The sequence below is a fragment of the Polistes dominula genome, unplaced genomic scaffold (genome assembly GCF_049000335.1).
Source record: "Polistes dominula isolate Pdom_NZ unplaced genomic scaffold, Pdom_raw_medaka contig_21, whole genome shotgun sequence".
NCBI lineage: Eukaryota > Metazoa > Arthropoda > Insecta > Hymenoptera > Vespidae > Polistes > Polistes dominula.
The window spans coordinates 3562940-3624437 of record NW_028301061.1 but is presented as its reverse complement, the minus strand read 5'-3'; the positions used below and the strand labels follow the sequence as shown (position 1 = coordinate 3624437).

Below are 61498 nucleotides of genomic sequence, written 5' to 3'. Positions count from 1 at the left end.
GATGAATCTTAGCTCGATACTTTTGTGAAATGCTCCCAACTTGTGCAATAAATATCAAAGAATAATCAAGATAAATTCTGGTACGAAAACTTCCTTTCTGGCATCTGATATTATAAAAAATATCGAACAATAAAATCTTTCTCAAGGACAGAACGGAGGAAAAAGTATTAAAAAAAAAAAAAGCAATAAAAAACACAACTCTCTAAAAAAAAGACCTTGAGAAAAATTCTTTTCACCATTAGAATCAAACTCCTCACACTTCCCTCCTTTGTAAAAATAGTAGAATTTTTTTTTCCTTTCCTTTGACATTTTTTTTTATAGAACAGTAAATGTGGAGAAGATATTTTTTATGTGTTTCCATTTATTTAATTCAATACAAAAGACATTAGAATATACACCAATACGTAACTAACATCTGAAATTTTAACATCAAGATAATGCCACATATCTTTACCATTTATAAATATTTTATAAAAAAAAATTGCTTAATTTTTAATCAATATTTATAACATAATTAGAAATTAGATTATTTCAAATTTATTATTTTGAAATTAATTGGGAGGGAGATCTCTGAATTAATTTAAACAATAGATATACTCTATTATATAAACGATAAAAAAAAGGAAACCTTTTTTATTATTAAAATTATTAAAAATATAAATTACGTAAAAAACCATAACTCACCTTCATACTAATTTATTGGGAAAAGTAATTGGAAGTATATTTTTACATAAAAAAAAAAATAAAAATATTTGTACAAAAGCCTTAAAAAAATTTATGTTCATTTACAATCATCGTTGTTTGACAACTCGATCATCGTATTATTGTTTTAGACAATAAGAAAAATGTTTTCCTTGCGGTATTATACCTTCTATATAAAATTTTATTGCTGCAAATAAAATTAGTGATCTGTTAACAGAATTGTCTAAATAGTTTTTCCACCCACGAAATAGCCCATAGATTTACCAAGAAACAAGCTAGTGAAATACGATTGTCACTCCGTGACGTTGTTAACTATCAAAAAATATTTAAAGGTCTATCTATCCATGAAGAAATTGCCCGCTATAAAATAATTATAAAACTGACCCTTACCTCTGACCTTAAACACTAAAAATTTTATATGTTATGTGTATAAGCACAGTTTAAAGCATTTTCTTAGATCCTTTTTCTTTTTTTTTTTTTTACTTTTTTTTGTGTGTGCTTTATTAACACTTATTTATCCTTAATAGAAACATTTTTTCCCAACATCTTCCGTTAACCTTTCCTTAACCCTTTTCCACTTTTTTTTCTCCAATAGGCTCAAACGTTTTATATATTTTCTTTTTGTTACACGAGAAATACGTTCCACAGAAACTCGTAAAAATCGAAACACGTGGTGACCAAAAAAAAATCGTAAAATGGGAAATACTTTCCACGATATCCGAAAAAAAGGTCAAGCATGAAACGAAGAAAAGACAATAAATGTTTTTAATTTTTTTTTTTTTTTTTTTTTATTAAAAATGTTGGGAATAATATTAAGTCAATTATTTTCGTAGCTAGTTGACAATATTATATAATATTTCAGTTTGTTAGAAATTTTTTTATAGAAATGTTTTCAAAGAAACAATTCTATTGAAGTTCTAAACCGTTAAAGAAAAAAATGTCAGTCTTTTCTTTCCATCGAGGGTTCTTTTAGAAATCGTAGGAAACAAATAAAAGATCTCATACCTTCTATACCTTCTGCAGCTAAAAATAGTCCTATTTTTTAGTCCTTCCTGAATTGATTTGAAAATGTTAGTTAAATGAAATTTCGTCTGAAAAATAAATAATTTTCTTGATCATTAAACAGTAGCAAAAATTATTTAAAAAATTCTTTATTCGAAAAAAGGAATGATAATTATTTAAATAATTTCTTGAACAACACAACAGTTCTTTCTTATATTAGAATTTTTCTTTTTTATTGTTGATGATTATTTCAATTAAATTTAGAACAAATAAAGTTTGCAATTCGTATACTGTAATTTATTCATTTAAACAATCAAAAATAATTACGAACGAATTAAAACGTGTTAATGAAAAAATAAATATTCTATTAAATACTCTAAGTAAAGTAATGTGACAAAAATCGTCAAAAAAAACTGACATTTGTGACCGATTGAAAATAAATTCATTTAATGAACGTAAATTCATATTTCTATATTTCATGAAAAAAAAAATAAAAAATATTGGTATCGATAAATCAATTGAGGATTAATAATTTATGTGTTTCTATTTATTATATAATACAAAAAAAAATCAGAAAGTATAATATTTAACACTTTACATTTTACATGAGTATAGTTGAACTTTAGTTGAATATATTATATGTAGAAGCAAGAACCGCCATTTTTAATAGGTAAGCATGCGTGAAAAAACTAGACGAAGGGTCTGCATAGATGAATAGATGGAGAAATGGTTCCAAAAAAAAAAAAAAGAAAGGAAATGGTTCCTCAAGCTCCACCCATTTTCGACCATCCATTTTATCAAAACATCCTAATTTATTTATTTTAATATCTGTAAATATGAATTTGATCTAAAATGTAGATTAAAGTTATTTAAACATTAAAAAAATTGTGTAACAACAGAAGGAAAAATAAAATTAAAAATCAGGAATTATAGTTATTTTCAACAAAAGTGAAAAAAAAAAACAAAGGAAAAATGAAACTTGAATGAAACTGTAAAAATCTATAAATAAATGTAATTTTGTAAACTTATTATAAATTCTTACGTACTTTTAACATAATGTATTACTAATAGATAAATTTGTTTGCAAATATTTTAAATTTGTCAAAGCAAAATTTTCTTTCTCTGTCCAATTAGAACTATTTCTGCAAAAAAAAATATTTAAAAAATTTCTATTTATGCATAAATATATAGAGCAAATATTTCAGTGAACTTATAACTATATGTTCTTAAAACGAAAAAGTTAAAAGGCAATAAAATAAAACTGTTACGACGAAGAACCAATTGAAAAATTTGAACAGTTTCCATAAGGCTCCCTATACTAAACGTAACACTTTCTAAAATAACCTTGGCTACCGTCACGCGACAAATTGTTGCCACTTTTATTGTATAGGTCTCATCATCTTACATTAAATATAAGAGACAATGTAATAATATCTATCATAAACCTTAAGCCATAAATTTGAGCCACCGTTGAACAACCAAACTCAAATTCATCATGAAAACCGTGACAAATCGTGACAAGAAAGTATTTGGAAAAGATTGTTCGAATAAAGAAAAGAAGACATTTATTAGAAATAAATTGTTAGTAAAATTTGTTAATTGTGAAAAACAAATTTTCTAATATGTAAGCATTGTAAAAGTTTGACCGTAAGACATCTGTATATCTTACGGTACTTGTATACAATCGTAACAATAGTTTTCGGTAGATAGGAAATTCGAAAACCCTCATTGAAAGATTCGTTACGGTATTGACAATATTTGGACAATTGTGTAAAAAAATGTTACAGAGATTTAACAACTGTTACAACATGTTTTTTTTTCAATATGGTGTTAACAGGGTATTAAATGCATGGTAATAATTGTGAGTATACTCGATATAGAGGAAAATAAAGAAAGTGAAAGAAGTAAGAGAGGTGTGATGGTTGATGGGTGAAATTCTAAAAAAGGACTACCTGTACATGAGGCATTCCCCGCCAAATCGAACGGTTTAAAAAATTTTTATTTTTGATTTCCGCCATTTTTTGATATCTTTTAGTACCCATCGAAAAACCCTTCCTCCTAAATTTTGGCATTTTTTTGATCATCCGTTCCAAAGATATCGAATTTTCAAAAAAATTAAAACTCATCCAAATGAAAATTACCATTTTACATAAAAGTTTTGTTTTTCAATGTACTTTTCGAACAAAAAATTCAAAAAATTTATTTAAAATTTTATCTTAATACGTAATTTTCGATTTTTAAACTTTAAATTGCATTTTTTAAAGTGAGTGCATATTTTGATTTTTTTAACAATTTTTTACAGCAAACTACTACTAATTTCACAACTTTTTAGGCCAATCTGGCCGTGGGCCGATCTGGCCGTGTGCCTTCGATAACTACTATTTGTTTTTCGAGTTTTGAAAATTAAAAAAAATTTTTTTTTTATTTTATTAAATTTTGCCATTTATTTCTCTCTTTTAATGTATTTTGAAACACTTTACATATTTTTTTTTATTATAACAAGCGTAGAAAAGTCTTAATTACTGATTAAGATTAATAATTAACAAAAATAAGAAAAGTCTTAATTTATTTTTTATTATCTTTTACTCGTCCAGAAAAGCATGTAATAAATGTCTTATATGCATTGTTTCATACTTAATTTATCTAATAGTGATTAATTTTGATATATCGATACTTTTATATTTTAAATAAATGAGCAATAAGACAAACTCGTTCGCGACGGATAGATTCTAGCAGTTAAGTGATGGCTCAAAACCCAATTCTTTTATTAGAACAGCCAACTTAATCAAAGAATACTCTATTTTTTAATAGTATTGTATTATCATAGCGTTAAGTACCTTCTCTTGCTCTCTGTTGATCCCGGTACTAATTAACATATGATTTTGGTTAAGCGCAAAATGGACTTGTAAGCTTCTATGTACTTTTGTATTCTTTGATATTGCACAAAACATTTTCAAGAAGAATCCAATTTGTCTATAAAATCAACTGAAAATGTTTTCTCCCTAACAAAGAATTTATTATTGACTGCAATTGGCAACACTTGTATATGCATTATTTGGATACCGAATATATAAAGCGTTCGTACCCATGGGACGTCTCGTGGATACCTCTTGTAAGCGATCCTCAAAACGAAAGGGTTAAATGTTTTTATTTGATAGATTGAACGAGAAGGCAGTAGGTTAAAGAAAAACAAAACAAAATCGATCTCGTTGAAAAAGAAAAAACATATAACATGACATAATAATCATAGAAATTGAATAAGGCAATCGAATTGAAACGCTTCAAAAAATTAATTATCGAAAAAAAGTGGAAGGAGAACAAAAAAGAAAAAGGTTTTCAGAGCAATGTTTTCTAACGTTGGAAGAATCTTCTCTCGCATAAATAAAACAAGAATTTATTGACCCCCCCCCCCCCCATAAAAAAATAACATCCGTCATCTATGGACAATAAAGAGTGTCGAATTATTATACGCTCATCATGTGAGATACTGGTTTACGAACTTCGTAATTGAGAATCTACTTTGCTGATCATACTGTATCCATCGACTACCGATAAACTTATCTAGTATCTAATAGATAACAAACGAACAAAAAATCATTCTAATCAAAGATGTCGGCAAGGATGTGAACAATAAACATTTCGTAATGAATATGCAATTCTAAAAAAAATAATTATAATTTTAATAACTTTCTTCTTTTTTTCATTTTAATAATAATACAAAATAAATAAAATTTTTTCTTTTTGTTTAATAGTAACATTTAAAAATGACATTTAATAAGTAAACCATTTTATACATCGCTGCGTATCTTTCGTTTGGAACATGGAGACTAGACAAGGAGCACGAACTCCATGTATACAAATGGGATATAAAAATAAGAGGGCGCCCGTGTTCGTCTTGTACCAAAATGGAAGGGGAATAAGGCGGCAATTTAAAAAAGAATTATAATACGTAACAAAGGGTAATCATTTAAGTTGTTCAAGTATAAATAATTGAAATTAAATAAATAATTATTTAATAATAAAAAAAAAAACAAATTTTTCCATTAAGTCAATAAAACGATCACGACAATTCAGCTCTTCATTAAATAATTGAAGTGTATTTTTTTTTTGGTAATTTAAAAAATATAGGTTTTTTTTAATTCAATTCTCGTTTTCGTATGAGATCAGTTGCACTCCCACTATTGAATTTTTAACTGCGCACACCCTGCCCATTTTTATATTTATAATTTTTTATTAATCTTATTTTTAATATTTTATTTTTGTTATTATTTTTTGTTTACATACAAATATTAGGGTTAAGAACTATTTGCTCACTTCACGCATCAGTATGTTACTATATTCAATACAGTACAAAGGGCATATTAGCGACCCTAATGGTGAAACAAGAAAACTTAAATATACGATTTGCGTGGACAGATTTTGGCAATTAATATGTTTGAGATCGTGCTCCTTGTTTAGTCTCCATGGTTTGTAAGCTTCTTTTTGTTACGAATTAATGTAAAACAAAAGAAAACAAAAGGACGAGGATCAGAATGAAAGACAAGAAAAAAATATATATATATAAAACGTGAAACATACGAATCTATTAGATGGCGGCTCGCGACTTGAACGTCCCCTTTTGTCTTTTTTTTCTTTTGCAATTTGCAAAAATCGTTGCTTGACTTATAAGTTGAGCCATGCGTGATTCTCAAGCGGATACATTAATGGGCAGACATCTTCTTCGTTCTTGGTTTGCCTCGAGTCGGACTTTAATGATCAACTCGTAAATATGTTTTCTATTTTTTGTTTTTTTTTTTTTTTTATAGCCCCATAAACACTTCATCCCGAAAGAAATGCTCACGCGTACTCTCAACGTTGCTTGAATCGCCGCATTTTATAAGCGTTTCTCTCTCTCTCTTTTTCTCTCTCATTCTCGCAGTTTTTTATTTTCTTTTTTTGTTTGAATAAGTATCTAAATGATTATTTCGAAATAAAAGTCTCTTCATTTAAATTCGAGTCTCTTTTTTAAGGTGTATTATTATTACGTAAGAATTATTATTAAATATATCGTCGATAAAAGCATAAATAAATTTTGTGTTAGTTTTTATTTAAATATTCAATTATTTTCCTTGAACTTTAAGTAATCACGATTCTTACGATTCAAGAAATTCTCTCGTAAAAATAAAATATATTTTTTTTAATTTTTCTAATATAATACTTTCACGTGAAAGAAGTATATAAATAATAAGAGATAAAAAAAATGATTATTATACGTGCTATATTTTCACATGGAAAATAGTAGCATCTAGTTTTATCAAAAGTCTCGAGGACGATTCGAAATTTCTCCCTGAACATTTTAGTTATACTGCGGGCATGCGACTACGAATCTACAAACCTTCCTGATTATTGCACCTGCGGGAAGACGTGATAGCACATCGGGGCACCGCAACGTCTCATAACTTTACATAAAATTAGTACCTAAAAGCCCTTTGCCTTCATAGGCTCCATCAACCAACCGTACCATAAGTTAACATGATGTTATATAATACGATTTCGTTGATATATTTCATCAATTGTTCTAATATTATTATTAAAAACATTTTTTTCAACAAAACGATAACGAAATATTGATTATAAGATTTTATCAATAAATTAAAATTTATAATCATACACAACATTAAAATATTTAATTAATTATTTAATTATTCATTTCATGCAATTATCGCATTGTTTGTTTTATTTCATATCAATTAGAAATAATACAAATAAACAGTGTCACACACAATACTATTCAATTGTGAAATAAATTTTTTTTACCAAATATAACGTCGAAATTAATTAATTTTAATGAAAAAAACAAAAATTCATAATGAACAAATAAAAATTTATAATCGTATTATTTGAATCACCAAAAATCGTACAATATAATTGAATTGATACAATTGTCGCAATTTTTTTTTTATAATATTTTATTAATTATGAAATAAATGTTGAAAAATAAATAGAAAAATAGTAGAATGGAACGAATATTTATAAAATCTTCGTTATTGATCTACGATAGACATGTATTTCGTGATAGTGACAGCGAATAGATGTATAACATTTGTACTGACTCACAGATAACGTTTGTAGTATTTACTTATAGTGAGAAGTATATATATAATCATTATCTTTTATGAAATATTACTAAAACAAGCTGTTTTCGTCTAGATCTATAAAAAAAAGCTTTGTATGTATGAATGGAATCAATGTATTATGAATCAAACTTCAATTACCGACATAAATCGATAATAGTGTTGTTAAATAATATTTGAGTACTAAACGCATAAACGGTAGCCGAAGGTGTGAATTACACGGTAGACTTTTGGCAGCAATCTTTATATGTGATCGTATAACTTCTCTTTTAATAACATCATATATTGAGTAATTATTGTTTCACTATTAACCATTATTGTGCGAATAGACATATTTATTTCTGAATACTTGTTGAAAGTAATTAAAATGATTTAGTAATAAATCAATATAATTTAGATAGTAAAAATTATTAGATTTGAGTTAAAATAGTTTTTTTGTATTTTAATACAAAATTCCGCACACCAAGTTCTACGAAAGAGTCCACCGTAGAAATTGTTATATGGTCAAAACATTTAAAAAGTGTTAAAATAATTATGTTAAAATAATAAAAATGCTAAAATCAATACATTTTAATCTTAAATTCTATTAATTGAACACAACGTTCGGAAAGCCATATAAACAACATTTAATAAAAGAATTTTGATAGAGGACAACGTGTCAGTTTGAAGATGAATTTCGAGTAAGATGGTACTCTGATCATTTACTCTGTGTTTTTAAATAACAATATACATTTCTTTCGCTTAATTAACAATTATTTTAATATTCTAATACATTCTAATTATATTTCAGATTGTTTCAACTCATATACATTGGTTTAAACATTACATACCTATAACCATACTTTGAACAATAAATAATTTTTATCTTCTATTTTATTAAATGAAAATTTATCCTCGAAGTCATCACTGAGTAGCAACGTTAAAATAATTATATAAAAATGAAAAAAAATGCTAAAATCAATACGTTAATGATATCTTACTTTCCATATAATGTTTATTATATTTCATATGCTATAAATTTCATGGCAAGTCAAATTCAGCCAAAGACCGTATTACAATAAACGTTATACTTGTAATAGTTTCTTTCATCTTTCTAATTAATTACTTATTACTTCATATCAGTCTTTCATTTATTTCATTAAAAATGAATATAAATACAAATTCATAATTATAAAGTATTTTGTTTCCTCTTCTAATTTTTGAGATATTTTAAACGTACTATTAACTGTATTATTCTTTGATAATATTTGATTTATTTTTTAGTAACTCTAATCATAAATATTTTTTCAGCCGTTTTTGACGTACAGTATAGTAGCTAATCATGTCATGGTAAAAAACTTTCTTATAGAACATTTTATAGAATGTCCGGCTTATGGATCAGGAAATAAAGGTTAGCGATAGAAGTGAACAGTACACTTTATATATATATTTCACATTTATATTATAGTAATATTAATTTAAACAATGAGAGAAAATACATTTAAAAATACAACAAAGTTTAATATAGCAGTATGCGAACCTACCATAAAAGTTGATGAAATTGTATACCAATAAAACATCATTTATATCATTAAAATATCTAAATAATTTACTTTACAATAAACTAGACATGTTATTAAGCCGTATTAAATATAATTTACTAGAATATGTATTTTGGAAACAATTATTTCCAATGTGAAAACGTATACGAAATAGTATAAATTGTTTTAATTATATATATTGAAAATAAATGAATTCACATTTTTGTAGGAACAAACTTCTCTTTAAATTTGACGATCATATACTTGCCATATTTAACTACTTTGTTAGCCTACTGACTTATCTTTGCTCATTCAAAAGCGTCACGTATACATTATTAGACAATTTTACAATTAATTGTCTTTTATAATAATAAATCATAATTTATTACACAAATTTGATATCATATTTACATCATTTTTGTTCTTCCTTCCATATTAAAGAAGAAAATATTATCACGATACTGAACAAATTAATATAATTTATAACTCATACTGTTAATTTATATTAATAACATACATCGATTAATTCTCATTAATTTTCAATGTTAAAATAAAAGTTACTGCTTGTGTATACGGTTGTGTAAGTTTGCAGTAATGAAAAATATGAATGCGTTGGATACTCTATTTAGAAGACAGCCATGTAAAAATATTACCTTCAATGATACGTTTTGTATAAAATTACACAATTCGATTGTATATATATGTACAATTATAAAGATAATTATTGATTATTAAAAAATATTATAAATAAATATTTGTATAGAATTCGTCTAAAAGAGCATCGTATAAATGCAGAGTTATATTTCCTTAATATTTCTTTTTTTTCTGATAATAGTTAAAAAATCTACACGGCCTTTTCTTCTTTCTAATATTATCTAATCTTTACAGAATTCAATAATTAGATTCATTTATAAATACTATCTTTAAAACGTTCCATTCAATGATTAGAAAATTTCAAATCATTTTCTGTTCAAATAGAATCATTTGATGAAATAATGTGTCCGCAGTGTTTGTTTTTCTTCTGTTTGTTTATACCTTAATATTAATATTAATTAGAATTTCGCGATAATGACGAGAGAAACGATTGATGAGTGCCTATTATATTATACTTCGTTGGTATAAATATTTTGATTAGAACATTAATCATCCTTAACCCCTTAGTCACGATAGCAGAATATTTTGAAAAAGCAACGCCTTGTCTTTGTGCGATATAAGATAATAGTATTTTGAATAATCCTATTAGTTATGAGCATTAAGATATATTATTAACACAGTCTTCCTATTTCCTTTTTACCGAACACTACCCAATGGAAACCATTCAATTATCTCACTCGTTAAATTCAACCGATCTAGTGGTAATTTAATACCACCGAGAAATTCATTTTCTTGTAGAGTATCATGATTCCAAATCGTTGCTTCCAATGCTCTTTCTTTGATAACATCAAGTGGCATTCGATACTCGAGCTAATAACAAAATAAATAATTAAAAAAATATTTATCAAATTTAACAAACAATTATTGTTAAATTAACTCAATAATTGAAAATTACTGAATATATATATATATATACTATTTAAATAATATTATTACATGTAAAATTTACCATTTCCATGAATGAAGGATGACAATTCTTTTTAACAACCTTGGTTTTACGTTTAGTGGCTTTTGTAGGATCAGGCTTGAGGTAAACTTTGACATATGTATTTGGTTCTTGATTATTAGCAACTTTAGGCAAACCTCTTGCATGATAAACCATTATCGATAAAGTGCCACGGGTATAATGAAGGGATAATTTGATTTGTCCACATTGTATGTTCTCTCTAATTTTTTTCTCAGCCCACCAATTGCCGACTAAAACAAAATATATTAATTTTGTATTATTAAACTTATCACAAATTTTAAATAACACATGCGTACATAAATCTTTAGATATTATAATACATGAGGTACTATATAAAGAAAAATTGTGTGAGGACTGATTTTGAATTGTCATCGGTTAATTAAATAAGCAAAGAATTAATTGTTGATGACTATTTAAAATCAGTCTCTAAATTATTCATAATCATAGATATACCTTTTACTTTACGTAAATGAATATCTGCATTTTGTTGATCTCGTAACAAAGGATGGAAAAATGTATAAACCAAATCACTTTGTGATATTTCTGGAGCCATCTGAAATAAACTTAAAAGAAACCTTTCTATATCTGCTCGTCTTTTATCCGCAACTTGTTTTATGTTTGATCGACCAACACTTCTACCGCTTGGTAAACTAGAAACAAAAATTAATAAAAATAATAATTAAATATGTTTAATATATTTTATGGAATATATTAGTAACAATGTAGACAAAAAATTATCTTTGTACATACATAGATGTAAAACTGTAATTAAGACCAGACACGTCAGACAGATTTTCGATTGATTAGATATAAAAGAATACAAGATAAGAATTTCTGAATAATACAGTCATTTCTGTCTTCAAAAGAAAGAAGTGTTTCTTGAATTGAATTACCAATTCTATTAATTGATCCTAATCGAAAGTAAGTCATATTTACTTTAATTTATTAAGTATAATAGAATTAAAAATTAAGAGAAAATATTATTAACAATAAATAGATTTGAGATAAGTTAAGCATTAATTAAATTAGAAAATTCAAATGACTTTTCAATGTCATAGGTTAAGAAGAAAAAAATTACTAAATGGGTTTGAAAAAGTTTCGTGCTCATTTGAAGATAGAAAAAATACTCTACAATACGTCTCATAGTGAAATTTATCGTCCAATATCTCAATCAAATTCAATCGAAAAGCATGAATCAAATAATTCAAACCAATCTACGACAAAGAATGAAACAAATAAAACTTAAATTGACTCAAGTTCTAACAAAACATCTATGGGAATGTAATCAAAATATCATATCGAGAGTATCATCTACAATATTTCTCATATAAACTAGAATAGAAATTAAAGAATGAAAATTATATTAAGAGTATAATATTAATACATTATTACCTGGTTACTTTAGCTAGTGGAAAGTGTATACATAATTTTTGATAAAATTCACAAAACTCTTTATAAGATCGAAAAAGATATGTAGGATCTGCTTGTCCCTTTCTTTGTATACGTAAAATATACATATAATATTTTTCTGGATCATATCGTTTCTGATATCCATGTACTTGTACGCTTTTCAATTGGCCTTCCTGCTGCATTCTATAAAAAAAATAACGGATATTAATATTTTTATTTTAAATTTATATTACATTTATTGTTAGATATTTTGTACAACAAAATTAATTCAAACTTACGTATATGTACGCGGAATAAAAGATAATAAAGCTCCATCATTATGATCGCCAGAAAATCTTAATTGTGCTAAATTATGTAAAAAGAAATTAAACTGCGTAAACCAATTCTTAAGTGAGCTTTCTATCATCCGTGCAAATGTTGCCGCTGCTTCAGGATTAGTTTGTCCTGGAAGTAATGCTTTTTGCACATAATTAACAGCTTCCATTGTAACACCAGAGATACCAGATGAAGTCATCTGTAGAGGAGTTGTATATTCATTCATTTTTGATTTATTCAATAATTCTTTGAGCTCGATATCGCTTAATTTTTGATGTATAATATTTTGTTTATAAAGTTGCATTATAAGCTCATTTTGTGATAATAGATTTTCCATCGTGAATTACTGATTTAAATTTTACTTAAAATTATCCACAATGAAATTCAAACTCATTACACATTTACGATAGAAATAAACACCATTCAACGACCACGAAATAAATTCAATGCTACTTATAATTGAATTATTCAAACTATTCTGACGGCAACATTGTAACGGTTCGAACGATAAACGTTAATTAAGCACAATGCGTATAATTTAGTATGATAGTGGGCTGCTTTCTGATAAAACATGTGGATAAGTCTTTCCGTTGCGGTTTAGTTGTTTTCATAACAACGTATATAACTCATAAAAAATGCGTGAAAGAATATATTATTATCACAAATGGAACATATCATTTATTTTTAACGAATTCCAAATCAAAATTAAACAGTAATTCATGTACGTGTACTTAAAAAATCAAAAAAATTAATAATTTATATATAAACTAGTAACAATATAAAATTTAATTCTACTTACCAATCCAAAAAGATGAAGGATAAGATTGCCATGTTTGCGTACAATATTAAATGCTTGACAACATAGATCAACAAAATGATGAAATTTAGCAGATGGCTTATCTCCACCATTTATAACATAAGCCATATCAGAAGTTAGAACAAATGGTGTTCGATCTCTAATAAAATAACAAAATATATATACGTATATATTAATAGTTATTATTATTATTATTATTGTTATTACTATTATTAATCTATACCTTTTAAAATTTCCAAACATTTGAGCATCTCCAAGAAATTTTCCAAAATCTATATGAAATAGATGACCAGACGTTTTTAACATAATATTATCATTATGCCTATCACAAATTCCTAAAATGTAAGTAGCAACGCTATAACCAGCACACGAGGCGGTAAAATTTTCTACCGCTCTTTCGTATTCTAATTCAGAAGGATTATGCTTTGCTAGCCATTCCGCGATAGGTCGATCTTTAAAAGATCCAGTTAAACCAAATTCAACTTGAATTTTTCTAAGCGTTTCTGCATTTGTGACCATTTCAATCATTCCACGTTTGTGGCCAGTGGGTACGCAAGCAAAAGTAACCATTTTTAAATCAAGGCCTTCCTTTAACCACAATTTATCCATAATGCGCATCATTTGTAAGGTCAACATATCTTGCTGTAAATCATCACCAACCTGTGAGAATAACAAAAAAAAAATAAATTATATTTTTGACAATTCAATAATATCAAAAGAAAAGTACTATTGTTATAAATAAAATACCTTAAAGATTGCAGGACTTAGTACATTATCACAGCTAATGAAGTTAATTTTCAATGGAAGTGTAAAAGATGGGAAATATGAGCAAATTTGTACATTTATACCATAAACTTGTTTACTAGGAGATAATGGTAAGCATGTACCATTATCTTCCATTAATTGACAATGTATATTCTGTAAACCAACTCTGAGTGTATCCATTCGTAACGACTCTTTAGTAGATTTAATATTTTCTGCAACCTCATTCAAATTCTGAAAAAAAAAAATAATACGTTCAAATGTATTTATAATGAATAACAATTGTTATTATAAATTAAAATATTTAACAAAAATACAAACCTTAACTAATAATTGTTGAGTAAGAAAACTATTTCTTAAGGCATCCCCTATAACTGCTAGCAAAGCTCGTAACATTAATTGCAATCTCCTATGATATCTTGCAGAACTGATACCTTTTTCATCTTCCGGTACAATTTCTGCAGAATTCTAAAAAAGAATATATTGTATTAATTAATATGTTAGTACATTTTTATTTTTGTAAGGAGCATGAGATTGATGGGACAAGGTTTAACTTTTTCGCTATTACATATGACTATAAAGGTAGAAACATATTAACTTCACAAGTGACATTAACCCTTTGATTGTTATAAACACATATATGCGTCTAATAATTTTTTTTATCTTATATACCCGACACACACAAGTTATGGGATCTTAAGACTTGAAACGTACCGAAAATTGATACTGCATAAATTGTACACTTCAATAGTGACGTTTTAGTGGCCAGCTCCACTACAGCGAAAAAGTTAAAAATAAATGATATATGATGATGACTTTCCAAACTGTACCTGAGGACTTTGTCCTGGTAATGCTTGCGTTAATAACCAATAAATATGATGAGCTACTCTCGGTGATATCAAAGCTCGTTCCAATAAAAATTTAGCTAAAGGAGAAGCTTCATACGTTTCATGTTTTAATGCTTGAAGCAATTGCGGTAAGTAATCAACTAGTTCATCGTTACTTAATTCTTTGATCCATCCAACAGCCATTTCTCGAACTTTCATATCTGGAAAACTGAAATTAATATTAAATTACAATTAATGAAAAATATTTTTTAATACAACAATTCAACTTACCATGGCAGAAGTAATTGTAAGGCTTGTACCGGTGGCAAAGAACTCCAAACTCTAAGTGATGCATGCAAATCTGGCAAACATGCCCAATCCCAACTATGCGCAGCTAATAATACTTTAGGTAAAGCTTCTGGTTTATCATGTAAATAATGTCTTTTTTCCCATAATATTTCTCTTTCATCTATAGGAGGCCTAAATTATAAAAATAGAATAATAATCAACTCGAATATCATTATATCATATAATTTATATATTCAAATTAGTACCTTGAAAATGTATCTTGCTGTGTAATATCCAATAACAATTCTTGAGTATTTTGATCCAACGAATTAAAATCTAATGATTTAACATCATGATCTCTTAATTCTGTTGGGAAAAATACTTTTCCGCCATAATCTGGTAATTCTATTCCTATGATAGGATGCGTATCACCATGAGGATGAGTTCCGGGTGCTGGTGCAGGACCTAATCTTTTATCAGCAATAGCAGGCCAAAGAGATAAAAAAACTTCCTTGGCTTATAATACTAAAACAATATAATTAAATTTATATAATTATAGAATAGAGCAGTAATATATAGAAGTAAATCTTGCAATATGTTTTATCTCGTTTAAGATTTGATAAATTTATTTACCCGTCATAATTAAAGAATTGTATAGCAGCCCAACCAAGTTCTTCTTTTCTCATAGCACCTTCTGATACTGAATTGGATGATTCGTGTTCAGTAGGTTGTAACGTACGCCCATAAAGAACTAATACTAGTCTGGCTTCTCTTGGAACTTGGCATACACTAATTCCACGGAATTCTAACCTATGTTAATATTGAATAATATAATATATAATAATTGTATAAATCATTTTCGTATATATTAGAATACATAATTGCATTACTTACCAAGAATTAAATAAAATTCTGGAATAAAAACTCAAGCTTATTGTTGTGGGTTCTGATAAAACGGGATTACCAACGGGTCTTGTACCGTGAAATATTTGAGCTGCAATAATGTAATCGTTATGCTTCCAATGTCCTGGTAATCTGTGTAATGACCCAACTCGTACAAGCACAGTGTCTATAACTTCTGAGGATACTATCCTACCTATTAAATTATAAATAAATAAATATAGTCACACGTATATAGAATTCGTGAACAAAATTGAACCATTAGACTCTGATTGGACCAGAATCCGAACATGGATTATTCGCTTTTTGAATGAATATCCATTGAGCAATCTAGAGTCTTCGGTCAACTTTCTCACGAATGCCTACTCTATTTAACATAGAGGTGCTCAATCTAACATACATAATCTGTATAAATTAGTTAAATAATTACAAAAAGTTGTATTTACTTGCAGAGTTTTCTCCTCTACTGTTCAACTGAAAATCGACTCTAAAAGCGTGACAATAAGTTTCTACGAGATCTTGAATCGCATCACGAATTTTATGACAATGGGAAGTGATAACATCAGGAAACTTTGTTCTTAACGTTACAACCGAATAATCTCCATCTTCATGCACTATTTCAGGTTTCTTGCACTCTATGTTCGTAGTATGAACTTGAGGCAAAAATTGGCAGCAAGCGTTTACAAAATTATCTACTGCTTCTGTGATTTCAAAAGTTTCAATATTTCCCATTAATGCACAGACTGCTTTTACAGCTTGAACGACACCTTGTGGTTTAAGCTGAGGTAAAAGTGCAGAACCGTGATTTGTTTTCACTAAATCCATTGCAGTATTTTCTACTCGTTCCATTTCCTTTTCTACTGTTTCTGTAATTTAAACATAACATATGTTATAACTATTATATTCAAATGTAAATTCAATTAATTTAAATAAATTTTAAATATTTTAAATGAGTTTACCTAACAGAATAAGCAATGAATCATAAGAAATTGGTTGCAATGGTTCGTTAGGAAGTATATCTTCTAATTTAAGACATTGATCCTGATTATCATCTTGAAGCTGAAAATTTATTAAAATTATATTTAATATAAGGCATGTGTGTGTGTGTTGAATAGTATAGAAATAATATTAAAGTCAAAATATTTACCGTGCGAGCTATAGATTTTTTTATTTGTGCTCTTGTCATGATAGCTAATTCAATATCTTTTTCCAACTTAATACACTGATGAATATATTCATATTGTGCTAATGTTGTATTGGGAGCTAAATATTCTGCTAAGCCCCAAACTCTTAAACAATATTTTTCTACGTTTACTGTATCTTCATTATCCAATGAACAAGCAACATTTAAAATAACATGTTCGACACTACAGTTTACTGCAAAACATATATGACAATTAAAATTTTATTAAAACTTTAAAAGAATTTTGACGTTTCATAAATAACACGAAAATAAACATACCATTACAAGTAAATGAAATGGACGGAATAGAATCTTTCTCGTTATCTATCAATTGTGGATGCACAACTAACTTAATACTTGTGCCTTCGGGATATAAGTTTTCCATCGTTGGACTTATTACATGACCGATATTTGTACTAGGATTGTTAAATGGAAATTCAGCTATAGAAATTAAAATAATTAATTTATAATAAATATAAAGTACAAGATTAAAATTTTTCTTTACTAACCTCGCACCGATTTAACCATTTGATGAAAAGCGCTCAGATCGCCATCGTTACTAGATGGTCTAGTTTTTATCACAGTTACATTTTCATATAAACGTGCCTTCTTTTTCTGCTGTAAATGATAATGCAACAATATAAAAATTACAAATATAACAATTATATTACATGTGTATTTATATGTATGTAAACTTACACGACGATCCAAGGAAGTTTTTTCTTCTTTCAATAGTATTCCATGCAGATGAATTTCTAGGTGGCAGTGGTGGAGGTGCAGCTGGAGAAATAGCTGGAGATTTACCTGACTTTTCTACCGCTACATACACTGGATCTGAATTTACGCTCTCATTTGTGCTATACATGTAATCGAAAGGATCAAAAGGATCATATACAGTTCCACTAATTTGTGGTTGCATATCTAAACAGAAAACAAAAAGAATAAATTCATATAACATATTAATATAAAGAAATCAATTTAAATAGACATAAAATGAATTACATACCATTCTTAATGTCATTCGAACATTCACTGCTATCATCAGTCTTAACAAGTAAAGGGTCAAATGCTTCTAAAACACTGACTCTAACATTTGTTTTATCATCTACTTCTTCGCATGTATTCAAATCTATAAGATTACTATTTGGTTTCTTTTCTATCACTTTCAATACATTTAACTGTTCATCTGCACAAAATTTAGGTACTAACACATTACAGGTGGCTGGTGTTGCAATGCCAGATCTGTAATTTAAAGGCAAGGGAGGAATCTGAAATAAATAATATAATTCATTATTTATCTATACATGATAATAATATTCTAATTATCTCCATTTTCTATCTACTTTTATCCAATATTTCAATATATTGCTAATTAGACACCTATGGTTTTAATATAAGTAATTATTAACATTCAATATTATAACTAATAATATATAATAAGCGATTTTCAATTTTGGAACATGCAAATAAATATACCTGTTGAAAGAAATAATTTCTAAAAGCAAGGAAATTCCATGCAGACTGTAATAAGAATAATGTATTAAACACTTACACAATTTAAGAAGCTACCAAAATACATAAAGATATCAAGTTCATTTAATACAAAGTGCCTTGAAGTTTATTAACCAAATTGCAGGTGCATATTCTATAAGTTGAAATGAGAAAAAAAGATTTATCGGTATGTGAATATAGTAAAACAAGATAATATTTTTCTCATTGAAGATATTATGAACAAGCGGTGTATGGATCCACAATAATCATATCCACTCAATAAAGAAACTTTCAGCAGGAATGCTATTATTTATTTCAATTGCATTTGCTTATAACTATGTAATAATGCGTTTCTAATCAAACTTCAAATAGCATTTCTTATTTCCACTTGTAAAATATGCTTCTGCAGATTGACTGGTACATCCAAAAATACCCTGTATATATATAAATATGTTTAAAAAAATATAACAACAAATATTACTTGCCTGTGGTGTAATATCAGGTACATTGCTATTGCTACTACTGGCCCTTGACAAGATAGGACTGATTCCTGGAGTTCCAGGTGTACAAGGCGCAGTAGAAGATCTAGGCCCAGGTGAAAGCGAATGATATCTAAAATCTCGAGATTGATAAGATCCTGCTGAACTATTACTTCTTGAAATCCTTGCCTGCTTTTTCAATAAAGCAGGATGAGTCTCCCATTTTGGTTCTACCAGCGTTTTTCTATTTATATCAAAAACATATTAAATAATCTTAGATGACTCCAACATTTGCAAATTTTCAAATAAACATGCTGCATCTTACGGAGGTGGAGGAGGTGGTGTACAATATTCTGATAAATTATCATGCTTGATTGGGCTTGTAAAATTAATTAAATCAGTGGACGTTTCTTGACTCGATGTAGCAGTTGTCGAATTTCTCCTACATGGGATTGGTGGCGGTGGAGCCAACAACGTAACATTTTTTGATTGATTTTTATTGAAAGATCCAGGACGTGGACGACTTCTAAATTGTAACCTATTAATAATCATAATTAATCAAATTTTAAGTATTACATATTCTATTTAGAAATAAAAAGTTTTTACTCACATGCCACCTTGCAAAGCACCATCTGTCGTTGTTGATCCGCTACTTATGTCATGTGAATTATTTTGTGACCGATAAGATTGTTGTACATTACTATACTCCAATCGTTGCTTTTGTAACCTAAATTTTTCTAAAGCTAAACTTTCTAAGCTCAATGCTTGAGCACGTTCCAAATCTTCTTGAAATTGACGTTCATAATCTATCACCGAAGATCCCTGCGCATGTGTATTTCTATTGCAATTTGACATCTACAAATAAAATATGAAATAATTAAAAACAATGACAAATAACAGTAATATATAATATATATAAATAAAAACAAATCTTTAATGTAATAAAAATAAAATTACAATCAATAATATAAGAATTTCTACAAACATGAACATAACCTATATCTGAAAAGAATATTAAAAGTAAAATAAAATTTATAAACAATCTGACTAACACGATATAAAAACAAACGATTCAATATTCTATACTATGAAATAATATTGAATAATACAATAAATAAACAAACCTTATTTATTCACTAAAACTATATTTACAATTCACAAGTAAAAAAACTTAACCTTTAAAAATGAGAGACGATGACAATAATAAAGTTTACATCGGGAGTATTTAGAACGTAGTGTGCGATAAAGTTTAAAATAGATGTATACACGGATACACTTTTCAGAGTGTTTATCAGTATTAGTAGGTTTAAAGGTCCCTTATCGTGTGTCCAAAAGACTAGTGCTATACCGTAAAAATAAAAGTGACGGAGTGGTATGTAAAAGAAAATAAGGGAAATTATAAAGAATTAGAAAGAGAACGAGATATAGTTTAAAAGTACAACAAATGACTAGAACCTAAGTAAGAATATTTGGCAGATGCTCACCGTGGCATTATTTTAGTTGCAGGGTATCGTTGACAAATGTAAGTAACACACAGTGTAAATGGCCGTACGATTTAGTTTAAATACGGGCAAGAAAATACGGATTCGAAGGCGGAAACACCGTTATGATCGGGGACGTGACATCTCGTATATTTCTTTCTTCCTTTGCCCCACCGTTATACTCATGTAGTCCCCTCTCTCTCTCTCTCTCTCACTTACTCACTCACTCACTCATTCTTTCTCTCTCTCTTTCTCTCTATCTCTCCTATAGTTCACCCCACTTTGGTTCTTTCACAATGTTGTCGACAATGTGTTGTGTGCCGTGTTGTGTCAGCACGTTGCCTTTTACGATTCTCCTATAGCTTTTCTTTGAAATATTTTTCATTGGAGAGAGAATGGAAATGATTATATTTCTATATCTACTACTTGAAGTTAGTTGTAGAAGGTAAGGATAATGGAAATAAAGAAGAAGAAAAAGGAGAAGAAGGTGGATATGGTGAAGGAACAGTGGTGGTGGTGGTGGTAGTGATGGTGGTGGAGGAATAGAAGGAGGAAGTCAATGACGACGGGAGAAACGCGGGTAAATGCCGTATGACCAATATTATCACGTTCCCGTACTTGTTGTAATACATGGTGCGTTGGCGGCGACTGGTAGCGGCCCGACGAGGAGGAGAACGCCACCGCCAACGCTTTTAATAAAACTCGATCGGATGTGTGTGCGGCTTTGTAATTGAAAGCGGCTCAAAGCGGCTTCATGACCACTCGCGTGTTAACGCTTAATACTTTCCGGACGCGTTCACTGATCACAGCTTCTTGATATCATTACTTTTATCACTGCCATATCATTCATAACTATTTATTTATTTATCTTTCTTTTTTTGGAAGCTTCATTTTTTTAATCACATTACTTGTGTCAAGTCTTGAAACACTAATTTATTGTCATAATATAACTAGGGAATACATGCGAAAAACTGTAACCATGGAAACGTTTTGAAAAATGTAACTAAAAAATGTTACTACATGTGATATTAATTTTATATTATACATCATTGTTTATTAATAAAACGATGTATTATATTAACTATAAATCTTTATTTATTTTTTTATTTATTATTAGGTTTATTTTTCTCTTTTTTTTTGAGTATATTGGAAATATTAAGTCTTGAAATTGAATTTTGGTTCTTGAGAAAACTAGGGAATAAATGCGAAAAACTGTAACTATGGAAATGTTTTGAAAAATGTAACTAAAATGTTTATGCGATATTAATTTTATATTATACATTGTCGTTTATTAATAAAACGATGTATTATATTAACTATAAATTTTCTTTTATTTTTTCTTTTACTTATTATTAGTTTTCTTTTTAACTATTGGAAATATTAAATCTTTAAATTGTATTTAGTTGTCAAGAAAATTGAGAAAATACATGCAAAACACTGTAACTGTGGAAACATTTTGCAAACTGTAGATAAAAGTTTCTCTAGCTATCATATTCATTATTTTATTTTTCCTTTTTCTTTTTATTACTTACCTTTCTTTTTGTACCGCTTATCGGCTGTTTTTCTGAAAGTTTAATTTCTTTAATGGCATTAGAGGTGTGGTACGTTTTGAAACACGATCTTGTTGTCACGAAAAATTGAGAACGACACGCGAAACACTATAATCGTGAAAATGTTCCAAAAAATGTAATTGAGAATTTTATGCGATATTAGTTTTATATTATATATCGTTGTTTTAGTAATAAAACAATGCAATATAATTTTTATCTCTTTCTCTATTTATATATCTATTTTTTTTTAAGTACAATTTCTTTAATCCGATTTGAAATAATTAAACTTAAAACTTGATTTTTACAATCACGTAACTGAAAATGATAAATGAAACATTAAAACTATGGAAACATTACGAAAAATTTAATGAAAATCTTCATGCTAGATCATACGAAACATGATGCTCTACATATTTGAACTTACAAATTAAAAATCAATGAATGACGTATATAAACAACACTCGTTAAAACATATAAGTCATCTTTTTCTTCTTCTTTTTTTGATTATATTCTTTTTTGAAATAAAATTTGTTTAATCAGGTTGGGAAATGTTTTGTCTAATTTTAAGAGAAATGTAATCAAGAAATTGATACGAAGTAGTAAATATTGTACTTCGACATTTGTTAATAAAATGATTCGTCGCATAAATTATGATCTTTAAATATTCGAATCTTATCTTTCATGCTCTGTTTATCTTTGTTTATTTCTTCTTTTGAAATCAAATGTCTTTAGTCGCATTAAGAATAATTTTCTAAATTGTTTTGTCTCAAAACTTGATTATTTTTATTACTAAAATAAGAACAACATTTAAATTAATGTAACTATTGAAACATTACAAAAAATATAACCAAAAGTTGTTACAATACAGTAAGTATACTTAATCGTTTACGGATGAAACAATGCATAGTATGAATCATGCATTCCTCTCTCTCTCTCTAAATATTTAAATTTAAATTTAAACAATAGATAAAAAATTACTAGCTGTTTGGCAAACTATATTTTCTGTCTTTATTAGTTTATTTTCAATAAGTGTTGTACTTCGTTGTTTATTTATAAAATGATTCATAATATGAATCATGATCTCTAAATATTTTAAGTTATATTTAAATAATCTATGAACGATGAAGTATACATGTATATAAGCATAACACTTGCTTATAAGAATATATATAAAGTATAACACTTGCTGTATCGCATTAACAAACTATGTTTTGTTTAAATGAATAATTTTTACGTATGCTTCTTTTATAATTTAATAAATTATAAAAGAATATTTATTAATTATTTATAATTTAATAAAATATAATTTATTTGTTTAATAACTTAATTAGCCCTCTTTTTATCACGGTTTTGTGTATTCCTATTTCGACTAAAAAATATTTTTGGACATATTTGGTACAAATAGTATTAAACTTTATAATCTATCTTTGAAAGAGACATTTAGTAAATTTGATTAATCATTTTAAATATCGAAATTTAAATTCACTTGTTGTTTTTTTCTTTTATTAAATTTTGGAAATAAACTATTACTTTTAATGCACGTATTGTATTATTCATCCATTGTTAGTGTTTTTATTTCTTTTATGAGGTCATCTTTTTTTTTAGTTCGATACTAAAAGTTGTTACCTGAGTAGGCGTATCGATTGAACTTTGACAAACAAACTTCCACGAGGGAATTAAAATTTTTCTTTACTTTTCTAAAAATAACTTCTATGAATTATTTTTTGTTTTGTTTCTTCGTTCAAAGAAATTTAAATGTCATTGGTGTTTCTAATAGATTAATACAATTTACGATCATACTTTGTCTCTTGTTTTTATTCGTGCGTGACACGTGTCGATTTGTCGTTGTTTTCGTACGATTCTATTACATTAATATATATATATCTTCATTTAATATCAATTTACGAATAGGATTTTGTTCATTGGTTATTATAAAAATGAATTAGTTTAATAAATTTATTTTTGTTTTTCTCGTATTAATATTTTTGTTATGTTGGTCATCATGTTAATAAGATTTTGAGATAAATTACTTTCTATGACTATAACTTTTTTTATTACGAATATAAATCATTTATTAAATGTCCAAATAATTTTTATGTACAAATAAAGATTTAAATAACAATATTAAAATAATTAATTTTTATAATACTGAACAATAACTATACAACGAAATATGCGCGCGTATGCAATGTTCATATTATTTTGTAACAATATTTGTAATATTGTTACAAAACAGATAAAAATATTCTATTTATATTTTATATTTATATTTTATCTCAAACTATAGCCAAACGGTAGTGTTTCTTTCCTATTTGTATAAATACTTTTTATAAAATATACTTGATTTTTTTAAACTTTTCTTTCTATTTTTAATAATGATTATTACTACGATTTATTTTTTTTAAACAAATATTGAAAAAATATACTTATCATTAATATTGTTACATTCTAACTGACGAATATTGTTAAGTAATATAATTAAGCCTGTTGTGATAATTCTGCATTAATCGAGTTTTGCCGGGACCAGGTAGGTTCATTCTTCTAATAATTAAATAATGATAAAGAAATGGCAGGTTACACGAAACAATTATGTATGGATCAGATAAATAATAATGGAATGAGGAGATTTATCTGACTTATGTAAATTATGATTCTTCGCAGCTCTGATATATTTCCTTTGCCAAACCTAAATATTTTCGGAGGTTTTTGAGAACGAGTCCTATTATTCATTTCTTTGTTAACACTAGATTTACGGATTGAGCCAATTTGACTCATTTCAAATTTTTTTCTCACATACATATAAAACTTAAATATTATTTATTTTCCAAATATGTATATGTTGGTTTTTAGTTACGTAATGAAATATATGTAAATATTAATTCCTATCCTTTACCCAATCCTTCATTTAAACAATGTTTGTAAGTTTTTAAAAGATAATGAACAAAACATACGTAAATCTAATGTTAATAAATTAAATGGACTATGATTGGTTAATCTTTTATTTATTCCTTGCTTAGCTTGAATTTTACAATCGCCTTCCTTGTTTTTTTTATATATATTTACCATTAAAAGACAGTTCCCATATTACTTTTATATAAATCACTGAAATATTATTGTTTTTAATTAAATTTATACTAATGTGAATAGAATATTACAGAAAAATGTGGCGAGACGTAACAATATATTGTATTTTTATTTCTTAATAAGTTTCTTTTTGAATTTCTTAGTTATTACTTTTTATTAATGTAAAAAACAAATTTTATGAATTTATTGACCAATTTAATATGCATAATTATTATAATACCTCGGTTCGTTAATTTTGATCAAATTTTTTGGGATTAACACACAAATGGTTAATAGAGACATAGATAATTTAGTAATACAATTGTTACATCTTGTAATCTAATAAAAGATGTTTTCAGTTTTTGATTAGGTCGTGAGATCTTTACCAAGAATTGACCTTACAATAACGTAAATTTGTTATTGAGCAATGAGAAAGAAGATCGATAATATAATATAGAATTTGATTTGATTAGAAAATAAGTATAAGAGGGTTAGAATGATGTAATAGATTTAACCTTTTAATTAACAATTTGGATCGACGAATTAACTCGTTATTGTATTTTAAGGACAACGCAAATAAATTTAAACTAAATAAGTCATTGTGCGATTTACTTTTTATTAAAGAATATATTTATATTAGCATTCCTTATTCTTTAATAATTATTTAAATCACAAATTGCTATTTAACATTATTTATTGTTAATACATAAGGAATTCGCATTTCTAGCAACATTTGTTCTCCAATTAAAAGATGGAGGGATCAAATGGTCGTTTGTAAAGCACACGTGCTCATCACATGCACTTCATAGTTATTTCTTTGTTTGGAAACATTTTAAAAATATTTATCCTTGAAGAAACTTTAGACTTTCGCTAAGGGTATGCCATAGGATAAAAAAAGAACCACATTGCTTCTGTTTTTCCAATTTTAGATTTACTGACTAACAATAAGTACAAGAATTGTCTGACGTTTATTCTTAAAATAATTTTTTCTTTGTCATAGGAAATATAATCATCGTATGCAAAGGAACAATCATTTTTCATTGTTTATACAATCATTAAAAATATATATATATATATATATATATATATATATATATATATATATATATATATATATATATATATATATATATATATAATAAAGTTGATGTAAAGTATACGAGGAATTTGATAATACATTTTTATGAATAAAAGTTTTGGATTTTAAGATATATTTTAGAAATAATTCATTGTTTTATAAAATAATCAAAATTATGATTGCCCATGTATTAGGTGTGAAGATTATTTCTGTGTCTTTTTGAAAAATGATTACTTATGGTTAGTATCCTTTGTATACCATAATAAAAATGTTATGGACTTGTGAGAAACATAATTCATATTACAGTATACTTTTGGCATTTCAAATTTAAAAAATTGGCTTTTGAAGATACTGAAATGATTTGCCTAATAAAATATGCTTTGACTTGTAAAATAAAAACATATAAAATGACTTATAAAATGTGCAAAAAGTGGTACCAACGATTTATAATAAATAAAATAAAACTATGCTTTAAACATACGCCTAATAAAATATGCTTTGACTTATAAAATAAAAACAAAAGATGCTTTGACTTATAAAATGTGTAAAAAGTGGTATCAACGATTTAAAAGTACAAATTTCAACTTAAAAGATGACAAACGTTCAGGTACTCCCAAAAAATGTTTAATGCACAACATTAACGCAAGAAAACTAGGCAAACGATATCTTGACGTTTAAAATAATTGAATAAAATTCATAAGCTGAGGATGTTGCATCTTTGAATTGAGCTAAATGAATAAAACAAACATAGTCAAGATTACTGCAATTATTTAAGCAATTTCTTGTACAAAACTGTAATTAAGGATAACAAGTGGGTTTTATGTAACAACCCTAAGCGATAAAGATTATTGGTTGGCTTCGGGCAACCAATTTTTTTTCCAACCACTTTAACTTCAGTGGTAAAATCAAATATTCATTTGAAAAAAGATTTGTTCTCTGTATGGAAGAATTTCTGAGGTATTATCCATTACAAGTTGCTTTTGCCTGGTCAAAATAATAACTGCAGATTACTACCAATAACAGTTAATCAATTTATACGATGATTTTAAACGAAAACGATCGTTTGTCAGCCAAGAAACAAGGTATGTTATTTTCCATCGTAACCAATGTTCAATCATATGTTGCTCGAAAAACATGGGACAACATTTATGATTTGTTACGAGAAGCTTTTATTCATATGGTGTACTCTTCGAGAACGTGGCCCAATCCAATTACCATCTTTTTTAGGGCCTTACAATACTATTTGTAAGAGGAGCTTACTTACAGTCAGTTGAAAAAGTTCGTGAAAAGATTTTGTAACATGATTCTGTTTCTTGTTTTTGTAATAAAATTAAGCTACCCATCAATTTGCACACCTAATAAATAAAAAATATTTAAAAGTATAACATATGTCGATAAAATTGTTTTTTATTTTCTTTATAAAGTCTGTTCAAAAATCATCTTCAACGAAATATATCTTTTTTTTATTATAATAATAACAAATTTAATTTGAAGTATCAGTCTGTTACCATAAGGAGAGATTGAATAGTGCCCATAATTATGGAAGTGGTCTAGGTAAGTCATATAAATATGTTGTTTGAGATATTTCAAGGATTACATTTGAACTTGAAATGAATTCTATGTAATATTGAAATAACAAACACTATCTAATTGTTCATTTTTGAAAATATCATAAAAATTGCATTGAATTTATTTAGTTTAAAATAATGCTGCGTGAAATGACTGATTAATTCATTTCTATTTTTAAATTTTCACCTATAATTAGATCACTTTCATAATTATGGGTACATTTTAAAACTAAATAGAAAATATGTTATTATATAAATATGTTTATAAAAACAAAAATCAAAATAATAATAATAATAATAATAATAATAATAATAATAATAATAATAATAATGTTAAGTACATGCAACTTAATGGTTAGATAAATATAATTTAAGAATTTTCGGATTCTGATGTAATGTTAAGCCAAAAACCATTTTCGCTGGTTGTAACGAGACTACGTCTGCTAAATTTGATTGGATGAACCGTTTTATCGGAAACCTGAACTCCGTGGCTTCTTAAGAAAGAAATTATTCCAATTTTTATTTGCAATAGTGCAAACCGGATTCCTGAAAAAAATAAAAAATAAAATAACGATATAGTTAATACGTGTACGTCAAAGTACACATCGTAAATCCGTTATATTACGGAACGTAATAACACGTTATCGAGGCAAACATTATTTCGAGGATATATTACACGGTCATTTTATTTTCAGAAGAAGAAAATCATGATCAAATATAATATTTAAGATCGATAATAAAGCTGTTATAAATTATTGAGAAAGAAAACAATCCTATCGGACATCTCTAATAACTCTAATTGTAAACCACGTGTTTAAGTGATTATTCAAAGAAAGACAAAAATTCATGATAAGTTTTATCTTTCTTTGAAGCTTTGGTCAAAACATAATTGCCAATGACGTAACTTTCGATTAAGAATCTTTGATATGTCAAAATTTAACGACGTTATTTTCATTATCGAAAACAATAAAATAAACGATTATGATTTTATAAAATATAATTTATCATTAAAATTTACAAATTATTTAAAATTATTTTAATGATAAAATTATTAAAATTTTTGTAACAAAATGTAATTAATATCCTCGTAAATGCCAGGCTTTTTCAAAAGTCGCTTAATTTAACTTTAAATGAAAAATTAGAAATTATTTTTTCCAGATATTTGGAATAATGATTTTCCAATTATTTTTTTTATTGAAAAATAGAGATGTTTCTTTTCACATACAATTAGAGTATTTGAAAATAATCTTAATTTAAAGTATAAGATGTTAAATGTTACCTTCTGATTTGTTTGTATTCCAAATGTTTCAAAAGCAAATAAAAACCTCGTTTTACATACAATCATATTTTTTAAAACACTGTAATTGCAGATTAATAAATTAATTAATGATATCAATCAATCATAATTCTATGAATGATCAAATTTATTATTTATGTTAATAATTTATTAATACTACAGTAATTATATTAATAAATATTTTTTTGTAAATTAAGCGACTTTAGGGAAAAACCTTCTATAATAAATCTAATTAAAACTTATGTATTAATTAATTAAATTATTGTTTGTAAAAAAAGGTTTTATTACCTATACAAGCACGTGGACCTTCACCAAATGGAAGATAAGTGTATGGGTGTCTCGTTCGTTTGTTTTCGTCAATGAATCTGTCAGGATTGAATACCTCAGGGTCTGGATAATGTTCTGGATCATGATGGAGACCGTAAATTGGTATGACTACTCTCATTCCAGCTGGAAGTTTTACTTCGCTACCAGGTATTTGATAGGTGTACTCACATCTTCGAGAAAGTAACGGAGCTGGTGGATACTTTCTAAGAGTTTCTGGAAGAATAATTAATAAATATATTAAATAATGTCAATTGTTTATGTTTTTGTTGTTCAATTTTACTTTAAGTAATTAAATGATCGCCTATTTCATAAAAAAAAACATATTTATCGATTACGTTAAACTGGCAAGTGTTATGCACAAATTCTAAATGTGCTATCAACTTTATAAATTTGAAACGTTCACAAATGTTAAGTTAAATTAAATTATAAATTATAATATATAATATTATTAATAAAATTAAATTGATTAAAAAATTTTAATTTAACGCGTTTGCTACAACAATTAATTATGAGTTTGAAATTACTTTAATTTGGACTATATTATTCTTTGTATACTCTTTAAGTAATATTTTATTGATATTCACTTGTACACATATAAAATATACTAAATAAATGTTAATGATGTAGATCAGGATTTCTCAGAATGTGGGGTTTGCATGGGGTCCCCATATGATATCACGTAATTTAATTTGGTAGGAAGCAAAAATGTTAAGAAAACTAACGATTTCTGGATATAAAACTATCGAAAAATGAATTCTAAACGAGTTTGGTAAAACTACACATATAGTATATTTGTGTGTGTGAGTTTATGATAGTTAAAGAGAAGATAGTATAGAGTTTTATATATTTTCAGGATTAAGAAAATATTTATATAATAAATGAGGTCACCATGTGGAAAAATTTAAGAAACTCTGATTTAGATAAGGCGTATAAAATTTTTCAATTATATTATAAATGAAATACACAAAAGATAAAAAAAAGAATATAATTTACAGATGATGCACTAGCAGCTTTAAATTATTTTATACATCTGTTCATAAGCTTGATAAAGGCAAATGATTTAAAAATACAACATAAACAATACCGGAAATAAAGTGTTATTTTTGATTTCAATAAAAAATTTTTTATAAAAAGTTCAACGATTTCTCGAGATAAAATATTATTTATAAGAAAATATAATAATCCTAAAAAATCTAAAAATAGTTCTACGAATCCACATGTGCAAAAAGTACAAACACGTGAGTCAATATCAGCAGAATATTTCTTTTATTTTTCTTTCTTTCGTTTTTTTTTTAGATTTAAAAGAAATTTGTTTACTCACCTAGGATAACTAAGTCCAGATATTTCATATCCTGTACGGCATCGTAAGTTAATTTTCCGTCTCGTTTATTAATGGCATCGTTGATATCTCGCCTGGTTTTCTCCTGAATCTCTTCATTCAATGCCAATTCGTGCAAACAGAAGGCTATTGTGTTCGATGAAGTTTCATAACCAGCTACGAAGAAAACGAATGCCTGGGCAGCGATGGAATTTTCATCGAGTACTGAAAATGAATTACACATACTTGGTAATAAATTCGATTGATCGAAGTAGGTCGTTTCGATTGTTTGCGAAAAAATACTGTCGAATTTTTTATTTCTTGTTTTTTTTTTATTCTATCATACATCAAAGGAAAATACTCGATCAGCAAGTTGTTGCAGTAAATGAGGTTGCTTCATTGTATGTATTTACTAACCAAATATGAGTCCAAGGTTTCTGTTATGTTTTTTTTTTATGTAGTGTCTGATCATTTATATGTCTTTAAAGTGTGACAAAGCAAATTACATTAAAAGATGATGAATTATTGTAGTGTCGCGACCATTAAATAACGGTTTCTTCGACGGAAATTGTAAAAGTGTCATAATTTGCATAATTTAAGGTTAACTTCTTATCAAACGTACGAATGAATAGAACGATGCGAAATTAGAAAACATCGTCTTATTTCTTACACACTTTATAATATTGGATTCATATTTTTATTATACAGATAGTCCAACTAACAGTTTTTACTGTAAATAATGAAATAATTGATATTTGCTTATAAATTTACACAGGAATATATTTTAGAATTATTTAATTTATAAATTAATGGCCAATTTTATTATTACAGAAATAATATTTTATTTAAATGATCAAAAATTGATCTGGCACACATACACACAACAGTATTTGTTATTATATAAGATATAATAAAAATATAATAATTATTTTGATAAAGTAGTACTCGGTTAGGTCTTCTTTGTATCTTGTAATGCTTTTGAAACGATTGGATATATCTTATTTCCAATTTTCTTATAAGTTATGTTAAATTTTACTTATCTTATAATATAATGTTTTTTTTTGTAATAAAATAATTCTAAAATAATCCTAAAATTATTCTAAAATATATTTTTGTGTAATATACTTTAAAAATCCTAAAATATATTTCTATGTATAAGAATCGTGTAAATATTGTATGAGAAGAAAATTTGTACTTTAAATTGGCGTGAACTTTCCTGGCAATTTAATTACTTGTTTTGCTTTCCCCCACCCCTACCTACCTTTCTCCCTCTTTAAAAAAAATCGTATTTTTCTAGTCATTTAGAATGCAAGTTGTTTCTATTTGTTTTTCTCCTTCTATCTTGAAAAGAACGCGTAATAGAAAAACAGCAAAACCAGTTTCAGTTTATTATTTTCTTTTATCAACGAACGTGTCTATATAAAAATAGCTTACTATTAGTCACATTTATAGTCATGATATATTACTTTAGTATATCTTCTTATTCAAAATTCACTCGACAATGTACGCTAATGTCCATGGAATTCGAGGAACGTGATAAATATTTACGAGTAAAGAACATTGGCTCGTGACTCGATTAAACTGATTAACGTTCAACCGAGAGAAGCATATTTAACACCTTGCTAAAAAGTATTTTAACGAACGAAGATATTTTCATCGATTTATTAGAATTATTTTTATATCCAAAATATTCTCACGTTTATAATTCTTTATTTATATTATTTATTTGCATATTTTTTGATTACTTCAATAGTTATAATTTAAATAATTATTTATTTTTGTTTTTATTTCTTTTTCTTTAAAGATAAATAATTTCACACTTTTCAATTTTGTATTTTTTTCTTTTTTCAACATGTACGCGTATAATGACATAATTTTGTAATTATGATGCAGCTGTGAGGTTTAAAGTTCTTTGTAAAGTACCGTTGTAATTGCTTCTTACTATACTGATGCGAGTGTTTGCTTCTATTCAAGGTTAAATAGACAATTTTGCGCCGAGAAATCTTTATTTTTTCTTTTTTTGTAATATCAATGACATAATTTTATTACTTATACAGGTTTTCTCAAAAGAGCTAAAAAAGTTATATATTTGTTATTATTGATATTTGATTTATATATTTTTTTAACAATACTGTATTTTGCGAATCAAATCTTGAATGATAAATCAAATATTGTAATTCTATTAATAATGTTCTGGATTTTTGTATTCCAATAAAACGATTTTGAATCATAATTTTATAGTAATTTTTAAGTTGTGAGATTTTTGAAAAATTACTATACCTGTCAAACAGAATTTTTAGAATAATTCTATTTAATAATTCAATATTAATATTATTACAATTTTTCTTTTCTCATTAAATCCTCTTTTAATATAATTCCTGTATATAATGTAATAATTGAATAATAATATCGCAATTATAAAATTAAAGAATTTAAACAAAAATGCACGATTCGTAAATTGGTATTTCTTTTTTGCAATTGTTATATTAATCTTTCAAATGATAATGTTATTTAACAATAAAATATTAAAACAATTATATAAATAAATATCTTACCTATTTCTTTAGCAGCTTGAACATCATCTTCGTTCAAGGATTGAGTTATCGATCCAGCGTCGTTTTCCAAGTTACCTTTGTTCTTCAGTTCAACCAAAAGATCCATAAAATCATGTCTCCTCTGGTCACTGATCTCACGTTGTCTGATCATCTGAGAGACAACGTTCTTGAAAAACATGGTGACCTCAGGATCAATAACCTGAACGTTTAGGAACTTGTAGAGCTTAGGCATGGCTGTACGTAGCATTCTCCATAAGGTTGCCTTGTAACTTGGCCTTGAAAGTTTTTTCGCAGCCCTGTGAAATTCTGAATCCTCATCGGTCAATGCATTTATTTGTATGCCGAATGCACAAGTACCGATGACGTCTATTGTAAATTTAGCTGCAAGCTCGCGAACTTCAACGGCCGTTTTGTTTTCACATGCTTTGTTTATAAGTATTCGAAATTCTTCAGAACATTCGGCCAATAAATAAAACATTCGTTTGAGTTTGCCCGAAGAAAAGGTAGGTGTCAATTTCGATCTCAATCCTTTCCATTGTCTTCCTTCCAAATTGAACAGATGACCGGATAATGGATCCTTTAAAAGGAATTATTTATTTTATATTATTTTATATATTATTTTATTTTATATTTGATTTATGGTAATTTTTTTTTAAAAACGACATCATAACAATTTTTTTTTTATTATTGTCGCATATAGAATGCATATGACCAATGATCGTTAAAATAATACGAGTATGAGTTTGAACGTGTTTTATTGCGTTTCACGTTTTTAAAATGACCACAAAGCGTTTTATTACCTGAGAGTTATTGATTGGTATGCCACGATTAGCGAAACATACGAAATCCTTAACACAGATGCTCTTCACAAGATCCGGATCCCTCAGAATTAATATCGGTGATCTGACACGATATACACCGAAGAATTTTTCATTTTTAAACCATTCGTACATTTCCTTTATACCTTCCGGTTGTGATTTTCGAAATAATAACAAAGGTCCAAAATTGCCGAGCAAAATTGTCGGTTTTTTAAACGGGACGCATAAATTTTCCCAAAAATTAAACGTAGCAGTAAAATAAAAGTACAAAATGCCTAATAATAGTCCAATCAAAACGAAAGGATCTAAAAATCCTTTTAACAATTGCAACATCTTGAAATCCTTTTTGTGTTTTGTAATTGTTTATTCGATAACGATTGAATAAAATATTACTTTTTCGTTTGTTGTTGTTGACTCGGTTAAAACGAAAGATATTTCGCGCAAACTTTTTATTTTTTGATAGTCACGAAATTTGTTTTTTTTTATCTACGTAAAAAAAATTCTAATCTAATCCGATAAGAAAAGAATGTTTCTACGGTCACGAACGTTTAACATTCCAAACGATAACAACTCGTGTTCTAGGAATAATATTGTTAAAAGATTTAACGATTTAATTGGTGATCATAGATAAAGTATCACGTTTGAAAAAATGAACAATTTTCAATCGATAAATCGAATCGCGTATTTTACGTTGACTTTTTTTAAACGAGTCAAGTGATGACGACGATGTAGTATCGATTTACTTGTCACTGAAACTCTTAGTAATCGATCTGCGATCGTAGCACGTGAGGTAGGTATTGCGGTTATAAATCAAAACTCGAGTATCGATGAACATGCACAACGTAAATATAACGCGTGTACATAAACATTGGACAATGAGACAAAAAAAGAAAAATTAATCAACATTCGATTCTCTTTCTTGTAATAAAGAAAGAAATGAATTTTCAATTATTTTGAAGTTTAAATCAACTAACGGTCAATGTTATCACCAATCAACTTATTATCGATTAAACTTCTTTGATCGATTCTTACGATTTTTAATTTACACTTCTTTTTGCACGTCAATAACTAATATTAAAAAATATATATATAATAAAAATGAAAGAACAATTCTACAGTTCTCGTTTTCACGATATATTAATATTACGAAATTAATTTTACAAATGAATGATCGATGAAAATGTTCTTGTTAGATTTCTACGATCTACTTCTCCAATTTTTTTTCTTTTTTTTACAACAGTTCACTAACTTTTATTATAATATTTCTTGTATTAATAAAACTCAATACGATTCACACGATATAACAAACTTTCGTATATGACACTTTTCATTTATCAATCGATAAATTTGATATTTCCCAGTAGAATTGTCTTCTCTTCTCTTTCGATCAAACTGTTACCCGAGTAAAACACTGTTTTATACAATTTATCCTCGTTCATTGATATAATTTGATGATGCATCCTGCGTTACGATAAATCTTCGCGTCATTGTTAACTAAAACTGTGACACGAGTGACACGAGGAAGGAAGGAAGCAAAGAAGAAAGGAATGTATGTATATAAATACAAAGAGAACGTGTTAGGAATTGGATTTAAAAAAAAAAAACAATGATATAAATAAAGCTAATGAAATATATATATTGTGTGTTGGTGTTTGGGTGCGATAGGTTGGCGCGTGCGTACCTTGCACCCACCCAACCAACCTCGACTGGTACGTCGTGAACGAACGCGGACGCATTTATAGGAAGACCACGTTGTGTGTACTGTCTGTACGAGTAGTATGATTCTGTCCGCCGCGTTAACACACACTCTTTCTGAACAACTTATGCGTGAGTTGGCCACGAGGCAAACACAACTATGAAATACGAACATATACTTTATAATCTCCTCCGTTCTCCGCTTATCTCACTCTCTCTGACGAAACATTCTGAATTTCCTCTCCCTTTCCCCCTCTCCTCCTTCTTCCCCCTCTTTACTCTTTTTTTTTGTTCTATTTATTTTCTCTTATCCCCATTTCCTTCTTCTATCATCTTATTTTCTTACACTCTTGTCTATCTTCCTCATTTTATTTTCATTTTATTTTGTTTTGTTTTGTTTTGTTTTGTTTACATTCTTTCTATCAATAGTAATCGCTCGACATACTTTAAAACAGATGTCACAAATTCTTCTTCTTTTCTGTCTTCTATTTCTCTGTTTTTAAATATGAATGAAAGAGAATTGAAAAATCTTTTGCGGATGTTTACCTTTTCTTAGTCTCTAAGATATGTGACGGTATTCTCGTTTAAATCTTTTAAATGACTGTAACAACTACTAAAAACTCGTTTTATTTTTTTAAATTCTTTTTCTACTTCTTTTGGTAGTGGTAAGTATTTACGTTCACTCGTGACAAGAATTCTGGAGTAATACTAATCTTATATCTTCTTTATAATGATTTTATTTATCGATGAAATTAATTGAATTTAATTTTATTGGATTATGTATACAGATAGTTAACGAAATTAAGTTATTAGTAATTGAAATATTTTTTATTTTTTTTTTCAGATGTCATTTTTCGTTTTTGTATGTGAAATTTTTAAAGGAGACAAAAGTTGTTGGATAAGTATAAAAAATATGATATTATTCTTTTTTTGATAATATTTATGTTTGTTGGTAAGTTTCTAGTTTTATGAGTTAAGTTTGCATTTATATAATATGAACAAAATTAGTTTAAAAAGTTTCAGAATAAAGTAGTCTCTTATTCTAAGAGTTTTGAAATTACTCAGAGACTTTTTGTTTATCTTAAATGTTAATTGTTATTAGTTGAATTAAACTAAAAGTTATTAGATAATTGTAAAGATCGATTACTATTTTTTGACAACACATTAAAGCTTGTATTTAAACTTTAAATTTTACAAGTAAGGTTTGCATATATATTTTCAATTAGTAAAAAAATTAAGTTACATAATTCGAAAAAAATAGTTAATTAATTTTTAAAATTACTTAAATTTAAAAATATTCGAACATTTAAAGAAATTTTTTATTATTATATTATATATATAAAAAATAATTATTATTAAAAAATTAATTATGTTTTTAAAAATAATTATATATATATATTTGGAAAAAATGGTAATTAATTTCTAAAATTATTTAAAAGTATCCGAATATTCTAAGACATTTTGTAATATCCTATATAAAACAATAATAATATTTATTAAAGTTATATATGTATATATTTGATCGTTTTTTTTTTAAATCTAAATCGCGTAGATGCTGTTGTTAAGTAGTTAATATCATTCCTTTTTGTATTATACAATAATAATGTTAGATTCGTAAAATAAAACAGGATGTTTTACAAAGTAATATCCCATTGACAGGAAATGTAAATAACATATAAAAGGTAAAGAAGAGAGTACCTTGAATGCAAGGTTGTCTCGTTAAACAGAGGAAACGTGTTCTTTCGTAAATGAAAATAGATCTGACTTTCTGTGATCCTTTACGACGTTGATACCTATGTATTTCTATATATGTATACTACTATAGCTTGATTCTCGATGAGAACAGATGGTTGAAGTCTGAGATGTTAGTCGTTGGTTCTGCATTTTCGTACCTTTCTCCGTTAACCTTCTTCTATTTTATTCGTTGCGCATAAACTGGATGTAAACAGGGGCATACGGTTGATTCAAAATAGTATTTTATAATTTCAATAAATAATTATTTGAAATTTTATTAGTTTTTGAATAAATTTTAAGTCAAATTATCTAATATTATTATTATTATTATTATTATTATTATTATTATTATTATTATTATTATCAAAGTTAAATTATATATTGAATGATATATTATAATATTTAATAAATATTGAATTATATAAAATATAAATATTAAGTAAATAAAATAAATTTAATTCAATATACAATTAATTATGTAATTATTAAATATAGCACGGGATTGTTTTAATTTTGGAATTAAAATTCTACATTTGATGTAATAATTTTTCTGCATTTACTTTTGGAAAAATATTATAAATATTATTTTATTTATTATGTAAGTCATCATTAAACGTGTTACTATATTTATTTATTGTTTAAACATAAATTATATAATTCTTTTAAACTCTTCAGGATCGTATTATTGATTTCACTAATAGCATAAAAATATTTCTTTTGTATTTTAATTCTTTTCAGATAAATTAGATAAATACAATCTAAAAAAAGTAAAGAGAGAGAAAGAGTTAATCTTTAAAAATTTTCTTAAATAATTCAAAATAAAAAGAAATGTCTACAAAAATATTACAAGGTTATGAAGAGGTTAAGTATACCGACCATTTTATATACCGGTAACTGAATTAGTATATTTAAATTTTTATACTCAAGTATACTTGAGTACACTCAAATTACTATACTCAAACTTTTGGTAGATATATTTAATATTTAATCATTAATAAAATATAAATTTGTCGTACATTTGGTTTGTTTTATTTCTTTCATAATAAAAAATTTGTATACGCAAAGAAACATATATTTATCTAAATATAGGATCTGATTTTATATCAATTGATCGCTTGTTGTTCATCTTATCATTTTATCAGAAAATCGTGCACGTTGAACGTGACAGAATATAATATGAAGTTATATCTTATATTAGTTAAATATATCATCGATAATTGTTATTCCGATGTGAGTTTATATTGCGTATATTATAAATACCATGTGTGGGTGCATACGTACATATATGCGTCGATAAGTATATAGGATAATTTATAAGTTGTAATTGACAAAAAATTATTCAGGAAGCTACTAAATAATTTTTTTATAAATTCATTTAATAATAGTTTACAATATAATTTGGTATTGTCTTTAATAATATTTAAATTTAACATAAAATTGATATTCAAATATATTCGAATATATTTAAAAAAAAAAATAATACTTTAATCAAATTTTTAGATTAATAAATTGATAATTAAAATATTCGAACTATTGATGAAAATAAAATACAAATAAATTATTGTATGCATAATTTGTTATATATGTACATGTGTAAGAAGTGTAATAAATCATAAAAAAAATATATTTCAGTATTTATAAAATAAATTTTGTACTTCAATGAAAAAAAAAAAACATTTTTTATTGCAAACTTCTTATTTTTACAGATTAACAATAAATACATTTAAAATGTAATTTTTTTATTTATTATTTTATTTCCAAATGTTTCTTTTTTCTCTCATATGATAGGATATAATAAAAAAAAAATATCTGTAGTAAAATATGTATTGTTAAAAAGTTTGTAAAACAATGTTTGATAATTATTAATGAAACATCCTGTATTATATTGTTATCGTTTAGTGTGGGCGAGATACGGTCATGAGAATTCTACGTTCTTGTGTGGGCCGAAATACGTTGTTAATTTGAACGTGATACAGTAAATGCTGTCGTATTTCATTCTTTAATGTTTCTAAGCACGTCAAGTCAGCACAACAAACGTGAAATATTATATAAGAGATTTTGATTTGAGATAAAATCAAACGTGATTAAATTCTTCTCTTATTGCCTATAAATTATTAAACGTATATGATTCGTAAGAGATTATAATTAAATTACAAAGGGAACTCTATTATTATTATTACTATTATTATTATTTATTTGATGTATGTACAATTTTCATTATTATTTTTAATATAACTAAATATATTTTTGTAAATGATGCATATCCTGTTTTTGAATTCGTTGACACATAACTTACTTAGATTTTTGTTTACACAATAAGAACATGATTAACCGAGATTTTTATTATCGGGTCTTTCGATTATTCATTATCTCATGTTTTTTAATAAAAAAAAAAAAAAGAAAAAAAAATAGGGAACATATGAGTTAAGTCATGATGAATTTCATCTTTTTTCTAAATTGTTGTTCTCACTATATTATTTTATTTTCTCTTATCTTTGGTAGTATTTAATGTTACTGAAATATTATTTAGAACGTAGAACATCACTTCTAAGAGGAAAATAATTGTAGTTTTGATATATAGAAGATTAAAAAATTATGGAGAATATGATTCAACAACTTTGTAACGACAGTTGCAGTTGATTTCATGATCAGTGTAGGAAAATCGATTGTAAAGAAATGAAAAAATAAATCATAAGAAAAGTTATGAGATTTTAATACTATTTTTATCAAAGATGTTGAAAAATTGAAATTTGAAAATATTATTTTATCATATAAATTTTCCCCCAGATTACTCTGGTTAATTAAAATGTTATTGCATTTAGAAATAATAATTAACTAATTGAAATGTAAATTTTTAATTATAACAAAGTATATTTCATTAATTCGATTCATAATTAGAAATGTTTAATATAACGAGCAATTAATAAAATATAAAAAAATTGTTTTAATCTTAATTGTTAATGTAGATAAAACTTAAAAATATTTCTTTAAAAATCTAGCATAAAATATAAATTAATTTCCGTAAATTTTACATCAACTAATGAAAAGTAATAACTAAATCAATGTATCATTAAATGATAAGATTCGATTATATCATCTGAAAATTTTAGTAGTTCAATTATTATTTGATCAACTGTTGGTAACTAACCAACAAGGAACCCAAGGATACATTGCTTTTGGTTTTATCAAATAGACGATAGGCGGTAGTTGTTTCAAAGAAAAAAAAAAAGAGATAGAGAACTTGAAATATAATTTAAAAATTTAAACTAAACAATATATATATATATATATAATATTTATATGACTTTTTATTGCATTCGTTCTTTGTATTATTAAAAGTATTATAATGATATATTACTTACAATATTATTGTTTATAATAATTAAAATAAGTTTACACAGAGTCTTTTCAGAATGATTTTAATAAATAAAAAAATTAATCATAAAAAAAAATAAGAATAATAATTATATATATTGGATTTATTAATAAATTTTTAAGAAAATTTTTTGTGGAATATTCTAAAATAAGTAAAGTATGTGTACACTCTGAAATATTTATTTTTAAACTAAAAAATATATAATAATAAATAAGATATTATAGAGTGCGAATTTTTAATAATAAATTTTATCAATTTATATTATAATATGTATTAACTTAATCGTTAATTTAAAATAAGGATTTTGAAAACTTTAATAGATTGGAACATACACTTATAATTAAGTATATCCGATTTCTCATAATTTCATCCCCAATAGCATTAACTAATTTATTAATTATATAATTAAAAAAAATAAAGCATTTCATGCTACAAGGGTCGAATACGATCCACTGAATCACTCATGAACTTTTCGTTAATAGTATTTATTATTTATAGGTTATCTAAGTCTCTAGGTTTTGTAAGTATTCAATAGATGATGCTGTATTAAAATTAAATTATTTCAATTTTTTATGTCACACATTTTTCTTTAGATTTACATTTGACGTAACTAACTTTGCTTTTTATATATTTTTGTTTATTATTATTATTTTATGTATTTCATTGTAATTTTGTATGTTATTATAATTTACTACAAAATTGGGTTGCTTCCGGCCACGCGTTACTGTGTGGCTTTTTTATAATACTTATGTTAATATATAAATAATAAATTAATAAAATAATTATTAATTAAATATACTTAATTATAAATATATATTATGATTATATATTATAAATATATCAATGATAATGTCGATAAAATATATATATAAAAAAAACATTTCGTAAACCTACAATTAAATTATATCAATTTACCAAAGTAGAGATTCGCATAATCGACTCTCCAAATCTTATACTTCAAACAAAAAGACGATCGAATGGGTTATATCCCATGGATCGATAGTTACGATCCTAGAAAATTTATATCGATTTATAGTAGACGATAAGAAAGTATAGGTGAAATAAAGAAAGAGAGTGATATGTAGGGAAAGGGAGGGGGGTTGGAAAGGGCGTGGAAAATGGAAGACACTGAGAGACTCGTCTAGTATCGGAGATGTCGGTTTGATCCCCTCTAACTGCGTCCCCCGAACGCGATTTATTACAAAGACCGAACTGCTTCCAGAGACGCATTATCGATAAAACGGGAAAGAGAGAGAAAACCGGCTTAAGGGTCTCGAAAAGCGTGGATATAATTCCACGAGCCCTGCCGTTCAAACTTCCTCTTTCTTTTCTTTCTTTTTTTTTTTCTTTTTCAAACTACTACCTTCACATTCACTCGTTTGAGATTTTCCCGAACACTTTACCATCAGTACTTTGCAGTTTTACTCACTCGAAAAGTGATCGCGTTATTCACCCACATTCGTTCGCATGAAACTTGGGGGATGAGAGGTGGGTATAAAAAGGATTCATTAAAAAACGTCTTGTGCCTTCGTTTGATACTTTTTTTACTCGTAATAATTTTACGATTGGATAATTTGTTCTTCTTTTGTTTGTTTTTGTTTTTAAAATAAGCGATTTATTTGAAACAGGTTGTAAGGATAATTTGTAGGTTCTATAATTGTGTCCATAATTATGAAAGTGGTCTAAGTTATACATCTCTTGTTTCGAGATATTTAAAGATTTCTATTTGAACACTATATGAATTCTATGTAATATTGAAAAAATAAATCTAACGACTCATTTTTGACAATATCGTCAAAATTACATTGAATTTATTTAATTAAAAATAATGTGGTGCGTAATAACTAATAAACTCTTTTTTTTTTTTTTTAATTTTGACTTAGATCACTTTCATAATTATGGGCACAATTGAGCATTGATTTGTGTATATTTAGAATCTTGAAAAAAATACTTTTAATTTAAATTTAATATAATAATATCAGTTAATATTAGTTAATATTAGTTAATTAAATATTATAATATAATAATATTAGGTAATAAATTCGTGTTATTTATTTAAAATAAAAAACTCACGGATATTATTAATAAATTTAAATATATTTCATATATATATATATATATATATATATATATATATATATATATATATATATATATATATACATATTTTAATAAATTTATAATTGTACCATATTAATTTAATAATCGAATTAAATAGAAAATATTTAATAGTCGCGTGTTTATTTAATAGTCGAATTAAATGGAAGAAGGTATTTCGTTTCTTTTTGTATTTTTTTTTTCTAATCATCTTGAGCTGTTTTACTTATCAAGAAATTACATAAAAAAATTAATGCGCCGATGTATTACAGAAACCTGATTTACGTCGAAGTATGATAATATATGCTAATAAGTTTTTTGTCGTTTATTGTCTCGATGAGCGACTCGGTTTGACCATTTTTCATGAATTAACAACTTTTAGAGCGTCAAATATTATACATTGACCAAACAATTAACCTTTGGTGAGCAATAATTTATATGAATGTCAAACTCGCGAGCAGTTTAACGATTCGTGTCTGAATTTATTCAAATAATTGAAGGTAAATAAGGATGTTTATTTTGTCTTTTTTAAATTTTAATGCATTAACAACATTCAAATTTTGATATTTTGAAAGTCACGTTGTTTTTCTAATGTTTCATGCATTATACATGTTTTTACAAAGTCCATTGTTTTCTTTACGAAAATAATCATTATAAAATAAATACAATTAAGATTTTAATTTCTATATTTTTAATGTTATGTAAATTTTAAATTGTAAATATTCATTAATTTTAATTTTTTTTGTTTAACTTTTATCTCATTTTCCATATCTACAAACATCAATCGTGACTTTTAGTTATTATAATTGTTCGAAAATTAATTTCGTTTAACGTGTAGACATTTTTTTTAGTCGTTTTTATTCATACTTAATCTTACTCAAAATCGCTAAATTATTTTATATTGTAAAAATAGGCACTTTAAACGTGAACCTTATTATGTTTCGATTATTATTTTTTTGGCATCCTATCAGAAATGAAAAATCAAAGTCAAAATTTAATTGTTTTTCAAAACTTAATTCTTATTATTTTTTTTCATTTGAAAGGTGCACCATCTTTAAATTTTTTAATTAAAAATAAAAAGAAAATAATTCTCACTGGTTGATGCTAATTATCACATAACAACGCGAGAAATAGCTGACCATGAGAAATCAAATTTATCAAATTTGACTATTTATGATCATTTCAAATGTCTTGAATTATAAGTATGAGAAAATCGTTCTTTTTTTCTACCATTAATTACATTCTAAATTACATTCTGAACCATCTAATACTAGTTTATTAAATTTGAAATGTCAGATTTCGAATTGGAATTGGAAGTAATCGGAACGCTTCATATTAATTTAATATTTGTTTAATTTTCTTCTATATAATAAAAATAAATTAAATAATTTGTTTTTTTTTAGACAAGAAAAAAAATTGGATTAAAAAAATAACAATAATATTTTAATTTAATCGTAAGATTATTGACAAGTGAATAATATTTTAATTTCATCGTATGAATATTGAAAAGTAAATAATTTGTTATTTCTGGGTGTTCCACTTTTGTAAGAATCGAAAACGAAGTAACCGAATTGATATGAGAAAACTGAGAAGAACAGAGAATAATAATAATAATAATAATAAGAATAAGAAGAAGCAAAAGATGGAAAGAGAAAGAGAAAGAGAGTGAAAGAGAGAAAGAGAAAGTAAGAAAACGTATAAGAGTGAGAAGATCCGCAATACCGCGGTGGCCGATAAATTTGCTGGAAGTTTAATTTCATTTTATAGGCGTGATACTTTAGCGAAAGCACCTACACTTTACACTAACGATGCCGTGCCGCTAGGGCAGCTCACAGGAAAAGACGAAGGGAGGGAGTTGGAGTGAACGAGAGGGTTGCTTTTCTCTCTTTCTCTTATGAGCGCGCTCGCGCGAACGCGACTTGGGGATGGTAAGGGAAGGGGAAAGCGCATATACGCGTTACACAGAGTCGCTCTCGTGCGCTCATGCTCGCGCTCTACCCTCGACGCAAGAATTATACATTATACCGTCCTAAATCATGGCTCAAGCGCAACCTCATGTAATTATATCGTCGTTTTTAGAGCCCACCTTAATGCACCTTTATGTGTCGCGTGATTCTTAGTAACCGTTCATTGCACCTTTACTTTACTTCTTTCTTATTATTTTCTTTTTCTTTTTATATATTTCTTTTTATTCTTCTTCTTTTTCTTCTTAAGTGATGCTCATTGCTAGTTGCATGAAGTACTCGATATTTTTAAACATATTATTTTAATAGGATTGTTATTGTAGGAAAATAATTGATTACTAAGATTAACACACAGTGGTTTTATTTAAAAAAATATTAGGTTAAGTTATATCATGAGTTTTATATCAAATAAACATAACCTAAATTATTCGGTAAAATAATTTATTAAAATATTAATAAAACTTTCATAAAAGATTATATTGAATTATACATTACTTATTAAAAATAAAATATGCCTAATGTGTATTTTATTAATAACCAATCATTGATTTCAAGAGTTACGGTAGTTTCATGAAAGAAAATATGAGGTTAAGTTATATCATGAGTTACATAACATAACCTGAATTATTTAAGAAAAATAATTCATTAAAATAGTAACAGCAATTTTATAAGAGAATATATTGAATTAATAGATTATTTATTAATAATAATTTAATTAAAGAAAGAAAATATCAAGTTAATATAAAGATAATAATTATTACGAATATATTATATATACTCATCATTATTTTCCTTAATAATCTTAACTAATATTAACACTAGATATACCAGATCAGTCATTTTGACTGGTCGGCCCATTTTAATTCAAAATTTCTACTTCATGTAACATTTGATTTCTGTAAATAATTAAGCGTTTTATTTAAAAATGTCAATAAATTCATTTATCTGTTAAAATTATTATTGTTAAACATTTTTTGTTATTTTTTAAGAGTAAATAAAGACTGGAAGCCTTAAAAAGTATTTTTGTTTATACACCAGTCATTTTGATTAGCGTGGTAGAAATAGGTATACTAAAAATGGTGGTATATCTAGTGTTTTATTGGATATAAAACTCATAAAAAAAAAAGAAAACTTATGATAAGTTAACTTATATATGATTAACGTTTTAATTAAAATTCATTGATAAACATTTATACATTATTGGGAGAAAAATGATCTTGTTGAAATCACTTTGCACATACACTAGAGAATATAATATTTATTGAAGTATCAGAGATTTTTCATACAAGTAACGTCCATACTTACAACCTAACCTCGAATGAAACGAGATTGGTGAGGAAGGAAGACAATGAAAAGGTAGGGTGAGTCGCTGATCAAACACTTGATTAAAGAAACTTTCCGATACCTACTTCAAGAGAAAACCAACGTTGGACGAGGTGGTTGGATAAGGTAAAGCACCAGGAATTTCCACGTCTCCCTTCCTCTATTCTTTTCCTTCTCTATCTTTCTCTCTTTCTGTTCCTTTTTCTCTCCTTACTTCCTTCACATCGGGCAAACTTGAAAGTTTTTAGTTTCTCGTTCGAGATCACTCGGCTATTTTTCCTTCTTACCGATCCTTTGGTTCCTCGTCAGAAAAAAATTTTTTCTCTAGCAACTACGACCGTTCTTTAATTAAATAATCTGGCTTTACGGTATCTTTCTTGGCTCATTCAATTCCACTTCTACTTTTTCTGTTTTTTTCTTTTTTTTTTTTTAACAACATCGGCTTAGTTTCACAATGAGTCTCAACATGATTTGAAATTTATTCTAGATAGGTTTTAAACAAGAAAAATAATCTTACTAAATTTTTTCGAGAAAAAAGGTAAATGATAATTATTAATTAATATTATCATAGTGTTGATAAATAATATTATAATATTTATTTTTAACGTTAGTAAAATATTATGTAAAAATCAATATATTAATATCTTGCTTATAATTATAGAAAAATAAAAAAAATTATTATTTTATTAATTACAAACTTGTTTTCAATAGAAGAAAAATTTTAATTGAAATTATTGTTTGCATTGTGTCACTTGGTAGAGGGTTGCTTATGGAATTTTAGTATTTTGGATTTTTTCACTAATTTAAAACATTATTTTTTGCGGTTCGGTGCGGTTCGATGCGATGCGGCGCGGTGCGGACTACGAGTCAAAGACCTGTAATAGGAAACACCGTATAGTTATATTCTGTCTCATTCGTAGGCTTAATCCTACATTTTTGTCTCTTTTCTCTTCTTATTTAGTATCTTAGCCGTTTCATAGACGCCCGCAGCTCTGTTACACCTCTGCTTACTGCTCCGTTACATCGCCGCCTACCGCTCCGTTACATTTTTTTCAAATCACACCCATTCTAAAGAAGTTTTCACTTCAATAAAGTAATGCATACTATAGAGAGTAATAGTACCCACATAACTTTTCGTTGGTGCCGCTAGTGGGCAGTATTAGCACCCACCTAACTTTTAAAAGATGCCATCAGTTAGCGACAGTAGGACTCAGGGAATGTTTAGTGGATGTCGTCAATGGGCGGTGGTATTACTGAAATTGTTAAAATTTGATCCACAAATTAGATGTTAAAAATAACAGTAATGAAAAAAAAGGAATAAAATGTAATGGAATTAATTATATCTCCAATATTTTACAATCCCTCGGTCTTTAATAGCAGAAAAGCCTTAATTGAAATTTTATTTGTATCGTAGCACTTGACAGGATGGGTTTATGAAATTTTACGGTTATCACGCGAACCCGACCTTATTAATTTTCCATTTAATTAGTATCTAATTAGGACATTTAGATTTATGACGAAAGTCTACGTCAACGATGAAACTAAATACTTTATTACAAATTTCATAATTTTCCATCTTTTAAATGACTATTTTTCGATTAATATCTATCTATAAATTCTTTATACATGGCGAACGTTAAAATAAATATATCTTTCAACGATTATTATTAGGTAAATTTCTCTTTTTCCTGACGACGATGGAAAAACGGTTTCTTTGATGTACTACGTATAAAGAGTATACCACACAAGTAAGAAATTTTTTTTCAAGCGCTATGCACACACCTTACGACGGATGATATCACTTCTATAAATTGGAATATACATTGACTTTTTCTACTATCTTTTCTACACGCGAAATATTATCCGAACGGTAATCGTATTCGTGGCTAAAAGGAAGCAGATCTTTTAAGAGAAAAAAAAGAAATGAAAAGAAATAGAAAAAGATAAGTAAAAGTAGAAGTATAAGAAAAAAAAGAGGTGAAAGTATATATATGTTGTTGGAAAAAAAGGGTTTAAAAGAATTTTCTCTTACAAAGAAGAAATATACAGAAGAAATGTACATGAAGAATAAAAAATATGAATAAAAAAAAAGATTAGAATAAGAATGAGGAGAGGGGTGGGGGGAGTTTGAAACTGAAGTGTACTCAGCGTACTTGACGTAGCCGATTTTCTAAAAGTTTGCGAAATACGAGAAAAGGACGATATACAATACGATTTTACCAACACATTTTCCACGTGAGGAACGTACTAACCAAAGCTACGTTATAGTCGAGTAAAGTGAAGAAGAGAAGATAGTAGAAGAGAAGATAGAAGAGAAGAGAAGAGAGGAGAAGAGCAGTGTCTTCCTCTATGCAAACGTCGAGGCAATATCGTAATTATTCTTCAGACTGTTAGCACAGAAGACGTCGTCGACTTCTTGTGCAAGGAAACGATTCGAGAGGAGTCTCGGAGTTTCGTCGTGCGTTTTATTAGCCGTGTCTTCTTGCGTTCTCTTTCTCTATCTCTCTCTCTCTCTCTCTCGTCTGTCTCTCTGTCTGTCTTTCTCTCTGTCTTTCTGTGTCTCTCTTTCTCTCTTTACACATTCATCCTTTCGTTTCATAATCGATTCTCTCCCGTCTCTTTACTTTCATCCTTTCTATTACACATATAAAGTGAGAATAGATAGATAAGTATTTTACCAGTTAAAAGCTTGAATTTCAATGCTTAACCTCTTCAAGGATACTCACACATACATTGAAGAGTTACAGGAGTATTCTTATTTTCCTCTCAACTCACTCTTCAACTACTTTCAATCAATTCTTTGGTAATAGAATGTTTCGAAATTTTTTTTTTTATATATTTTTCTGTAAAAAGTAATATATTTTAGAATTATTAAAGTTGAAATTGATATTAATTTTATTGTAGGATTATGTTAAATTGTATCAAAAAGACTATTATTAGACATAGTAAAAATATTTTTTGTTCATAATTTAATGCACAAATAAAATTAATTTTTCTTATATTTTCTTATCAATTATGTCTAGTTTTATTTTTATTTTTTTTTTAAATAGAATGTTTTCTTTTTTTTTTGCATTAAGATTGATATTAACTGGACAGTTGTTGCAATGCAAGTTTTACATTATTTTGCTGTAGAAGGAAGATTTTTCACTTACAAAGAAAGAAACAAAATGACAGAATATCGATTTTACAAAAATTTTACACAGTTTTAAGGGTCCTTTAGGAGTTCAAATTGTTCAAGTAGTAAGATTCAATACTTAAACTTTGCAAAGAAAAGGTAGGGAAATTATTAAATACTAGTTTGTTTCAGGTTAAATAGAAAAATACATTTTGTACGATTTAATAATACGCAAAATAGTTAATAAAACCTAGCTTCGTGAGAATGAGAAGAATGCAGAGTATCAGGACTAAGATAATTGTAGGACTTATATATTATAATATTGTTACCATATATACCAAAAGTCAACGATATGATCTTGGGGTGGAGGTATCTGACAAAAACTACCAGTTTCCAAATTTTAACAATTAAAATTGTATTCCGAATGCGATAGTCATAGATAAACACAAAAAGTTGTTGGATGTTTGTTGACAAAAAGATAGCCCGTTCTAACCTAAATATGTAAAATATATCATTTTATGAACCTCATCTTCAAAAAAGCAAGTTTGGAGAGAATGTGACGATTGCACAATATCGGGAGTAGAATTATTTATTTTATAATATTAATATAATATTATTTTTACTTTTTTGTAATTATTTATTTAATAATTATAAAAATTCGAGCCTTTTTAGATGCAATCCTTTAGACTCTTTTGAAAATGTTGCTTGCGAACGCCATCTATTATTAGTACCGTAGTTGTTTCATCGTTTCGTTACCGTTACATGGATTTTCGTTAGCTTTTTCAAATTACTCTCATTCTACAGAAATTTTCACTTTAAAAAGAAACATAAGAAAAAGAAATTGTTGAAATAAAGAAATAAAGCGAATATTGCTATTATAAGTCAGATTCGATTAAAAGCATTAGCACGATTTACATAAAGCCATTAATGCTGACTCTACCCACTATTCTTATACATTTTAAAAAGCCGTAGTAGCTATTGAAATTTCAAATCGTTCGGTGGCGTTGGAAAAGAAAATAAAAGAAAAGAAAAGAAAAGAAAAGAAGAAAGAAGAAAAAAAAGAAGAAAATAAAAGAAAAGAAAAAGAAAGAACACACCAGAAACGAAATAAAGGCGGCTGTGATGGTGTGTGGTGGTGGTGGTTGTGGGTGAAGGGGGTTGTTAAAAGGAGTAGAAAAAAGGAAAGACGAACGAAAAAAGAAGACAACCGTCGCGCATTTTTTTTTACCTTCCCTCTGATTACATTTAACGTCAATGCATACTGCATCTGACTGTTTCTTTTCCATCGTTCAACATAGAAATGGAAAAGGTTAACGATATGCAGATACGAAAGACCACAGTTTTTAAATAACCGAAAAAGAAGAACTATAACACGAAGGTTTTGTCGTCGGGTTGAGAAAGGAAAGAGAAAAAGGACTGGTTGGGTGGTAAAGGGTGGTAGGGAGGATTGGTAAGTCGCGACTGGGATTGAGGTGGGGGGATTGCAAAAGGGGGTTGCAGTGTGGGGGGAGGAGATAATTTTGAATGAATGAAATGTAAATCGGGAAATAAAGGTAACGTTGCAGAAAATTAAATACTATTTGAATAAAGCAAATGGTAATAGAATTATCGGGCTGATCGATTAAAGCAATATAATACTGGACCCCCTCTCCCCGCCACCCTCCCATCTTCTTTCTGTCCTAGATCTGACATTTTTCTTCATCTTCATCTCGTTTGTTCTTGTGCTTTTTATTCTTTTCATTTTTTATATTTCTCGAAAGAAAATTACCCTGTTTTATTGGTTAACCGGTTAGTTTTGCATATCGTTGAAGGGCGTGGTAGATGGGGTAACTTGATGAAAAGGAGAAATATTTATTTTTGTTTTTGTTATTTTTATTTTGTTTTGTATTTATGTTTTTTTTTTTTTTTTTTTTAATATATTTAAGTCGAATATCAGAAATGATCTACACGGGGGATAATGCTTTAAATAATCCTTGAAGAACGTCTCGAGAGAGATTAGGGAAAAGGAAAATAGATAGAGAAAGAGAAAGAGAAAGAGAAGAGTATCTCTTTCTTCTTCTCCTTCTTCTTCTTCTTCTTCTTCTTCTTCTTCTTCTTCTTCTTCTTCTTCTTCTTCTTCTTCTTCTCTTAACGAATGCCACGCAGGTACGATTGTTTAACGCAGCGAGCGTGAGGAGTGAAGCTTTTAGCCAAGACAAATGAGACGACTGGCTCAGTCTCGGCAGCAACAGCAGGAAATTGCGTTTCATTGTAGCGAAACGGTGTTTGCTTCCAAGCTACGATATCTATGCCTCTCTCTCTCTCTCTCTCTCGCCTTCTCATTCTACCAAACTATTTTCATCCTTGTCTTGACACCCCTCTCTGTCTCTCACTCATTTTCTCTCTCTCTCTCTCTCCATTTTCTCTCTATCTCTATTTCTATCTGTTTTCCTATCTCTGTTTCTCTTACTATTCTCCTTCATCGTCCACCTTCGTGCCTCGTGGCAATACAGAATGAGATACGAATGACAATTACACCCGGTAGATATCAGCTTTCCTTCTCTCTTAAACCCAACCAACCCCCATCCTCCCTCTCATTCTACTCGTAGCACCTTTCCTCATTTACGGGATCTTAAAATTCTTAAGGTTGTCCTTCAGATATCTCTCGTTTCTATTGTACTATCCCCTTTTTCTCTATTTTTCTTTTACTCTTTCTCTCTCTCTTTCTTTTTTTCTTTTTTTTTCTCTTTTTTTCTTCTTTGTCTTAACAATTCAGATTGTTCTCAGAGAATGTAATTGAAGCCTTAAAGTGAAAATTCCCCACTTTATTTACCATTGTATATATATTTCCTTTTATTTTAAGATGATTTTGAAAAATGGTTTATTTTTAATTGAATATGTTTATTGGGGGATACAAAAATTTAAAGTTTAATGTCTGATAGGGTTAAAGATATATGTGTAATTAATTTTTAGAGATAATAAGTCAAAAAAATAAAACTATGAAAGAATTAAGTTTATAGTTTATTTTCTGATATAAATAATTGTAATATATTTTATGATTTTGTTAACAATTTGATTCATTTGTAAAATATTGCTCAATTGAATGAGAAAAACGTAATCTAATTATAAGTTGAACAATTGAATAATATTAATTATTTTCAAAGTTTTTTATTAATTGCAAAATCTTGTTTAATTGAACATAAAGTGCTAAACCTCGTAATTATAGTTTAAACGTTACATTGATTTGTGGTGACTTTTTATAATTGAAGCCGTATGGGCTGTATATGACCTACGTATAAATACAACAAATATAAAATTATTTGAACAGGAAGTTCCGAATTGGCCCTATACTGCTTATGTAATACATAACGTGTTAAAAGAAAGAAAAAAGGAAAAGGACTTTAGGTTGCTAAAATCTTAACGATAATTTTCTTTAATAATGAAAAATGTGATTAATTCGTAAGATAATCGGTTGCTCGAATATTGACCTGTAATTGAGGAGTTCTAAGTGGAAGGATGAGCAAAAAAGGAGGAATACGATCCTATAAAGAAGATTTATTTTCTCTGTAGGTTCCTTATACCAGAAAAGCCGCTCACAGTTAAGTAAGAAAGAGAAGAAGATGGAGAGAATAAGATGAACAAGAAGAAGAAGAAGAAGAAGAAGGTAGGTACGTACGTAGATAGGTGGGTTGGTAGGTAGGTAGGTAGATGGGTAGGTAGGTTGGTTGGTTGGTTGGTTATTGGAGAGGACGATTCGGTAGGGGTGCGATAACGTGGTCCACGCATTCGACTACGAAGGAAAAGAAAAGGATCTCTATTACAGGGAAGAAGGTAGGGAAGGGAAGAAGGAAAGGAGGAGAGGGAAGGGGGAGGGTAGGACGGTATTGGTGTGCCTATAATCAGCTTACGTGGTGCGAAGTATGGGATATAAGGTATAAACCATATATAACGGTGAAAGGCAAAAAGGGACTGCTGGGCAAATTGGTAAGAGGATAGAAGGAGATAGGGGTGGTGGTTGTCCCCCCACATGGTCGAACCACGATTATTTATATTCATATCGATGCATGAGAAAAGTTGGCAACCTTCTTCTTGTTACCTACCACTACCATCACCACTGATAACAAACACGAATAAGAAAGACGATCAACCATGGGGCAGCCATTTTTCTTGAAGCTTTCGTCGTTCGAACCTTTTCCTATCGAACGTTCCTTCTTCTTCTTTTTCTTCTTCTTTATCTTCTTTTTATTTTTATTCTTCTTTTTCTTTCACGTTTTACACAACGATATTCCTTTTACTACCACTGCATCTACATCGGACATAAATACGAAAGGCACTCCTTTCCACCCATCCCCCCCCCCCAGCTCCACTTCAACCCGGTTACCCTTCTCGAGATTTATTGCATATGAGTTCTCGGATTTGTCAATCGTACAATAGCTAGACACTTCTCCAAAACCGCACTTTTCGAACCCTCCACAACGCCACCTTGCCCTCGTCTCTTTTCTACCCCACCCCTAAAAAGGAAGGATGGATACTATGAGAGCCACTTATTTTCAAGAACAAATCCCGTGAATCATAGCTACGAAGACTGTTCTTGCGGTGGATTTTCAACTGGAGTGAGAAGACTTCATGTAAACGTATATATCTTTGTGTGAATCTATATATACATGTATCTATGGTTATATTCTGTTCAACGCTACACTTTCCCCCTATTCTAATACTAACATCATTACTAATTGTAAAACCACATCGTATTTACTATTATTATTATACTCTTTGTTATATTATTATTGGGAGAGAAGGATAGAATATATAACTCATACGATTTTCATAATATTATAAAAATATTTAACCATTTTGTTGTAATTTACCAGTATACTTGTATAGTAAACAAGAGAGTTACCATTTATTATTTAAATTGAAATTTTAATGATAACTAAACTATATTCGTAAATTTCAAGATGTTTAAAATATTTAAGGATTATTAAATAAATAAATATCAATCATTTGATACAACAAAATCCAATCTTTTAATAGTTACACATACATTGTTTGACAAATATACTCGTCATCGTTTTAGGTACATACGTTTTAGAAAGGTTGCTACAATTGACAAGTATTTTAGTAGTGAGAGGTGTAAAAAATTGAATAAAACAAATCCTCTCTCTATAAAATTAGTATTGTCCATTTTATCATTTAAAATAATATATTACATGAGTATAATTAGAAAATAAATGTTTAACGAATTAGAGATAACAAAAACCAAAATAATTTTTTGCAACAAACTAATATAAAACTATAAAAGATGAGCACATTACCACTTATAAGAAACAAATGTTAAATTTGAAATATAAATTAATATAATACAAATATAAATACAAGAACTAAAACAAAAATCAAGGATATTATATCCTTTACATGTGATAATAAATGATACTCGATACAAAATAGACTGATTATAAATATATTTCCAAATAAAACAAAATAGTTAGGAATAAAACAAAAAAGAATGACTAGATATGAGAAAGTTATAGAAAAATTTGTGAAAAAATTGTTTACTCAGTATTAAAATAATCTATATATACATATTTAAAAATTTAATAAAAATCATAGAGATTAAATATTATCCATACGCTTCTAAGTAATATGTCTTATTGTTAGTATTAGAATGAATCAGAAGTTTTTACCTTTGTTGTTAAACATTATAAATTGCGTTATAAATGAATAATAGATTATTTTTGTAAAATTTATTATATAAAAATTAATTTAAAAAATACGCAACTTTTGTGTTCACCTTAATATCAGCATTTATAAGAAATTGTCTTATTGTTGGTATCATTCTGGAAGTTTTCCTTCATTTTAGTGATACCATGTATTACGTGTATGCGTCCGGGGGTTACCCTGCTGGCCAATCGATTTATCAAGCGAGACAATTTACGAAGGAACTGGCTTGGAGCTCATCCCAAAGCACGGAGGTGGTAGATCGAACCTGCGGCCATCCAGAAAATAGACTGTCCTGGAACGGGCCGAGCGTGTCGGCCAATTTATGACACGTAATTAAAAAGTCAAACGCCCGCGGTAAGATCGGCTCTTCGAGTCGCATTTTATCAGCTGGAAACTCGATAAAGCACGAAAGCTCCGATATATATATATAATATATACCACAGTAGACCATAGGTAACATGATCTTCTTCCTACCAAACGAATTAAATAAAATTCTAATGGCGTGTGGCAGAAAAAAATAATAACAATTAAAACCTTTATGGGAATCTAATTTATATTTCCTGATTATTTATAAAATATATATATATTATTTAAACTGTAGCCAAAAATAATCACTATTCTATTACAGATTAATTATATATATAATATTAATATAAATAAGTAAAAACAATTTTTTATGCATTCCGAAACTACTCAACCAATTTTAATAAATTTTTCCTCATTTTGTGAAATTTTTTACAACTTAGAATATAGAATAGTTTATTTATCGCGATTATTTTTTATTTTTTATTGATAATTTAAGAATTTATTATTTAGAGGTTATTTAAGTCTCTACGTTCTGTAAGTATTCAATAGATGGCGTTATATTACAATTCAATTATTTCAATTTATTCACACATTTTTTTCAGATTTACATATGACATAACTAACCTTGCTTTTTATATTCTTTTGTGTATTATTATATATTTTATGTATTTAATTATAATTTTGATATTATTTTATATGTTTTTATAATTTATTACAAAATCAGATAACTCCGGCCTTTGTGTTACTTAAAATACTTTGATTTAATATAATACTAAACCATTCAATGTAGTCAAATTAAATATTCACTTATAATTTCAAAGAATTAAAATAAGCCACAAAACAATATAAAATTTGTAATTTTTCGTTTTATTTATTATATATTTGAGTATAGTTTATTAAAATTTAAATATTACAATAGAAAAAAAAGTATATACGATATAGTCTATTCTAAAAATAAAATAATTCCATATATAAATGTATATTGATAGAAGATATGACGAAGGTTTGATTAGGTGGTAGAACGTGTAAAATAATGTGTTTTAAATTTACAAGATTTCCGACGAGTTCGACGATCCTCGAAAGCTAATTTTCACGTCGGATTTGATTGGACTCTCTGCACGGTAGGTACCTACCTCGTTTTCTATCGGTGTTCGAGAAACCAGATGAAAAGAGGAGAAAGAAAGAAAGAAAGAGGGAGCTAGAGAGAGAGAAACAGTAAGAGTGGATGAGGGGAATAGGGTAGAAGATAAAAAACGTTGCCTAAGTAGTAGGAAAGAAGAAAGAGAGAGAAAGAAAAAGAGAGAGAGAGAGAGAGGGAGAGAGAGAAGAACTGCCTTCTCTTCTCTCATTATACCCGGAACACGGTTAAACGCAAAAGCTCCTTCCACCGAACAAACTTCCTTGAAAATCCAGACTGCAGGAGGAAACTTTTTTTAATTTCATTTACTCTAATTTGTAAGGTAACTTTCCAATAGTGATTTTCCTCAGTCACCGGCCAAGAAAGTACTAGTAGAAAGGTAGAAACGAGTAAGAAAAGGTAGACAGAGTAAGAGAGAGAGAGAGAGAGAGAGAGAAAGAGTGGGAGAAAGGAATAAGAAAGAAAATGAAGAACAAGGAAAGAAAATGTTGAAATGTATGAGAGAAAAAGAAAGATAGAATGGATAGATGGATAGTTAGATAGATAGATAGATAGGTAGATAAAGATAGATAAAGATAGATAAAGAAAGAGAAAGAGAAAGCAATGGTAGTTGTGTATCTACCGTTTCTTCCTTGCTTTGATTCATTGTAACTTTTTCGAAAAAAGGTCTTTCCCCAATATTCCCAAACCCCACTCATTGTCAGACTTTTTGGTTCGATTGTCTGCGTTTCTATGTTACTATACTTACTTGTATACATAGTTCGGTAGTTACAGTACCGTGAACGTCTAACGCGTTTGTCGTCGATCTGAATGCAAAGCGACATGCAAAAAAAAAGTTAGTAGAAATCTTCGTTGTAACTAGGCGAGTATTACTGTTGCATCTAAGTTTTTACGGAGTAGGATAAAAGCGATCTCACACACTAGGAGGGGTGGGTTCGGGAAAATGGAGAAAAATTGTACATGACATGGGGGAAATTCCTTCTTCTTGGAATTTTTTTACTTGACAAATTATTTAATATTATATCAATATATAAATAGTATAATTATTTATTGAAAAAGTGATATTACAAAATATTTATATTGTGTAATTAAATTTGATTATGTGACAAGCTGTGAATCATGGAAATAAAGTTTTTAATAAACGATTGTGTAATAATAAATATGTATAAAATTGTGTATAAAAAATTGTGCATGAATTGTGAAGGAAACGAAAAATTCCTCTTTCTCTTGGAAATTTTTTACTTAACAAATTATTGAATATTATATTAATGTTGATAATAACGTGTTCATTTATATTTATTTAAAAAGTTATTTTACAAATATGTATATTTTGTAATCAAATGTGATTATCTGCTAATGATGGAAATAAAGTTTTTAATAAACGCGATTGTATTGATATATTTTTAAATATATCGGTATTTATAGATACGAATTTTTATTTAAGAAAATATGGTTTTTATTATAAAATATAATTATATATTATGTTGTGAATAATGAGAAAAAGTTTAAATAAATTACTACTGAATATTTGAAAAATTAATTATTACAAAATGTTTTATAATTGGTAGTACTAGCGAGGGGAAAAGGGGCATGATTTTATATGAAAAATTATAACTAGACAAAACATAGAGTAGAATTTATTCATATAAAGCTTTGTTTTCGATAAAAAAAATATGCTTGACAATTTATCAAGTACGAGAACAAATTAAATATTAAGTATACATATTAATATTACTATAATATAAAAATGACTCACAAAGAAAAACATTTTATTTTGCATATATTCGTTGAATGCGTGTGTGTGACGAATTTTATCCGCTTCGTTTTTCTTTCCCGATTACAACGATCAATACAAAGTTTAATTGTTTCAAATAATTCTTATTTAAATATAAATAAAATACTAATATGAATTATTATATATATATATAAATATTTAATAAAATTCAACGATTTATGTTTAGAACGAGAAGAAAATTATGAAGTTTGAAACTAAAAAAAAAAAAAGAAATAAAAGAAGAAGGAAAAGAAAAAGAAGAAGGGATGAAGAAGAAGGGGAAGAGAACAGGAAAGAGATTAATCCAGACTGGCAGGCCCCGGGCGCGATTACGGTGACAAACAATGGCAGCCGAATGCATCCTCATTGTTCCATATGCGATATAAAAAAAAGAAAAAGAAAAAGAATAACGATGTAAAAAATAATAAAAAAAAAAAAGCAAACTACCGTGAGGCCCCGAAAATTATACGGCAGTGTTACTACTGTCTGAGTTAGTGGCAGAGATTCAAGAATAATTTAGAAAAAGTGAGAACAAAAGATAGTTGGTTCGTTCATTTAGCATCGAAATTACGCTATGTTGGGATGGAGTGGGGGCGGTGGAGGGGCGGGGGATATAAACTAGGTATTATACTATACTCGAAAGTCATTATCGGCTTATTCCATTCACGATTCGTCGAAATAATTCTGTTACCATAATGTTAACGAGATCGATTTATACCATTACGATCGTATTGCAAAAAGAAAATTACAAAATCAATGCAATAAGTGACTAAACAAAATAAAATGAAATAAAAAGAAATAAAATAAAATGAATTAAAATGAAATAAAATGAAATGAAAATAAAAATAAAAACATTAGCGATAAATTCGAATTCGATCGTTCGTCGTTAATTATTAAATTTCTTCAATCCTCGTTAAAACAACTAATTAGTCTGTCCTTTCCATAGATAACTTGCAACGAAAGAGTGAGAAAGAGAAAGAGAATAAGAGAAAGAGAGAGATCGGGAATCGTGTTTTAAACGAATCCCTTCTATCTACTGGTATTTAATTAATTGAAAGTAATCCGAATTCGTCTCATTCAAGCTGCACTGTTCACCGTCCTAACTTTCTACCTTTCTTCACCCTTTTTCCTTTTTCCCTTTCTGTCTTTCAACTTCCTTGCCTTGTACTTTTGCGATCATTGTTCTTCCAAAAGCATAGCTCATATTAAAGAATAAAGGTATTTCATAATTGCGTGACATCTACTACTAAAGCTTTTTATATTTCGTCTATTCGTACACCATTAGTGTTTATTATATTTTCAAATAGAAAAATGTATATATGTTTATATTTAAAATAACAAAATGGAATGATTTTTAAATATATGCTTATTAATATAATATTAATTAACTAGTTTTTTGTGCTATTGACATTGAGAAATGATAATATTCTGTGTTATGACGAGTATACTTGTCATGAGAAAAATATAATTAACACTGTTTGTTATTTAAATTGCAATTATAAGTGAAAAATAAAACACGTAAATATCAATATTTAGTGGAAAAGATGAAATAAATTAACAAATGTCATTATAATAAAATTATTAATTTAAAATAAAAAGAAAAAGGAAACAATTATTTAATTATAACTACATTTAATATTATAAAAGTTGTACACATATTTTATGATTGATTCATCATTGTTTCATTTTGACAATAAAATGTAAGATGTTCAACACTTTTCTAAGAGGCCATTACAGTTAATTGTTTAAGACAATATTTACAATTACGATTAAAAATATTTCGTTTGAAATAAAATAAAAATACGACAAAAAAGAAAAAAATATTAAAAAAAAATAATAAATATGAAAAATATTCGAATAATTACAGAAAACAAAAGATAAATAGAAAAGTAAAAAAAAAAAAAAAAAGAATAAGAAGATATTTAGGACAATAAAGGAAAGAAAGAGAGGTGTTCGTCAAAGTATTGCTGAATGTCGGTTTGAAAGTACTCGAGCGAAACGGGGTCTGCTGTTATTCCAAGTAATGGCGTGTGTTTATGCACGCGAAGTAACTAAACTTACTTACACCTCCCCTACCTTACCTAACCTACTCTTCAAACCGAACGAACTCAACCTTCTTCTCTCTCTTAGCCCAAACAGCATCTCTTCTCTTCTTCTTCTTCTTCTTCTTCTTCTTCTTCCAGTAGTACCACTACCACAATCAGCACTAGTACCAGTAGCAGTACCAGTACCAGCACTAACAGCAGCAGTAGCAGCAGAAGTAGAAGCAGCAATACCACCTTCGAAGAAGAAGAAGAAGAAGACGTTGGTACCTCGTATTCCATTCGCTCGTTCTACTCTGAATGATAATAAGATTTGACTCGTTAGAAGTTTCATTAGAGCTTTGTTTACCGCATCTAAGAATGAGAGAAAGTGCAAGATAGTGAAAGAGGAGAGATAGTAGGGTAGTAGAAGGGGTGGTAGAAAGGGGAGGGGGAGAGTTTGAGGAAACGGAAGGAGACGAAGGAGACTGCAAGGATTCGAGAAGGATGCTTCTCGTGAGACATTCTCAACTACTACGAGAAGTACCTTCCTTGGTCGTGCGTGCCACGACAGTCTGTATCCTTATGCTAATTTCCTTTCTTCTTATCCTTCTCCGTCTTTCGTTGTTCGCGATAAGATTGCGAAATTTCTTTGGTTACGTTAGAGAATCGAACCGTCTTTTCCCTAAAATCCGATTCAAAATTCGTTACTTTATTTATCTATTTATTTATTTTTTTCTTTCTTTATTCTATTTCTCTCTTTATCTTTG

General features: G+C 27.5%; 2 protein-coding genes across 2 annotated transcripts; both read right to left on the bottom strand.

The window, feature by feature from the left end:
* Nucleotides 1–9241: 9241 nt before the first annotated feature.
* On the bottom strand, nucleotides 9242–23511 carry Pi3K68D (phosphatidylinositol-4-phosphate 3-kinase catalytic subunit Pi3K68D). Its single transcript, XM_089175920.1, is given in 28 exon segments — nucleotides 9242–10801; nucleotides 10941–11188; nucleotides 11412–11608; nucleotides 12351–12551; nucleotides 12647–12882; nucleotides 13483–13639; nucleotides 13724–14160; nucleotides 14248–14496; nucleotides 14584–14730; nucleotides 15093–15318; nucleotides 15381–15569; nucleotides 15644–15877; nucleotides 15879–15902; nucleotides 16011–16187; nucleotides 16272–16473; nucleotides 16724–17143; nucleotides 17237–17336; nucleotides 17425–17654; nucleotides 17740–17901; nucleotides 17970–18078; nucleotides 18160–18180; nucleotides 18182–18381; nucleotides 18467–18728; nucleotides 18937–18981; nucleotides 19437–19674; nucleotides 19756–19968; nucleotides 20041–20285; nucleotides 20607–23511. Coding segments are annotated over 27 exon segments (5343 nt in total). The 5' UTR covers nucleotides 20607–23511; the 3' UTR covers nucleotides 9242–10627.
* Nucleotides 23512–27737: 4226 nt separating this feature from the next.
* LOC107065371 (cytochrome P450 6B5) lies at nucleotides 27738–36189 on the bottom strand. Its single transcript, XM_015318996.2, has 5 exons — nucleotides 34468–36189; nucleotides 33668–34244; nucleotides 31116–31337; nucleotides 29756–30007; nucleotides 27738–28716 (listed from the first exon to the last, which is right to left on the bottom strand). Exons 1-5 carry the CDS (start codon nucleotides 34816–34818, stop codon nucleotides 28541–28543), a joined length of 1578 nt encoding a protein of 525 aa, XP_015174482.1. The 5' UTR covers nucleotides 34819–36189; the 3' UTR covers nucleotides 27738–28540.
* Between the last annotated feature and the right edge of the window lie 25309 nt (nucleotides 36190–61498).

Excerpts from the sequence above, each read along its gene's own strand:
- LOC107065371 (XM_015318996.2), bottom strand. The coding sequence starts at position 34,818 with ATGTTGCAATTGTTAAAAGGATTTTTAGATCCTTTCGTTTTGATTGGA. Across the intron at positions 30,008-31,115 it reads TCTGGACTTAGTTATCCTAG|AAACTCTTAGAAAGTATCCA; the intron begins GTGAGTAAACAA and ends TTATTCTTCCAG. Across the intron at positions 28,717-29,755 it reads AGGTCCACGTGCTTGTATAG|GAATCCGGTTTGCACTATTG; the intron begins GTAATAAAACCT and ends TATTTTTTTCAG.